Raw genomic sequence first — 60,948 nt, 5'->3', positions numbered from 1 at the left:
TCTTATGAAGTTTAAACATGAAACCTTTGAAAAGTTCAAAGAATTCCAAAATGAAGTACAGAATCAACTAGGGAAAATGATTAAGGCACTTCGATCCGATCGAGGTGGTGATTACATTAATCAAGAGTTTAATGAATATCTCAAGAAGTGTGGGATTATATCCCAACTAACTCCACCTGGAACACCACAACTTAATGGTGTGTCTGAGAGGAGAAATCGAAACTTATTAGATATGGTTCGATCAATGATGTGTCGTACAAACTTACCACACTCTTTTTGGAGTTATGCTCTTGAAACTGCTACACGTCTTGTGAATATTGCTCCTACTAAAAAGGTAGAAAAGACACCATATGAGATGTGGCATGGTAAACCACCCAAAGTCTCTGTCACACCCCCCCCCCCCCCAAAATCCACCTGCGGATAACACCCGCTTTGAGGGCGTGACTGACCAGGATCCAGCCACCAATTATACTGAGCATTTAAGTAGAAATATTTAATATCCGAAGTAATTAGCAACATCAGAGTTTAGGTTCGGTAATTAGTTTAACAAAACAGCGGAAGCATAAACCAAAGTAGTTTTAAAGGTAGTTCTTAGTTGAAAATAATTAACCCAACACACGGGTTTGACGAACACTACACATCCCCAAGCAGCAGCTCCTGAGTCACTGGTTACCTGCAAAGCATGCAGTAAGGGGTCAACAATAATGCTGAGTGAGTTCACTAGTTGTCCAGTTTTAGTTTACCAAAAACTTAAGTTGTTTAGATAAAGCATTTATAATCACGTTGTGGGGAGCTACCCCACCTGTAAGCTCACTAAACTGTGGATACCGAAACTGTTGACGGAATATAAATATTCGTGCCCCGAGTCAATGTCTATCGTCATTGACCATGTTGCAAGGTCTACTAGTTCACGCCCGATCCCCCCGGTCACGGTGTGAGGTTGTCAAACCTAATAGCGCTATCAACTAATAACCCGTTCGCCCCCGGCGATTAATCGGTAATGTAAGCAGGGACTTAAGGTGATAGAGTTTCGTTTAGCATGGCTAGTTGTGATTTATAAATAATATCCAAACGTATCTCCCCCGGAGATAGTAATTACCCATTCTGTTTCCCCCGGAGTAATGGGTCCAAAATGTTTTTCCCAAAGTTGGTAGTTTGTTCGTGTCCCTCCGCGGGACGCATGCTTTTAGTGTGTGAACTCACCTTGGGTTGCTCGGCAGATTGGGTTACTTGTCAAACACGTTGGTCACCACGTCCTAACATGGTTACCGGTATAGGTCAGGTTCGGCGCACAAGCAATCACGTAAAAACTTACACATAACTAACACGTTGCATGCATAAAAATATAGACAGTGGGTTATTGGGCCGGCCCTAGCATTTAAACAGTCAAACAGTAACACGCAGATCAGTCAACAGGTAGCCCATAACAAGCATACTATGGCCCAATAACCTAAGTGGACAGCCCAGTCGCAACCAGGTGGTCTCGAGTCGCAACCAGGAGGTCTCGGCTTGTCACGCTGTGGTTGCGAGTCGCAACCGTGTGGTCTCGAGTTATCACGCTGTGGTTGCGAGTCGCAACTGTCGTAGTCTCGAGTCGCAATCGTGAGGTTTCGAGTTGTCATGCTATGGTTGCGAGTCGCAACGGCGTGGTCTCGAGTTGTCATGCCATGGTTGCGAGTCGCAACGGTGCGGTTGCGAGTCGTAATGCTGTCCCTTTCATGTACACGTGATGATGCAGATACATCAGTCCAATATGTACTTATGCAATCAGGCCCAAATCAGGAAACAACTAATAAGGTTTTCACTAACACTTTGCCTAATCTGACTATTAAACAAAATAGATCAAACTTTGCCATTTTTGAAATCTTCAAACCACATTCAACAAGTTCATCCTATGTTCATCATTTTTCTAGGGTTTTCATGTCAACATAATCATGCATTTTTGAACCAAAACTTACATATTTTAACAAGATCATGATGTAAGAACAAGAAAACATACATTTTGTGACATTAAACATAACTCGGTTGGCCCTAATCATTCATAAGCCACTATTCTTTTAGCCATTTAAACATGTTATCAAGCTTTCATATGTAGAGGTTTACACATATAGTCAAACTTCACAATCTTCCTAAAAATCATGCATAATATTTCTAACCAAGCACTATCTAGTTCATACAACACAACATAAACCCTATGCACATAATAATCACTAACCGGTTGTGAAGAAGGAGAAGCCGAAAACAAAGAGAAAGGAACCGAGAAGATGGAGTGTCCGAGTGATGATCTTAACCGAGTTTCTTGTCCGAGATTCTTGTGCGATCCGAGCTTGGTCCGAAAGTTGGAAAAGGTTGGGATGTTGTTTGGGGTTTTCTAGTTGAGAGAAAATAGAAGGAGTGTGTGTTTGTGTGTTTGTGTAAAAGTGAAGGAAAGTGGGGAAGGTTAGGATTTATACTAGAGATCTCGAGTTGGGCTTGGGGGTTTCGGCCCAACCGGTTTCGGCTCAAGAGGCCCACTCGAGACCGAGTGGCCCACTCGCAACCGAGTGGTTGCGAGTCATGGTCTCGGGTCGTGGTCTCGGCTCTCATATATATATATATATATCTATATACATACAACACATAGAATGCAAAAAGGATCACGTTTTCATTTAATATCATATATATACGCAAAAATTACAAGGTGTTCGTTCGGAAAAACCTAGAGTGTCACATTATCCCCAAGTTTTAAGAACTTTCGTCCCGAAAGTTAAGGCAGCCACTGCCAAGCTAGCGTGTTTCAACGGGGTGTCACATCATCCCCCCGTTAGTTTGGAATTTCGTCCCGAAATTCAGTTGTAGCTTCAGTGCTGGGGGTTTCGTTTGGGAACAACTGGGGATACTTGGACTTCATCTGGTCTTCCCGCTCCCAGGTAAACTCTGGGCCACGTCGTGAGTTCCAACGAACTCGCACGAGAGGTATCTGGCTACGTTTGAGGGTTTTGATCTCTCGATCCGTGATCTCAATCGGTTCCTCAGTAAAGTGTAGCTGTTCATCAATAGTGAGTTCCTTGAAAGGAATTATGAGTGTTTCATCTGATAGACACTTCTTCAGATTAGACACGTGAAAAACATTGTGCACTGCACTCAGCTCTGCAGGCAGGTTCAATCTATAAGCAACCTTACCGATTTTCTCGGTAATTTCGAATGGTCCAACATATCGTGGATTCAGCTTGCCTCGTTTACCCAAACGAACCACACCCTTCCAGGGTGAGACTTTAAGTAGAACCCGGTCCCCGACCTGGAATTCTAGCGGTTTCCTACGCTTGTCAGCGTAGCTTTTCTGACGGTCACGAGCTGCCGCCATGCGTTGCCTGATCTGGGAAATCTTTTCCGTTGTATCTACCACCAGTTCTGGGCCTGTGAGTTGACTATCACCGACTTCCGCCCAGCAAAGAGGTGATCGGCATTTACGACCGTACAATGCCTCAAAAGGTGCCGCCTGAATGCTAGTGTGGTAGCTGTTATTGTAGGAGAATTCCACCAGCGGTAGATGCTTCTCCCAGTTCTTGCCAAAATCGATCACACATGCTCTAAGCATGTCTTCCAGGGTTTGGATGGTGCGTTCAGACTGCCCATCCGTTTGTGGGTGATAAGCGGTGCTCATGTCCAAACGTGAGCCAAAGGATTTGTGCATAGCTTGCCACAACTCGGAAGTAAAACGAGCGTCTCGGTCGGAAATAATAGAAGTTGGCACCCCGTGCCTGGAGACTACTTCCTTTAAATAGATCTCTGCCAAGGTAGAAAACTTGTCTGTTTCCTTAATGGCCAGAAAGTGTGCAGACTTGGTCAATCGATCTACTATTACCCAAATAGTGTCATTTCCGCGTTGAGATCTAGGTAATCCTGTAACAAAATCCATGGAAATTTGTTCCCATTTCCACTTCGGGATTTCCGGTTGCTGGAGTAGGCCTGCTGGTTTCTGATACTCAGTTTTGACTCTTGCACAGGTCAAACATTTGCTAACGTATGCTGCTATGTGGGCTTTCATGCCAGGCCACCAGTAAGTGGTCCTTAAGTCGTGGTACATCTTATCTGAACCAGGATGTACTGAATAACGGGACTTATGAGCTTCGTCCATCACTAGTTCTCGTAGATCCCCGTAAAGTGGGACCCAAATGCGACCTGCCACATAGTAGGCGCCGTCTTCTTTTTGTTCTAGTCGCTGCCTCGATCCTCGCAGGGACTCAGCCCTGATGTTCTCCGGTTTCAGAGCTTCAATTTGAGCATTTCGAATCTGGGTAGGAAGATTAGACTGGATGGTAAGTTGCAATGCTCGCACGCGCTTGGGCGTAGTGTCTTTTCGGCTGAGGGCGTCTGCCACAACATTGGCCTTGCCCGGATGGTACTTGATGGCGCATTCATAATCATTCAGGAGTTCGACCCATCGACGTTGTCGCATGTTTAATTCCTTTTGCTTGAAGATATGCTCGAGACTCCTGTGATCGGTGTAAATGGTGCACTTGGTACCGTACAGGTAATGTCTCCATATCTTAAGCGCAAAGATCACTGCTCCTAGTTCCAAGTCATGCGTAGTGTAGTTCCTCTCGTGTGTCTTGAGTTGTCGAGATGCGTAGGCAATAACTTTCTCGCGTTGCATCAACACGCAACCAAGCCCATGGATGGATGCATCGCAGTAGACCACAAAGTCATCTGTTCCTTCAGGTAACGAGAGAATAGGAGCGCTACAGAGGTTATCCTTTAGTGTCTGAAATGCAGTTTCCTGAGCTTCACCCCACTTATAAACCATACCCTTCTGAGTAAGAGCCGTGAGAGGCTGAGCGATCTTGGAGAATCCCATAATAAATCTTCGGTAATATCCCGCCAGTCCCAAAAATTGGCGGACTTCGGTCGGAGTCTTAGGGGTAGGCCAATTCTTTATTGAGTCAATCTTTGCAGGGTCGACGTGAATTCCATCCTTGTTAACCACGTGCCCAAGGAAATGGACTTCTCGAAGCCAGAAGTCGCATTTCGAGAACTTGGCATACAGTTGCTCATTGCGAAGGAGTTCGAGGATAAGGCGTAGGTGCTGTTCATGCTCTTCCTGACTTTTCGAGTAGATCAAGATGTCGTCTATAAACACGATCACAAATTTGTCGAGGTAGGGTTTGCACACTCGGTTCATAAGATCCATGAACACTGCAGGCGCGTTGGTCATTCCAAAGGGCATAACGAGGAATTCATAATGACCATAGCGAGTTCTGAATGCAGTTTTGGAGATGTCTTCATTACGGACCCTTAGCTGATGGTAGCCTGATCGCAGGTCAATCTTAGAATAGTAACTCGATCCTTGCAGTTGATCAAACAAATCGTCGATTCGCGGGAGAGGGTAACGATTCTTGATGGTAACCTTGTTCAGCTCACGATAATCGATGCACATTCGGAACGTGCCATCCTTCTTCTTAACAAAGAGTACCGGTGCTCCCCAGGGTGATGAACTAGGGCGAATAAACCCTTTGTCCAATAGTTCCTGTAGTTGAGTAGAGAGTTCCTTCAATTCTGCGGGGGCTAGCCGATAAGGTGCACGAGCTATTGGCGCTGCTCCGGGAGCTAGCTCGATTTGGAATTCGACCTGACGGTGGGGAGGGAGTCCAGGTAATTCCTCAGGAAATACCTCGGGGTAGTCACGCACTACAGGAAAATCTTCAATCCTCTTTTCCTTTTCCTGCGTGTTGGTGACAAGTGCTAAGATAGCGGTGTGCCCTTTTCGTAACCACTTCTGGGCCTTCAAGAAAGAGATAACGCCGGAGATTTCTCCGCCTTTGCCACCTTGTATAATGAGAGGCTTGCTAGAACGGCGGGGAATACGAACTGCTTTCTCTTGACAGAGGATCTCAGCGCGATGCTTGGATAACCAATCCATACCAACCACGACGTCAAAGCTTCCAAGAGTAACAGGGAAAAGATCGATACTAAATGTCTGACCAGACAACTCTAGTTTGCAGCCTTTGATAACATGTGAGGCCTCGATGTTCCTACCATTAGCTAACTCGACGATATGGTGCGAACTTAGTAACGAAAGCGGACGCTTAAGCTTCTTACTAATACGTAGAGACACATAACTAGCATCGGCTCCAGAATCAAATAATACAGAAACATAACGATCATCGAGTAGGAACTTACCCGCCACGACATTGGGGTCATTCCTTGCTTCTCCAGCTCCAATCACAAAAGCCCTTCCTCTAGCACCATTCCCAGCATTGTTGTTCTGATCGTTGTTTCCAGCTCCCTGATTGTTGTTGCGGTTCTGGTTCAGTTCAGGGCAATTCTTCTTGTAGTGCCCCTCAGCTCCACACTGGAAACAACCCTTGGCATTCCCGTGATGTTGTTGCTGCTGGTTCTGCCCCACGGGACGTGGACTCCTACAGTCCTTGGCCTCATGCCCCATCTTGTGGCATCGCTGACACTGGCCCTTGTTACATGCCCCATTGTGGTGCCTGTTACACTTGTTGCACTTAGGGTAGCTTCCCCGGTAGCCACCCTGTTGTTGAGTGCCCTTGTTGTTTTCAGTTTTCCTTTGCTGTGCTGGGGCCTGAGTGGGGTTAGCATCCTTGCTTTGATTTCCTTCCCACTTACGCTTGTTGTCACTAGAAGTTCCGACAGTAGCACTGATCCTTTTGGGCAACCTGCTCTCTTCTACGGCTTGATCAGTGAGTTTGTGAACAAGTCGAACGATCGGCTGAATGGTAGTGTGGTTGGCTGAAGTTACATGGCTTCGAATTTCTGGAGCCAAACCCTTGATGTACAGTTCGATTCTTCGATACATAGGTCGAGACATGTTTGGGCAAAGAGCAGCATAGTCGTTGGACAGCTTGGTGTAAGTTTCAATCTCTGACCCAACCATCTTAAGCGCATAGTACTCGTTCTCAAGTTTGTGGATGTCATCCCGGTGACAGTACTCCTCCTTAATCATGTCCTTGAAATCCTCCCACGCAGTAGCATTAGCAGTTTCCAAACCAAACATCTGAATTTGCGCCTTCCACCAAGAAAGCGCGTTTCCTTCAAGCGTAGCAGTAGCAAACTTCACCCAGTTCGCAGGGGGACACTCACAGACAGCAAAGACAGCTTCAACTTTCTCAATCCAATGCAGAAGACCTATGGCACCCTCAGTGCCGTTAAAAGGGAGAGGCTTGCAATCCATGAAGGTTTTGAAAGTACACACGGGTGGTTGCGCAGGTGCATGCTGACCTGTTCGTGAGAAGCGAAGCGTATAGACTTAGAGGCGAAAAGACGATGTGGCGGTAGGATCTAAACATCCTAAAACAACGAGCTTACCTATAGGGTGAGCTGCGAAAGCTGCAGCCACTGTGTTGAGCAGGTTAGTGAACTGAGCCTGTGTCATGTTGATGTTTCCTCTTCCGCGTCCACTCATTGTCTTCATAACCAGAAAACACAGTATGAGTGTGATGTCGTAATGTAGCGAGAATGAGATAGAAGTGAGAGGTGTATCTATCTAATTTAGGCACACTAGTACGTATAGCATAACAGGAAACATAAGGTAAGCAAACAAGTAAACACTGGTCCGAGCTATGAGGTCAAATGTGTCGAGCCTTGCACTTGGAGTGTAGTGTCGTCGCGAGTCACAGGTTATAGTCTGGTTTTCTCCAAAAAGATTTTTCCCCTTTTTAAAACCAAGTTCACTATAACCAATGGCTCTGATACCAATCTGTCACACCCCCCCCCAAAATCCACCTGCGGATAACACCCGCTTTGAGGGCGTGACTGACCAGGATCCAGCCACCAATTATACTGAGCATTTAAGTAGAAATATTTAATATCCGAAGTAATTAGCAACATCAGAGTTTAGGTTCGGTAATTAGTTTAACAAAACAGCGGAAGCATAAACCAAAGTAGTTTTAAAGGTAGTTCTTAGTTGAAAATAATTAACCCAACACACGGGTTTGACGAACACTACACATCCCCAAGCAGCAGCTCCTGAGTCACTGGTTACCTGCAAAGCATGCAGTAAGGGGTCAACAATAATGCTGAGTGAGTTCACTAGTTGTCCAGTTTTAGTTTACCAAAAACTTAAGTTGTTTAGATAAAGCATTTATAATCACGTTGTGGGGAGCTACCCCACCTGTAAGCTCACTAAACTGTGGATACCGAAACTGTTGACGGAATATAAATATTCGTGCCCCGAGTCAATGTCTATCGTCATTGACCATGTTGCAAGGTCTACTAGTTCACGCCCGATCCCCCCGGTCACGGTGTGAGGTTGTCAAACCTAATAGCGCTATCAACTAATAACCCGTTCGCCCCCGGCGATTAATCGGTAATGTAAGCAGGGACTTAAGGTGATAGAGTTTCGTTTAGCATGGCTAGTTGTGATTTATAAATAATATCCAAACGTATCTCCCCCGGAGATAGTAATTACCCATTCTGTTTCCCCCGGAGTAATGGGTCCAAAATGTTTTTCCCAAAGTTGGTAGTTTGTTCGTGTCCCTCCGCGGGACGCATGCTTTTAGTGTGTGAACTCACCTTGGGTTGCTCGGCAGATTGGGTTACTTGTCAAACACGTTGGTCACCACGTCCTAACATGGTTACCGGTATAGGTCAGGTTCGGCGCACAAGCAATCACGTAAAAACTTACACATAACTAACACGTTGCATGCATAAAAATATAGACAGTGGGTTATTGGGCCGGCCCTAGCATTTAAACAGTCAAACAGTAACACGCAGATCAGTCAACAGGTAGCCCATAACAAGCATACTATGGCCCAATAACCTAAGTGGACAGCCCAGTCGCAACCAGGTGGTCTCGAGTCGCAACCAGGAGGTCTCGGCTTGTCACGCTGTGGTTGCGAGTCGCAACCGTGTGGTCTCGAGTTATCACGCTGTGGTTGCGAGTCGCAACTGTCGTAGTCTCGAGTCGCAATCGTGAGGTTTCGAGTTGTCATGCTATGGTTGCGAGTCGCAACGGCGTGGTCTCGAGTTGTCATGCCATGGTTGCGAGTCGCAACGGTGCGGTTGCGAGTCGTAATGCTGTCCCTTTCATGTACACGTGATGATGCAGATACATCAGTCCAATATGTACTTATGCAATCAGGCCCAAATCAGGAAACAACCAATAAGGTTTTCACTAACACTTTGCCTAATCTGACTATTAAACAAAATAGATCAAACTTTGCCATTTTTGAAATCTTCAAACCACATTCAACAAGTTCATCCTATGTTCATCATTTTTCTAGGGTTTTCATGTCAACATAATCATGCATTTTTGAACCAAAACTTACATATTTTAACAAGATCATGATGTAAGAACAAGAAAACATACATTTTGTGACATTAAACATAACTCGGTTGGCCCTAATCATTCATAAGCCACTATTCTTTTAGCCGTTTAAACATGTTATCAAGCTTTCATATGTAGAGGTTTACACATATAGTCAAACTTCACAATCTTCCTAAAAATCATGCATAATATTTCTAACCAAGCACTATCTAGTTCATACAACACAACATAAACCCTATGCACATAATAATCACTAACCGGTTGTGAAGAAGGAGAAGCCGAAAACAAAGAGAAAGGAACCGAGAAGATGGAGTGTCCGAGTGATGATCTTAACCGAGTTTCTTGTCCGAGATTCTTGTGCGATCCGAGCTTGGTCCGAAAGTTGGAAAAGGTTGGGATGTTGTTTGGGGTTTTCTAGTTGAGAGAAAATAGAAGGAGTGTGTGTTTGTGTAAAAGTGAAGGAAAGTGGGGAAGGTTAGGATTTATACTAGAGATCTCGAGTTGGGCTTGGGGGTTTCGGCCCAACCGGTTTCGGCTCAAGAGGCCCACTCGAGACCGAGTGGCCCACTCGCAACCGAGTGGTTGCGAGTCATGGTCTCGGGTCGTGGTCTCGGCTCTCATATATATATATATATATCTATATACATACAACACATAGAATGCAAAAAGGATCACGTTTTCATTTAATATCATATATATACGCAAAAATTACAAGGTGTTCGTTCGGAAAAACCTAGAGTGTCACATTATCCCCAAGTTTTAAGAACTTTCGTCCCGAAAGTTAAGGCAGCCACTGCCAAGCTAGCGTGTTTCAACGGGGTGTCACAGTCTCTTACCTTCGCATATGGGGATGTAACGCTTATGTTACCAGTGAGTCTTCGGACAAACTTGATCCTTGCGGTGAAAAAGTTGTTTTCATTGGATATGCATATCCGGTTGGTTATTATTTCTATAATCCTGCTGAAAATAAAGTTTTCACTAAGCGTCGAGGAACATTCCTAGAGGATGAGCTTATGGCGCGAGGAATTGGAGATAATCTTGTGGATCTTGAGGAAATTCGAGAACCACAAATTGAGCAACCAATAGTCGAATCTGCCTCTCAACAAAATATTGTTGGATCTGAACCTGATAGGATTCAGGAATCTGATGTAACACTAGGCGTCCGCAGAAGTACGAGGGATCGTCATGAACCTAATCAGTATTCACCTGATAGGTACGTCTTGATAATTGATCAAGAAGAGCCCTCAACCTACAAAGCTGCGATTTCAGGTAACGAATCTAAAAAATGGCTCGAAGCCATGGGCGACGAGATGCAATCCATGTATGACAACCAAGTATGGGATTTGGTTGAACTTCCTCCCGAGTGTCGGACTGTAGGAAGTAAATGGGTTTTCAAGTTGAAAACAGACATGGATGGAAACGTGCAAACCTATAAGGCTCGGTTGGTTGCTAAAGGTTTTACTCAGACTCAAGGAGTTGATTATGAGGAAACCTTCTCGCCAATAGCCATGCTTAAGTCTATTAGGATTCTACTTGCCATAGCTGCGTATTATGACTACGAGATATGGCAAATGGATGTCAAAACCGCGTTCCTAAATGGACACCTTATAGAAGATGTCTATATGGAGCAACCTGAAGGTTTTGTAGATCCTAAGAATCCTAAGAAAGTTTGCAAGTTAAATAAATCCATTTATGGATTGAAACAAGCATCTCGAACCTGGAATCTTTGTTTTGATAAGAAAATCAAACAATTTGGTTTTATCAAAAATGAAGATGAGCCGTGTGTTTACAAGAAGGCAAGTGGGAGTTCTATTACTTTTCTAATCCTGTATGTAGATGACATACTTCTCATTGGAAACAATATCCCGATGCTGCAGGACGTTAAATCCTGGCTTGGTAAATGTTTCTCAATGAAGGATCTTGGAGAAGCTGCTTATATTCTAGGAATAAAGATTTATAGAGATAGATCTAAGCGGCTACTTGGACTTAGTCAAAGTACATATATTGATAAGGTCATTCGACATTTTTCAATGCAAGATTCCAAGAAGGGTCTCTTGCCAATGGCAAGTGGAACCATACTGAATAGTCATCAGTGTCCCAAATTGGACAAAGATAAAGAGGATATGAAAAGGGTTCCATATGCTTCTGCTATCGGTTCCATCATGTATGCCATGTTATGTACTAGACCGGACGTATCGTTTGCTCTGATCTTGACTAGCAGATATCAACAGAATCCTGGTAAAAGTCACTGGATTGCTGTGAAAAATATCCTAAAGTACTTAAAAAGAACTAAGGACATGTTTCCGATATTTGGCGGTTTGGAAGAAGAGATGAGAGTAAAGTGTCACACTGATGCAAGCTTCCAAACGGATCGTGATGATTCACGATCTCAGACAGGCTATGTTTTTACTTTAAATGGTGGTGCTATAACTTGGATCAGAATATATAACGGCTTCAGAAGCCGCTAAGGAGGCTGTTTGGATGAAAAAGTTCATTGCTGATCTCGGAGTTATACCAAGCATACAGAAGCCTATCGAGATATTTTGCGACACTATAGGTGCAATTGCTCAGGCAAAGGAACCAAGGTCGCATCACAGCATGAAGCATATTCTCAGAAAATTCCACTACATACGGGAAGTTTTGGAAAGAGGAGACATCGTAGTAGAGAAAATTGATACTGATCAGAATCTAGCGGACCCGTTTACTAAGCCTATACCTCAAGTGAGACAGGAGAAGCATGCTGATTGTATAGGTCTTAGATATGCTAGACAGTGGGTCTGATTTTGTAATTTAGTAATTTGGTGCATTTTGAACTGTAAACAGTATTTTATGTTTATTTGAATTTAATGGTTGAATGTCTTTTAAACTATTATATTTGTGTTCAAATATTAGTACGTTAAGTATCTATGAATATTGTATTCTAAAAATGTCCGTAGTCTATCAGATTCGTGAGAACCAATCTGGTAAAAGACTATTGTGAATTAGATGGTTGATCCATATAATGGATACTCAAAGTGTTGAGAACCATATTCATTGATATGATTAGTTGAATCATATTGGGCGTAACTCGTTTCAAAATGATCTTCATGGATCTTAGTCATAAGACATTTTGAATAGGTATGACCATTGTATCCTTAGACCTGCGGTGCATACTAGAACTAACTTAAATGAATGGTTGCTCTTTGATTCTATCTAACGCTGTACGTAACTGGCAGTAATAAGGATAGTTTTGGGAATGATCTGAAGTTTAGTGGGAGTTGTTTGTAGCCAAAGGGATCTGTACTTCTATACTTAGAAGAAAAACACTCTGGCGCCTTTCGTTGATTTGAATTGGTGTTAAACGCGTGGCCACGCTCGAACTAGTGATAGTTTGATAAACCACTTCAAATCAGGAACGAAATTAGAAATGGTTGAATGATATATGAGAATGAATTGGATCCATGTCTCATGTTCAACAAGTGTTCAATACAGAGGGATAAATGAGTCGATAACCAGGGCTATAATATTTGCATAACCAAAGGTTTGATTAGTGCAAAGAATTAGTTGACATAAATTTGTCATACCTTGCCGGGGGCAATATGATGCAGCTAGGCACCCACTATTGTCTACATTGAAACTTAATCGGCCAATCGACCAAGTGGGAGATTGTTGGATATAATGTTCAATTGTCGATTAGAATTCAACGTTACCGTCAAGGTACGACCCAAAGAGTTACACTTTGGGCAACGAACATTTAAATGTGTTTTAATCGTTAATAACCGCATCACGAAATAATAAGCGTAATAAAAGAAACGGGTAATTATTTAGAATAATTACGGAGAGACGGATTAATATTATAATTAATTTGTTAATTATAATTAATACCAGATAAATAAATATGTATATCCATATTGTTAGTTATTAGATAATTAATAATAATGAGAGATATTATTTAATTATGAGATAATTATGGAGGAGTTGTGATTAGATTACAATTCCTAATCCTTGTATATCTTTAATTTGAAAAGAAAAAGGATTTACTAATCATTCTCAAATAAAACTCTCAAATCAAATATATACGGAACTTTAATTAATTGAAGTATGGGATGCTTCTAAAAGGGTTCAAAAAGAAACAGAGAGTAGAAAAAGGGCATACGAACTTCATTGACTTTTTGGTTCTTGTTCGTTGCAAAAGGAACCAAAAAGAAAGAGGATCAAGAAGGTCTAATTGATTCTAACTTTTAAGTTCGTGTTTCTTCGATTACGCAAAAAAAGGTAAGTGAAGTTTTTGAACTTTATTTTTCTTAGTTTAAAAGTTTCGTTTGAAATTGTTTCAAACGAACAAATATGATTTCGTGGTCAACGATCATCTAGCGAGATCGTTCGTTGAACCAATGTGTCTTTCTTGGATGTCACGATTCTTTAATTTTATTATAACCTATTTTGATTGTAAAGAGATCATTGGTGAAAACGGTTTAGAACCGAACCTCGTGTACATGTTTTCCGCTGCATTCAGTTTGTTTGACAAATTGACTAAAATTATTTTCTAAAATTACACGAAATCTCCAACATGTTGTACTTTTCATTTTGCTGTATCTTGCATTAGATTGTTAACCTTCAACTATATATATATATATATATATGATCCGGACCACTTGCTCTGGAAAGACCGTGTCAACGGCGGCCGTAGAAGGTGAGAATTTTCCAATCTTGGTAGTAGTGGTAGTTGTAGTTAAGGAAGGTGTTACAAAAATCGGAATTTACTTTCATCATCACTCTTTTGATTTGTTATTTTCATGCTATAGAAATGAATCAAGCATTTTGGCATATTGGTTTAGGACTGGACAAATTGTGGGAAAGAAAAATGAAGTATTTTGGGCATCGGTTATTAATTCTAGTTTTTATATTTTCTGTTGTGGTCTCCTTCATCAATGGTGATCCTCTTGTTCCGGCCATATGTATCTTCGGTGACTCGGTAATGGACACTGGAAACAATAATCATCTCAAAACTTTGTTTAGAGCAAACTTCCTTCCTTATGGAAGAGATTTCGAAGCTCATAAACCTACCGGCAGGTTTTGCAATGGAAAATTGGCAGCAGATTACATTGGTACATTATTTATTTTTATTATTCATTGTCTTTTGTTTAACTACTTAAAAGCATAGAGTCTTCTTATTTTTTATTCCTTATTACCAGCTGAATACATAGGATTTGAAACATATCCACCACCTTATCTGAGTAGATCCAACGTATCACTTCTCCTAGGCGGCGCCAACTTTGCCTCTGCAGGTTCTGGTTATGCACACCAGACAGCAAGACTATATGTAAGTAAGGGTGTAAGGGGTGCTCACCTAAGAGGTGAGTCCCCTCTCTTATGCCCAACCAATCCTCGTGTGCCACGTCAACTCCCCTCTTAAACTCCCCTAACACCCTAAATTGATGGCGGCACTCCTCTCTTAGGTGACTTGGTTTTTTATTAAAAAAAAAAAAAGAAAGAAAACTTCTCATTGGTCCACTCATCCTCTCTCCTCCCTCTCTCTTCGGTGAATCCCCACCCATTTCACTCCCTCTCTCTACCTCACCTAAGTGATGGCGGTGTCATCCCCGCTCGGCAAGAGGGGTCCCCGATGGGGTTTCGGTGGGTACCCCGCCCACCCTAATGCTTATTCTTCTCTTTAACTGTATTGTATTATTAATTAAAAACCATATTGGTCAGCGGACCCAGGATCTATATTCACCGTTGGTGCTTGTATGCCTTTTAACTTGACATGCAGATTTTCGGATCTGTATAGTAACCAGTAAAACTGGGAGATAATCATGACCGTAAAACACAGCTCAATAACCAAAGTATTCAGACCCACTTTACGTAGACTTTGGTTGTCTGATGTAATTACCCCACCCCACCCCACCCTTGGTTTGTTGCAGAAAGCGATATCTTTACCAAGGCAGCTATTGTATTACCAGGAGTGGCAAAACCAAGTGGTTGGTATGGTCGGAAACGAGAGAGCAACGGCCATATTTTCCAGTGGAATTCACATTTTAAGTGCAGGAACCAGTGATTTCCTCCAGAACTACTACATCAATCCTGCTTTGAAGAAACTATATACACCTTCCAAGATTGCACACATTCTTTTGACATCATACTACACCTTTGTAGAGGTAGGTAACCAACCTTGCATCATATCTTCTTGCAGAAAATTATTAGATGATAACCAGTTAATTTGTATTCTGTAGAATCTTTATGAATTAGGAGTAAGGAGGATCGGAGTAACAACGTTACCACCAGTGGGATGTTTGCCAGGATCCATCACGGTATTTGGTTCCGGAAAAAATGAGTGTGTACATAGGATAAACAAGGATGCCGTGATGTTTAACAACAAGCTAAACGATACGTCTCAAGATCTAGTAGCCAATTATCCGGACCTAAAGCTTGTCGTCTTTGATATCTATCATCCTCTTCTTAATCTAATCACAAAGCCTAGCGATAATGGTAACATTTTATTATTATTTGACCATCAATAACACATTATTGTCGTTTCTGACTAGAAAAGATATAAATAATGTTACCGTCCATATTAATCAATACTTTGGGTTAAACGATCGAGTTTGATTCATTTAAACGATTGACTGGGTACGTTTGTTTGAGAATCGGAAATGAGTGAAAACCAATATGTGTGAGATGTTACTAGGTCGGTACGCTTGTTTGTTTGTAAAACTTGCGGTGTTCTTTAAACAGCTGCTAACCCATCGTGTAGGTTTTTTTGAGTCAAGAAGGGGCTGTTGTGGAAGTGGGATAGTAGAGACTTCTTTGTTTTGCAATGCAAGGTCAATTGGTACATGTTCAAATGCAACAGGGTATGTCTTTTGGGATGGATTCCATCCAACTGAAGCTGCAAACCAAATCTTGGCACAAAATCTACTTGAGCAAGGGCTAGGCTTAATTTCTTAGTCTACAAGGTGTATTTAGATTCCAGTATGTTTTTCTCATTCATTCGATTGATTGATGATTGTATCTTCTCAAACTACCATAATAGAAATTATTAATTAAATTATGCGCCTCTTACATGTATGTTTAGGTTTGTGTATAATGTCAAGAGGTCCAATAAGAGGCTATGACCCAGTCGGTGATACTTGTTTAAACATTCAATTTGTTTTTCGTTGTAATGGAAACAAAGTTTATAGTAATATTCTCCACAAGTGATTTTAGATAAAACTTCAAACCTTGTCAAAGTCAACAATCGGCAAGAGTAAACCAGTAGAAAAACTGTGCAATGTTGCGTTGACAACAAACTTTAACACGGTACTCATTTTTGTTAGTATATCAATCCTATCGGAATATACTGTATGGCACCTGTCCATTGATTGGGTACTTTAACGTTATAGTATGGTAAAACTTTCTTTAAGCTATAAACAAAACTTGAGAATGTATCAAATAAAAGAAGAACTCCCTAAGTAAAAGTAAAAATAAAAATAAAACAAGAACTTCTCAAGTAAAATAAAATAAAAAGAAAAGAATGAAAGAAAAGAAAATTGCCAACAGTAAAACAATACATAATTATTATCATATTATCTTCAACGTAAATGTCGGTGACATTTATAACTTATGCCCTCCTAATTATTTACAACTTATGTCCACCAACTTTTTTTCCGGCCCTTCAAGTTTCATATTTGTTTGCTTCAGCCTTCATTTCAACAATTTGACTACGTAATTTAACTACAAAAATAAATAACAAACAAAGCTACAAAGTTAAATACTAAGTAAGGTTTCTCTGCGTTTTATATTCTAATAATAATAATATTTTTAATACATTGGTGTTTGTTTTTTCAGATGCAAAAGGTCTGCAGTCTGCGTACCATATCTGCAAACGTCTGCACGAGAAGAGGTGGATCAAATGTCTGCGGAGTATAATAAAAAGAGTGTTTGATTATCTCACCTCTTTACCCCACGTCTCCAAACTTTTTTTTCCCTTTCTCTTCTCCCAAAATTCCAACTTAACATCAAACACTAATCACAAATCATTAATTTTACATCATTCACTTTCAAAAATTCAATCTTCAACACAGATTTCAATTTCTCCAATTCTGTTTCTCTTCTCCCAAAATTCCAACTTAACATCGAACAGTAATCACAAATCATTAATTTTACATCATTCACTTTCAAAAATTCAACCTTCAACACAGATTTCAATTTCTCCAATTCTGCATATGCAATTAAGATCAGAAACGAAAAAAAAACCTACAAAAGTAACTGATAATTAATCAAGAGGTCAACGTTTAACGTTTAACTGTTTAACTGGTATGGAATAATTAAGACTATGATGAATGCGAACGGGTTCTTTTTCTTCTTCAAGTTCAACTCAAAAGAAGGGATGGATAGGGTTATGGAGGATGGACCATGGTTAATAAGGAATTTGCCTATTGTGCTTAATGTTTGGAAACCTTCTGTTAAGCTGGTTAAAGAAGACATAACATCAATACCAGTTGGGTTAAGTTACATGATGTTCCTATAGCGGCGTTTTCAGAGGATGGGCTGAGCATGATCGCTACAAAGGTGGGTAAACTGAGAATGTTAGACTCGATACGGCAACAATGTGTGCTGACTCGTGGGGTAGGAGCAGCTATGCTAGATTGTTGATTGAAGTGAATGCTGAACAAGAACTTAAGGAAAATTGTCACACCCCGGCCGCGTATAACATGCAACCGCGGCGGAAACGCCGGGGAGTGTTGATGGACAGAATTAATTGTTTCATAACCATGGAAATTAAAGTTACATTTTATTAATCAACAAACGTGTTAAATTGTCTTCAAACAGGAAATAAAGAGTTTATAACATAATTAACTAAGTCTATCTTCGCTTTTATATCTCTAAGGCACAGGTCCGCCCTAGTATCGCAATCATCATCCTAAACAACAGCTCCTGAAAACACATGTGAAAGTAGGTACGTCAGCATAAAAATGTCTGTGAGATACATAGGTTTTGTGAAAATGGGATTCATGACTTAAGTTTTAAGAAAACGTTTAATAACAGTCAGTCATGAACCTTGTAAATTGTTTTACCTTGTAAATCATTTGGAAAACGATAAAATCAGATGATATGTATAGATAAATGTAAGGTTAAACGAATAACCAAGTAAACTGAGTTGAATATGATAAGTTGTTTGTAAAGCAATGTCTTGTAAAAAGTATGTTATTTGTATAATGTAACACCCCAAAAATATAAACCCTTATATTATAAAGTTCAAAAAGTTAATAAACAAGAAATTACCAATTAAGAACTTAACCCAGTTAAATTTTAGTCTTGAAATAACTCATACTATGGTTAAAACACTTGAAGTTAGAGAAAATGGTAGTCAAGGGACTAAACTTGTCAAAAATCGAAAGTTTACTACTAATTGTGACAAAACCAAACCAAACACACCAAAATTGGTGTGTCTGGTCGATCAAGGAGAAGAGGGGCGAACAGGAGCTCTCCAAACCCTAATTTCACAACTAAAATCTGCAAATTGAAGCCTCAACCTCGTTCCAAATCAAGTTCTAAACACGAATTAGCAAACCCCTTGTTGTAAGGATCAAAAAGGTATGTAAAATCTTGGCATTTTGATCCATCACAATTCTAGGTTAACTTTGAAAAACTGAAATTTAGCCTAGATATGTAATGCATGGATGAATCTTGAAGTAATTTGATATCTAGGATTAAACCCTATGTGATTTCTTATCAAAACTTTGCATCATGTTTGTAAGGTTTGGGGGTTTACATGTGGGGAACAAATGGACTTGAAGGAAACTTGGTGAATACTAGAGATTTGACTCTTGTTCTAACAAAATCTGAATTTGTGAAATGATTCAGAAATATATATGTCAAGATGTATGTAAAAACTTGTTAAATAAAGTGAAATTAGATGTTAAATTTCATGCCACGAACTTGGTAACGATTGTAGGAAAATCTGACCCGCTAGGTGTTTGTTGAAATGCCTAAGTGAGGACTTAAATGTTAAAATTTGGATAAAAACGCAGATTTGATAATGGTCCATAATGATGTGATTATGGTCATGAAAAGAGTTCTAAACATGTTGTGAAAACTGAATTTTCTAGGCAAAGAGTCCGGTTCATCTAGCGGACAAGCCGAGGGGAATTCACGAGGAAAAGGCGCGCTCTAAAGGTACGAAATTTATTGTTTCGTTACATTATACCTTATTGTTAGTTTTATGTAGTTAATTTTGAAACACGACAACCAAGATTTACCAATACGTCACGAATATGACTAGTGTCTTAAACAAGTAAATGGGTCAAAACAAGTGAAAATGCATGAAATCTTACATATCCGTAATGGTGTGTAAGTTTAACACCCAAACGGGTCATACAAGTTTTAGTAATAAGCACGAAGCATGACACTATTATATAATGCGTGAATTACATGATGGGTATGTCGTGTAACGAACACCATACTCAAATTAAGAAACCTTGTTCTTATTATAGGAGCTAAGGTGCAGATTCGATGCATGAAAATAGTATAAACAATTAGATAATAAGTCTTGTAATCTAGTGTGTAAGTCGATTTCGTAAGCATGCCCGCTCAAGAATAGTTGAGTAATATCATAAGCCAAAAACAAGAATGGAGAAATAAGACCAGGCGCTTAACAAATTATGCGAAATAAAGCTGTTTTGATGCATAAAAGAATTAGCAAAACTGCATCAGAAACGAGGGAGTGATGTGCAGGGTTTACCGTAAATTACGGTGGTACCGTAATTTACGGTGGCTTGCAAATCTGTTACGGTGGGATCCTACTGACTTACGGTAGGCTCCAAATTACCCAGATCCCACCGTAATTTACGGTGACACCGTAAATTACGGTGGAGCCCAGTTTTGATGAAATTCTTACTTCTTGATTTGAATAAGTTATCGATCCTAATCCAAATACGTGAATCCCCATCGTCAATAACACTAATGCCTGTTTAAAACATTAGTTTTTCAGGTACTCAAGAAGGAGGATGGTGATCAAGCAAACGAATCGAACCGAACACTCAATTAGAACGCTTCCGCATCCGATCTTTTGTTCTAAAAACTATGTAAACTAATGGTAGTTATTGTCTTGAATATGGTTTTGTAATAACAATACATGTATGATGTGTCTCGATATGGTTAAAACGCTAAAAGTTTTTGTAAACTCTCAAACATTTGGGAAATCAAATGCATATCGTTATTATAAATCTTGTGCTATAAACTGAGTGTTACAAGTTGGTAATCAGAGCTTAAGGTTGCCAATAAGTGTTCGGTTCGAGCTTGATCAACATCCGGTAAGAGTAATTGCTTAAGTAAAATTTAAGGAGTATAGAAATAATTCACGAACAAATATGCATGGAAAAGAGTGTGTAAACACACTCAAACACAAGAAAAGCATGAAACAAGAATAATAGAATCAAGAGTGTGTAAGCACACTCAAACACAAGAAAGGCATGAAACAAGAATGATTGAGTCAAGTTACGAACTTGATCAAATCGAAACAAGTAAAGCATGTATTATAAATGAAATGTTTAACAATGTATGTAAACATTTCAGTATCAAAGATGGCAAGCGGAGGTGATGGTGATGCGGTGCCAAGAGTCACCGAACAAATGAGAATAGTGATTGCCGAAGAGGTTGGAAAGGCGATCGAAAACAGTTTGTCGAACTTCATTGATAAAATCCAAAATACGGTTTTATCAGTGGTAGAAGAGAGAATCAAGAAGCTAGAAGATAATTCAAATCTAGCAAAGGAAAAATCTGGGGAACGAAAACCTTGTTCATACAAGGAATTCATAGCTTGTAAACCACCTATATATAATGGGGAGGTTGATCTAATCGTGTGTCAGCGATGGATAGGCGATATCGAGGGAGTATTCGAGAGAACCCACTGTGATGAGAATGACTACGTAGCTTATGGCACGGGTCAGTTAAGAGGTCAAGCGAAAGACTGGTGGGATAATAAAAAGAAGGAGATTGGAAGCGAAGCGGCCAAGGCCATGACATGGGAGGAGTTTAAGACACCGTTTCTTAAACACCACAGCCCTAAAGCGGTAATAAACAAGATCAAGGAAGAGTTCATGCAACTCAGACACAAGGGTGAATCCATAGACCAGATCACGGGGATGTTTATGGACAAAATGAAGTTCTGTGATGATTTGATAACGAACGAAGAGCAGAAGGTTTATTACTACCATAACATGCTAAGCGCAGAATATAGGGAGTTCAAAACCCCTTCAAAGTATGAGACCCTTACCGAGATTGTCAATGCCGCTCGGGAAAGGGAGATTGAGCTGAAAAAGAGTATAGAGCGGAGTGAACGAAGGGCACAAGACATAAATCCAAGCCCTACCAAGAAAGCAAGAACGAATGAAACGACGAAGAAATCAGATGCAAAGGGCGGTACATCAAATTGCAAAATCTGCGGCAAGAATCATAAGGGTGAATGTCGCTTCAAAGATAAGCCATGTCCCATATGTCGAAAAACGGGACATATGGCTATATCATGCCCGGAAAAAGTGACCGTTTGTTACAACTGTTACCGAACGGGTCACAAAAGATCGGAGTGCCCAGAACTAGCAGGAAAGAAAGAAGGGCAAGACTCGAAAGGTGAAGCCCCAAAAGCCAAAGCAAGATCTTTCCAATTGACCGCTGCTGAAGCAAAGGTCGAACCTGACATGGTCTCAGGTATATTCACTGTAAATTCAATTCCTGCACGTGTGTTATTTGATACTGGTGCGAATAAATCCTTTGTTTCATATGGGTTTATTCGGCACCCTTCATTTGTTCTAACAAAGTTACCTATGCCTTTAGAAGTAGAGATAGGTAATAACAAAAGCTTTATTGTTTGCGATGTATGTGAAAACTGTACGATAAACATTGATGACGAGGAATATGCAATAGACTTGATCCCGATGTCGATGGGAGAATTTCAAGTGGTAGTGGGAATGGATTGGCTATCCCATTACCACGCAAAAGTGGTTTGTTTCCGAAAGGAAATAAAACTAACGTCTCCTAGCGGAAAGCAAGTTACGATATATGGAGAAAAGGGAGGCAACCTGGTGATATGCACAATGCTAGAAGCTCGCAAACTCATGAAACATGGATGCAAGGCCTTTATGGTATATGCGAGCGAAACGGAAAAGGAACTCCTCAAAATTGGGGATGTACCGGTCGTGCGAGATTATGAAGACGTGTTTCCGGAAGAACTACCGGGGATACCGCCAGAACGGGAGGTAGAGTTCGGAATTGAGTTGATTCCGGGCGCGAAACCCGTGGCCAAGGCGCCATACCGACTTGCACCGTCGGAGTTACAAGAATTGATGTCTCAAATTCAGGAATTTCTTGACAAGGGATTTATCCGACCGAGTGTGTCTCCGTGGGGCGCACCAGTCTTATTCGTGAAAAAGAAAGATGGCAGTATGCGCATGTGTATCGATTACCGGGAGTTAAACAAACTCACGGTGAAGAATCGATACCCACTCTAGTTGTTAATTCAAGATTTAGGGTTTGTTTCGTTTGTTTCTTGTAATCGCCGCTCTAGTTGTTAATTCAAGAACCCTGATTTATTAAACTGGTAGTCACTGATTGCGGTTAACTGAGATTAGTTTAGCTAGATTGGTGCTAAGGTTTAATCGATTTGCTAGGGTTTATAGGAATTAGGGTTTTGTCTTTTGTTGGTTGCCGTCAAGATTTGCTAGGGTTTTACGTGCATGGTGTGTTACGGATACAAGATTTGAGAGAGTTGCTGTGGTCACGATGGATGATCGGAAAAAATCGGAAGGAAACATTCATGACGGTCGGTTCAAACCGCCGTTACCAGTCCCGGGTTTAGCGAGCAAAGTGGTAAATATTGAGGGATCAATCTTGGCTCCACGAAGGGGTGTAGTTCAACAGTCCAAGTCTGATCCGAAGCATATAAACATAATTGACGAACTCACTAAAATTACCGTACCAGTTGAAGTGGGGGAGAAGAATGCTGAAACATCTAACCAGAATGGTGGTACTATCAACAAAGGGCAGACATATGCGGAGACTTTATCCACTCTTAAGCCAACGCCAAAGGTAAATTTCCGGTACTTGGAAAACAACAAAGCGGTAGAAGATGAGGATGTAGATGTTACTATTCCGGTTGCCTCTGTCAAACAGGTTCAGGAGCGTTTTAATAATGTCCTATTTGGTTATTTCTTGGGAAAACGTTTAGCTTTTCCAGTTGTCGAGTACTTCGTGAGCCACAGATGGGAAAAATATGGATTGGATAAGTGCATGATGAATGGAAAGGGTTTTTTCTTTTTTAAGTTCAATTCGAAGGAAGGAATGGAACAAGTTATGCAAGACGGGCCATGGCTTATTAGAAACATACCGTTGTTTTTGAAACAATGGTCTCCGAATACCGAGCTGAAAAAGGAAGAACTAAAAAAGATTCCAGTCTGGGTTAAGATGCATGATGTTCCACTGGCAGCTTACACGGAGGATGGACTTAGTCTGATTGCTTCGAAGGTGGGTACTCCAAAGATGCTAGATAATGAGACGACTAGAATGTGTTTAGATTCGTGGGGTCGAAGTGGTTATGCGAGAGCGATTGTGGAGCTAGATGCGGATAAAGAATTGAAGGAGAGTGTCTCTGTAGCGATCCCAAATGTGGAAGAAGGCGGATACCTTAAAAGTAAGATTAGGGTGGAATATGAATGGAAACCACCACATTGCAAGTCTTGCAATGTGTTTGGTCATGGAACAGAAGAATGCCCAACTGTAGCTAAGGAGGTGACCGAAAAGGGGAAGCATGACCAAGAAACAACTGATGATCAAGGGTTTAAGAGTGGTAACAATAGGAAAAAGGGAGGGAAATTTAATATGAAAGAAAAGCAGAAATTTATTTACAGGCCCAAGAAATCAAATGAGAAGCTAGAGTCCGTGAAGCCGAGTTCAACTAAAGGGCCGAGTAATTCCAGGGGGCCGGGCGTCCAAATAAATAATCCTTTTGATGTTTTGAATACGGTGGAGGATGAATGGGGGTCGGAAACGGAAGAGGTTAGACTTAACCCGAGAATGGGAGGCTATGATTTTATGGATGACACACAACCGACTAACGCGAATAATACAGGTGCAAGCACACCTGCTCAGGAGGTTGTTAATGGATAGTTTTGCAGCATGGAATGTTAGGGGTTTGAACCACCCCCTTAAACAAAAGGAGGTTCAAAATTTTGTGAGTAATAATAACTTGCAAGTTGTCGCTATTCTAGAGTCGCATGTTCAAGTTGCCAATTTGGATAGAGTTTGTAAAAACGTTTTCCGGAATTGGGATTGGTCCTCAAATGGTAGTTTGTGTGATAAAGGTACTCGGGTGATTGTTGGCTGGAATGTGGATAATGTTGATGTTGTGGTGTTGCATGCTACTAATCAAGTTATTCATGTTCAAGTTCGGTTGAAGAAAGATAATGCCATGATCAATGTCTCCTTTGTTTATGCTAGTAACAATGATCAACAAAGAAAGCAGCTATGGGAATCGTTGAAAATGCATAAAGGGGTGGTTAATTCGAGCCCTTGGATAATAATGGGGGATTTTAATGTGGCGCTGAATGCTAAAGATAATTGCATGGGGTCATCGTGCATGACTACGGCCATGAAAGACTTCAATGAGTGTGTCAAGAACCTTGAAGTGTTGGATGTTAGAGGCCATGGAATTCATTATACATGGAGTCAAAGCCCGAAGAAAGGTGTTGGTATTCGGAAGAAATTGGACCGGATAATGGCTAATGTTAGTTTTGTGGATAAATTTGTCGATGCTTATGCGGTGTTTCTTCCTAGTGGCATTTCAGATCATTCCCCTCGTTTGCTTAAACTTCAAATGGCTCATAAAACTAAACCCAAACCTTTTAAATTTACTAATCTTTTGACTCACAAAAAGGAGTTTTTAGAGTTGGTTTCGAATGGGTGGGCTGTTGAGGTTCAAGGTGTGCCTATGTTCCGAGTTGTTAAGAAGTTACGGGGTCTTAAACAACCGATGAGAAGCTTGCTTAGAAAACAAGGGAACATCCACAAAAAGGTGATCGAGTTAAAGGGGGAGTTGGATTCTTTGCAAAGTAAGGTAGATGCTGATCCTTTTAACGTGTTACTTAAAGAAGCCGAGTCGATTTGTGTTAACAAGTATTTGGAAGCTACTATGGATGAGGAGAGATTTTTGAAGCAAAAAGCTAAACAGAAGTGGCTGGATGTTGGGGATTCGAATTCAGCTTTTTTCCATAATGTTGTGAAATGCCGAAATCATGTTAATAAAATTAGTGTCATTAAAGATACTTCTGGGAATGTTTATGAAGGAGATGAAGTTTCTACTGCATTAGTTAATCATTTTCGGGAGTTCCTGGGTTCGAATAGGAGCATGGTTAACCGAGTTAACCAAGATATCTTCTCGGCCACGTTAAACCCGATAGTTGCAGATTCTATGTGCAGACAAGTGACCCCGGAAGAAGTTAAAGCTGCTATTTTTTCGATAAATGAAAACAAGGCACCAGGGCCTGATGGTTATACGTCCGAATTCTTTAAGAAATCGTGGCCGATTGTTGGTGATGAGGTAACAATTGCAATTATTGATTTTTTTGAGTCGGGGAGATTGCTTCAGGAGATAAATCACACGTTTCTAGCTCTCATTCCTAAAGTCTTGACCCCGGGAACTGTAACCGATTACAGACCAATATCGTGCTGTAATGTGGTGTATAAAGGTATTAGTAAGATTCTCACCAGCAGGATTCTTGAAGGGTTAGACAGCATTATAAGTGAAAATCAATCAGCGTTTGTGCCGGGAAGAAGGATATCGGATAATATAATGTTGACTCAGGAGTTGATGCACAACTATCATCGACAAGTCGGGCCTCCCAGATGCGCCATGAAAGTGGACATTCAAAAAGCATATGATACGGTTGATTGGAGATTTTTACGTGATATTTTGCATGGATTTGGTTTTCGTCAACGATTTATATTGTGGATTATGGAATGCATTACGAACACGTCGTTTTCCATAAGTGTTAATGGAAATATCTACGGATACTTCAAAGGAAAGCGTGGTTTGCGGCAAGGGGATCCAATGTCTCCGTATTTGTTCACTATGGTCATGGAAGTTCTTACACTAATGCTCACCAAAGCTGCCACCTTTGATTCCTCCTTTAGGTTCCATAACAAATGTGAGAAGCAGATGATAATTAATGTGTGCTTTGCGGATGATCTATTCTTATTTGCTAGAGGTGACTCGGGCTCGGTTAAAGTTATTATGAGATCTCTAAAGGAATTTGAGGAGGTGTCTGGGTTGGTTCCTAGTAATGCAAAAAGCTCTGTCTTCTTTTGCAATATTCCCATATCTACAAGGATCAGGATCGCTGAATTGGTGCCTTTTGAAGAAGGGAAACTCCCTATTAGATATTTGGGAGTTCCTTTGCTCGCTTCGCGATTGTCAGCTAGAGATTGCAAGGCTTTGGTGGAACGCATGTCAAAACGAATAAATGACTGGAAAAACAGATTTCTTTCATTCGCTGGTAGATTGCAACTGGTGCTTTCGGTCCTGTCTGCGATTCATGTGTATTGGGCATCGGTATTTATTCTGCCGGTCAGTATTATAAAAGAGTTGGAAAACAACATGAAAAGATTTCTTTGGGGGCAGAGTATGGGGTCTAAAAGCAAAGCTAAAGTGGCTTGGAAAGAGGTTTGTATGCCGAAGTCGGAAGGTGGGTTAGGCATAAGAAGGATCGTGGATGTAAACAAGTCTTTAATGGCGTATCACATCTATAGTATCGTTTCTGGTAGGAAATCATTATGGACGAAGTGGGTGACGTTGTATAGACTTCGGGGACGAAGTTTGTGGGATATTCCGGTTCAAGCTAGCTCCCCATGGGGCTGGAAAAAATTGTTGAACTGTAGGAATGGGATTCGGGATCACATATGGGTTAAGATTGGCAATGGTCAAAGCACTTCGTTGTGGTTTGACAAATGGTCGAGTGATTGCCCGTTGCAGCAACTAGTTACGCCGCGTCAAATGGCTCGACATGGTTTTACGATCAAATCTAAAGTGACAGAGGCTTTTATTGATGGCAGATGGGAATGGCCAGAAGAGTGGAGAAATGAGTATCCGGTTTTGTTTCAGCTTCGTCCTCTATCTATATCGGATATGCAGGACAGAAGATTATGGATGAATTCGGATGGCAAGCTGGTTCCCTTCACATCGAAAGAAGTGTGGAATGTTATTCGGACTCGTGAACAACCAAAGTTGTGGTCGAAAGTGGTGTGGTCGTCGTTTAATATTCCAAAGCATTCGTTCATGTGCTGGCTTATTTTTAAGAAAAAGCTTTGGACTCAAGACCGAATTATGAGGTGGAATCATTTAGTTACGGGATCTATGAATCTGATGTGCTGTTTGTTATGCCAGTCAGATTTAGAAACTCATGAACATCTGTTTTTTGAATGCTCTTATTCGAAATCAGTGTGGCATAAAGTAAGGCATAAAGTAGAGATGAACTCGATTAAAGAGTCTTGGGAGGAGATTTCAGCTTCGTTGATTGCGAAAGAAAACTCGAAATCGGTTTTTGCTGTTACGAGTAGATTGGTGGTGGCAGCCGCGGCTTATATTATTTGGAGTGAACGGAACGCGAGATTTTTCAGTAACCGGTTGAGACCTCCGGAACAGCTGGCTGATAGAATCGTTAGTACGGTTAGAACAAAGTTATTCTCATTCAGGTATAAGCAAACCTCAAATGTCAAGCGTTTTATGGAAGCGTGGAAGTTGGATAAAGCAGACTTTTTGGAAGAAGACTGAAGATCAGCGAGTTTTTTATTTCGTTTGATGTTTTTGGTTGTGTTATGTGGTTGTTTTCTTGTTGCACTCTTTAGTGGTATGTCACTAAGAGAACTAGAGGGTATTTTCAGCCTTCTACTTGTATGATTTTTGATATGTTATAAAATCACCGGGGTAACCCCTTACCCAAAAAGAATCGATACCCACTTCCAAGAATTGATGATTTATTTGACCAACTACAAGGAGCAAGTTGGTTCTCCAAAATCGATCTCCGATCTGGTTATCACCAATTGAAAGTCAAGGAGGAGGACGTACCAAAGACGGCTTTTCGTACGAGGTACGGGCATTATGAATTCCTTGTAATGCCCTTCGGATTGACCAATGCACCCGCGGCATTCATGGACCTCATGAACCGGGTTTGCAAACCCATGCTAGATAAGTCGGTAATTGTATTTATCGACGACATTCTGGTATATTCAAGGAGTGAAGCCGAGCACGTGTGTCATTTGCGGGAAATATTAGACACACTCAGACGAGAGAAGCTGTATGCAAAATTCACGAAGTGTGCTTTCTGGTTACGGGAAGTACAGTTTCTTGGGCATCTCATTAGTGCTGATGGAGTACTAGTAGATCCGTCAAAAATAGAAGCTGTGTCGAAATGGAGCCCTCCAAGAAATCCCTCGGAAATCCGAAGCTTTTTAGGGCTTGCGGGATATTATCGGAGATTCATACAGGATTTCTCCAAAATTGCCTTACCATTGACCAAATTAACTCGTAAGGAGGAAAAGTTCGTGTGGGGCATTAAGCAAGAAGAAGCTTTCCAAACACTCAAGGAAAAATTGACCCACGCTCCGGTACTGACCTTACCGGAAGGGACTGAAGACATGGTGGTTTACTCGGACGCTTCTCAATTGGGGCTCGGGTGTGTATTACCGCAACGAGGCAAGGTCATCGCCTATGCCTCGAGGCAATTGAAGATTCATGAAAATAAATATCCGGTTCACGACTTAGAATTAGCGGCGGTGGTGTTTGCCTTAAAGATATGGAGACATTACTTGTACGGAGTAAAGTTTACGATCTTTACCGACCATAAAAGCTTGAAATATTTCTTCGACCAGAAGGAATTAAACATGCGGCAAAGGCGGTGGTTAGAAACCGTCAAGGACTTTGATTGCGAAATACATTACCACCCCGGTAAGGCCAATGTAGTTGCCGATGCGCTGAGTCGCAAAACAGATTATACCCCGATACGGGTACAATCAAAGCAACTGGTTGTGACTTCAAGTTTACTAGAACGAATTCGAGAAGCACAGAATGAAGCTGTAAAGGCGGAAAACTGGAAAAAGGAAAGAATTATTGGTCAAGTTAAAGACCTTGAAGTGGGCAGTCACGGCCTAAAGACTCGTTTTAATAGGGTCTGGGTCCCTAACACATGTGGAGTTAAGAAGCTTCTACTTGATGAAGCTCATAAATCCCGTTATTCCATACACCCGGGAGCGACCAAAATGTATCATGACTTGAAGCAAAACTATTGGTGGCCCGGAATGAAGCGAGACACTGTGAAATACGTGGAAAAGTGTTTGACATGCCTACAAGTCAAGGCGGAACACCAAAAGCCGTATGGTAAGCTCCAACCTTTAGAAATTCCGGTTTGGAAATGGGAGCAAATTACGATGGACCTATTGACCAAACTGCCTAAAACAAGTCGTGGTTTTGATGCTATTTGGGTAGTCGTGGATAGGTTAACTAAAAGCGCTCACTTTATTCCCATTCGTGAGACTTATACATCTGAGAAAATGTCGGAGGTTTACACCAATGAAATCATAGCAAGGCATGGGGTACCGATATCCATTGTGTCAGACAGAGATACCCGGTTTACTTCGAAATTCTGGCGTGAATTCCAAGAACAGATGGGAACTAAATTGTTTCTTAGCACTGCTTATCATCCACAAACGGATGGGCAGAGCGAAAGAACAATACAAACATTGGGTGATATGCTGCGGGCTTGCATTATCGACTTTGGAGGTAGTTGGGATGTCCATTTACCCTTGGTCGAATTTGCATATAACAATAGCTATCACGCGAGTATTAAAATGGCTCCGTATGAGCTATTATATGGCAGAAAATGTCGGACCCCAGTATGTTGGGGAGAAGTGGGTCCGCGGGGGCTAGCACCTGCCGATATAATCCGAACTACAAATGCGAAAATCAACATAGTTCGGGCACACCTGAAAGCGGCTCAAGACCGGCAAAAGGCATATGCGGATAAAAGGAATAGGCCAATTGAATTTCAGGTTGGCGATATGGTCATGCTAAAAGTCTCCCCATGGAAGGGTATTATTAGATTCAGAAAAAGAGGAAAGTTAAGCCCAAGATTTATTGGGCCATTTAGAATCGTTGAACGGGTTGGTAAAGTGGCTTATCGACTTGAATTACCCGAAGAGTTGAGTGGAATTCATAGCACATTCCACGTATCACATCTTCGAAAGTGTTTGGCCGACGAAACTGCTCATATCCACTACGACGATATCGAAGTGGATGACAGCCTCAACTATGCAGTAAAACCAATTGCGATTTTAGATCGTAAGGAGAAAAGTTTGAGGAACAAAATGATAACCCAAGTCAAGGTCAAATGGGAGCACAGAAAAGGGTCAGACACTACTTGGGAATCCGAAGAGGAGATGCGGCGTCTCTACCCTACATTATTTGGTACGTAATTCGGTTTCGGGGACGAAACCCTTTTAAGGGGGGTGGACTTGTAACACCCCAAAAATATAAACCCTTATATTATAAAGTTCAAAAAGTTAATAAACAAGAAATTACCAATTAAGAACTTAACCCAGTTAAATTTTAGTCTTGAAATAACTCATACTATGGTTAAAACACTTGAAGTTAGAGAAAATGGTAGTCAAGGGACTAAACTTGTCAAAAATCGAAAGTTTACTACTAATTGTGACAAAACCAAACCAAACACACCAAAATTGGTGTGTCTGGTCGATCAAGGAGAAGAGGGGCGAACAGGAGCTCTCCAAACCCTAATTTCACAACTAAAATCTGCAAATTGAAGCCTCAATCTCGTTCCAAATCAAGTTCTAAACACGAATTAGCAAACCCCTTGTTGTAAGGATCAAAAAGGTATGTAAAATCTTGGCATTTTGATCCATCACAATTCTAGGTTAACTTTGAAAAACTGAAATTTAGCCTAGATATGTAATGCATGGATGAATCTTGAAGTAATTTGATGTCTAGGATTAAACCCTATGTGATTTCTTATCAAAACTTTGCATCATGTTTGTAAGGTTTGGGGGTTTACATGTGGGGAACAAATGGACTTGAAGGAAACTTGGTGAATACTAGAGATTTGACTCTTGTTCTAACAAAATCTGAATTTGTGAAATGATTCAGAAATATATATGTCAAGATGTATGTAAAAACTTGTTAAATAAAGTGAAATTAGATGTTAAATTTCATGCCACGAACTTGGTAACGATTGTAGGAAAATCTGACCCGCTAGGTGTTTGTTGAAATGCCTAAGTGAGGACTTAAATGTTAAAATTTGGATAAAAACGCAGATTTGATAATGGTCCATAATGATGTGATTATGGTCATGAAAAGAGTTCTAAACATGTTGTGAAAACTGAATTTTCTAGGCAAAGAGTCCGGTTCATCTAGCGGACAAGCCGAGGGGAATTCACGAGGAAAAGGCGCGCTCTAAAGGTACGAAATTTATTGTTTCGTTACATTATACCTTATTGTTAGTTTTATGTAGTTAATTTTGAAACACGACAACCAAGATTTACCAATACGTCACGAATATGACTAGTGTCTTAAACAAGTAAATGGGTCAAAACAAGTGAAAATGCATGAAATCTTACATATCCGTAATGGTGTGTAAGTTTAACACCCAAACGGGTCAAACAAGTTTTAGTAATAAGCATGAAGCATGACACTATTATATAATGCGTGAATTACATGATGGGTATGCCGTGTAACGAACACCATACTCAAATTAAGAAACCTTGTTCTTATTATAGGAGCTAAGGTGCAGATTCGATGCATGAAAATAGTATAAACAATTAGATAATAAGTCTTGTAATCTAGTGTGTAAGTCGATTTCGTAAGCATGCCCGCTCAAGAATAGTTGAGTAATATCATAAGCCAAAAACAAGAATGGAGAAATAAGACCAGGCGCTTAACAAATTATGCGAAATAAAGCTGTTTTGATGCATAAAAGAATTAGCAAAACTGCATCAGAAACGAGGGAGTGATGTGCAGGGTTTACCGTAAATTACGGTGGTACCGTAATTTACGGTGGCCTGCAAATCTGTTACGGTGGGATCCTACTGACTTACGGTAGGCTCCAAATTACCCAGATCCCACCGTAATTTAGGGTGACACCGTAAATTACGGTGGAGCCCAGTTTTGATGAAATTCTTACTTCTTGATTTGAATAAGTTATCGATCCTAATCCAAATACGTGAATCCCCATCGTCAATAACACTAATGCCTGTTTAAAACATTAGTTTTTCAGGTACTCAAGAAGGAGGATGGTGATCAAGCAAACGAATCGAACCGAACACTCAATTAGAACGCTTCCGCATCCGATCTTTTGTTCTAAAAACTATGTAAACTAATGGTAGTTATTGTCTTGAATATGGTTTTGTAATAACAATACATGTATGATGTGTCTCGATATGGTTAAAACGCTAAAAGTTTTTGTAAACTCTCAAACATTTGGGAAATCAAATGCATACCGTTATTATAAATCTTGTACTATAAACTGAGTGTTACATATAAAACATAATATGTCTAAACTGAAATGATTTAGATAACGCTACGATATGTAATATTATACAAACATTTATATATAGGAAGTACCAGTGGCGTATCCACCATGTTTGTATCATATTACATACGCCACGTTACTCAAACCATTTACCCAAACCAACCACCATGTAAATTGTTCATGTATAAATCAATTGTCAAGTGTTATTGTGTAAACCATATCGAAATGTCTATGTTCAATGTGAACCACCAAACGTGTATATCAATGTCAAAATGTTTATTGTTTAATGTGGATCATGTAATGTGTACCCAAAATATATCATGTATGGTAAGTAAAATGTATCAACTAAACCATATGTAAAATGCACAAAACAAGGTTTTGAAGTAAAACATGGTTTAAATCAAAGTTATGTTTTGTGGAACAATGCATGCTATACTGATACAAACATTTATGCGGTATTGTGAAAATGCATACATCCAAGCCTTGAGACTGTGGCGATAAACCCTTAAACAAATTAAAGGTTTATCTAAGTTATGTATATCGAATTCGGTCATTCCTTCCAATCCAATCAAACCCAGGATTTCAGGAACGGGAGTTGTCAATTCCTATGGTACCACTACCTACTAACGAATGGCGTGATCAATGTTAATGAATGTATTGTTCCATGTTAAACAAACCAAATGTCATACCAAAATGTAGGCATGTGATGAATAATTGTACTAAGTACGCACACAATGGGCATACATAGCATGAAATGTAATGTAAAACAATGTACTAAGTACGCACACGATGGGCATACATAGCATGAAATGTAATGTAAAATAATGTACTAAGTACGCACACTATGGGCATACATAGCATGAAATGTAATGTAAAACAATGTACTAAGTACGCACATGATGGGCATACATAGCATGAAATGTAATGTAAAACAATGTACTAAGTACGCACACAATGGGCATACATAGCATGAAATGTAATGAAATCATGTACTATAATGTACTAACGAACGTAGCAGGTATACAACAACAACAACAACCATACCCAGTAAATCCCACAAATAGCTGAACTATTGGTAGGGTCTGGTGGAGGTGGGATGTAGGCAAACCTTGCCTCTATCCTCAGAATAGAGAGGCTGCTTCCTGAGAGACCCCCGCTCCAAAACAACCAACAGCTAAATAGACAAAAGAGAGATAAGTATATAGCGTAGCAGTAGTCAGATATATTATCAGCAAATAACATGTAGGTATAGATACAAGAAAGTCATCATACATGAGGTCTATGTAAAGTGAGAAAGAAATCTATCCCCCCTCCCCCCAAGACAAAGCTAGGGCACGTCCATACCCTCCCCTACAAGTCCTTAACCTTAATCCTACGTCTCCACGAGCTCCTATCCTGAACCATGTCCTCGGAGAGGTGCAACTCTACCAAATCTTGCCTAAGTCGTTCATCCCAAGTCAACTTGGGCCTGCCTCTACTCCTCCTTCCTTCCACTGTCATCCCAAGGACTTCATCCCAAGTCCTTAACCTTAACGAACGTAGCAGGTATATGATGTCAAAACATGGAAAGCATGAAAGTAACAAGTAGGCACATGTGTTTCACCCCAAAAAGTTTAGAAAACAGTAAAAGAGGGGTTCAATGTACTCACCTGAGATTGCTTTGTAGTTCTTGTATAATGACCAAATAATGCTAGAGATCACGGAATATCAAACGGCACCTAATAGGTAGCTATATTAATATACCGGACCAAAATCGGAAGGATCGGATAGTATGTGGGTTCGTAAACCAAACGAGTATGGAGACTCGTGTAATATGGTTTAACAAAGCCTATATACTAAAATAAAACCTAACCTAAGTGCTTGCGACCCATTACGACCCGTTTAGGTAGCTTATGCTACCTTAACGCGTCGTTCGCGTAGAACGCGTTTGGAACGCCTAACATCGTGACCACAAGTTATAACCTCGGAAGGTTACAGCTATGGTCACCTAATGTGTTTGGTCGGATCCTAATGATCGACCAAATGGGTCGGGTTCTAAAGTATAAGCGATGGTTTAGATCGCTTACCTTACGACCCTATATAAGCACTAAACTAAAAGTGACGAGCTAAGCATGTTAGGACATGCTTAACTAAGTTTAGAAAACAGGTTTGGCATCAAAACAAACGGCTTTGATGCTCACGAGTAGTTTGGTTACAAAATACGCAAGAATGGGCATTTTGGCCGAAACTATGACTCGTCACTGAGCCTAGATAACGTGGTAATCAGTAGGTATAGTCGCCATGGACTATAACCATCGTGATCACGCTCACGTTATGAAGTTCCAATGAACTTCGTGCTGACCATAGGTTGGTCAACACAGAAAGTCAAACAAAACGTTGACTTTCGGACTCGAAAAGCGAATAAAGAACGAAAGAACACTTACGAAGGGTCCCCGAAAGCTAATCTCGATCCAGGAGCTCAGGTATGAAGCAAAGGCCTCAACTTAGAGCTTTAGATCAGATTGTGTGAGTTTTTAGCCAAAGGGGGGGGGATATTTATAGGAAAAGTAAAGCCGTTAGGATCGTTTCTTGAATATCGTGCCACGATCCAAGCCGTACACTTGTCGCAAAGTTGTGGTGCCTTATTTTGCCCCCACCATAGGAATCCGACACGTGGCGTTGCCCTTTGGGTGATCGAAAGGCCAATGCAAGTGGATCAAACATTGAATCTGGTCTGCATGTCTGATGCGGCCCGCGTTAGGATTCACACAAGGCCCAGGCGGGCCGCCTGGCCCCGTCTGATCAGCACAAACGTTCAGAAATTATAGCTTTAGTCCCTGTTGCATGTTTAAGCCATTTCCGACACTTCTAAGGCCTGTAAAGCCAACTTTAAGGCCCTAAAATGATGCCTAAACATTGTGGACATGAAACATGCTCAAAAATGTTCCGGATGTTGGTTCGTTTGGCCGTACAATCGCGATGTTCGCTTAATTACGACGGAATGCGCATAAGCGCGAAAGACGATCCAAATGACGCGACGAATGGATTTTTCTCATGCCGAACACTAAGGCATAATATTAGGATGCTTACATAAATTTTTGGATGTCCAGATGTATTCAGAACGTAAGTTATGCGCGAAAGTGCAAACTTGTGCACTTTTTGACACTTTTAGCCCCTGAATGATCCAAAAGTTTGTTTTAGCATACCAAACCCGTCAAAGCCTATTTCTAAGCTATGTAAAGGATATTTATGGTATGTTTAACTTATGGACATGTTCCGGAATGTTTGTTACAGTTCAAATTGGCGTACTTTCGCAGTTTGTCAAGTTTAGTCCCTGTAGGCGAATTAACTTGTTTTTGCCATACCAAAGCCTTCAAAACTTATTTCTAAGTTATGTAAAGGTTATTTAAGTTATGTTGAGTATATGTTGATGTTCCGGAGTATTTGTCGCATTAAACTGAGTACGTTTACGCACCAGTTTGCGTATAACTCTCCAGAAAGCGATGTAGAGTTTGAAATTGAACAAAAGTCAAAACATGAAAAATGTAAAACACAACCAAACAAACATTGGGATAAAATAACATTGTTTTATTGATAACTGAACTATTCACAATGATTACAAGCACAAATGTTACAAAAATATTATGGTGGTTGTTCCTTTAGAGGAAGAGGAAGGGTTTGCTAAGAATTTGGTTAAGGTAGAATATGAGTGGCAGCCCCCTAGATGCAGCGTGTGCAAGGTGTTTGGTCATACAGACTTGAAATGTCCGAAACAGCAAATCAAACAAACAAGGGCTGATTATCAAAAGTTAGAGGACGGGTATGAGGTGGTAAAGAAGAAAAACAAGGCTAAGTATGGATTCCCGACGAAGAAACAAGGGACGAGGTTTGAGTATAGGCCGGTTCCTAAAAACACTAAGCATGAGCCAAGAATCATTAATGTTATAGACGAATTGGAAAAAGCGACAATTGCAGTGCCGTTGGAAGAGGTGAATCAAGTCAAGACTAGCAATAAATTTGAATTGTTGGGTGGGGATGTGGAATATACGATTGAAAAGAGTGGGCGTACTAGTGTAGAGATGCAACATAATGTGTCAAAAATGATAAGCATGAGACTGAAGGTGATAAATCTGATGATGAGGAAGTGGAAGAGGTGTATAACGAAACAATCCAATCCTTGGTGGGAGACCGGAAGAAATCTGAGGGGGCAAGCACTCCCGGTGAGAATGTTCCCCATGTCTAGTATAGCTTCCTGGAATATAAGGGGGTTGAACCGCCCTCTAAAACAAAAAGAGGTTCGGCAAGTCATTGTAGAAAACCGGCTTTAGGTTTGTGCCATTATTGAGTCACATGTTGATATTAGTAATCTCTCAAATGTGTGTAGCAAGATTTGGAGGACTTGGGATTGGACTTCAAATGGTAATTGCTGTCCAAAGGGTACTAGAATCATTCTCGGATGGAACACAGCGGACGTAGATGTTATGGTGTTGGATCAAACTAGTCAAGTTATCCATGCTCAAATAAAGTTTAAAAGGGATTCCAAAATCCTGTTTTGCTCGTTTATCTATGCGGATAATTACTATAAGCATAGATGGGATTTATGGGAGAGTCTATGGCACCACAAAGCATTAGTCCATGATAAACCATGGGTAATGTTAGGGGATTTTAACTCTTCTTTGAACCTAGAAGATAACTTGTTTGGGTCGTCCAAAGTGAATACTGGTATGAGGGATTTTAAAGAATGTGTAGACGATTTGGAAGTTTTTGATGTCAACAGTACGGGAGTTCACTACACATTGAAGCAAAAACCTAAGAAGGGAATTGGAGTTATAAAGAAAATTGATAGAATTATGTCCAATGATCACTTTATAGATATATTCCCAGCAGCTTGGGCGATCTTCCACCCCAACAGAATTTTGGACCATTCGCCATGTATCCTAAAGTTGTCGTCCCTGACTAAGGAGAAGCCAAAACCGTTCAAGTTTGCTAACTTCATTGCTAGTAAAGAAAGGTTTTTTAAAGTGGTAAATAAAGGGTGGGATGAGGAGATTGAGGGATGTCACATGTTCAGGCTAGTGACAAAAATGAGGAAGCTAAAGTCGCCGTTAAGGAAGCTCCTTCGTGACTAAGGGAATCTTCACAAAGAGGTGGCTCTGCTTCGTAAGGAGCTTGATGATGTTCAGATCCAGCTGGATAGTGACCCGAGTAATGATGGGCTTCGGCAAAAGGAGGTTGTTATCTTTAAAGCTTTTAATGATGTTTCGGCTGATGAGGAATGCTTTCTCAAACAAAAAGCTAAAGTTGAATGGCTAGGGGCTGGTGATTCCAATACAGCTTTTTTCCACAATTCAGTTAAGAGTAAAAATCACAGGAGTAGAATTAAGTTTATAAAAGATACAAATGGTACCCAATATGGAGGAGCTGATGCGTCGAAAGCTCTCCTTGAGCATTACGAAAAGTTTCTTGGACAGAAAGACAATAACTTGGAGAGACCATCTCCTGAAATGTTTGTTAATAAGTTAACATTGGCGAAAGCGCAAACAATGGTTGTGGCGATTTCGGATGATGAAATAAGGAATGCTATGAGCAGAAAGTTTAAGTCGTTCAAAGTGAGTTCTAGCTCACTTCTTCAACTTTTTCTTCTTGCTTCTTTATTCTTAACACTTGAATAACCTCTAGGAAGGTTTTCACAAGTTTGCTTGGGCAAACTAAGGTGAAACCTGACCATTTTTAAGGTCCAAAGTGCACTTTAAATTCTGCTCATTTTTATCTTTTTAAATCTTCATGTTTTGATAGAAAACTTAATGGAATCTTGTTCCCACCAAGCTCACAACTTAGTCTATGGTTGTGGGTTTGTGTTTAGGAGATTTCCATCAAAGTTTTGGGTTCAAACACCCATTTAATTTCTGTTTAAACTTGATAATCGAATGATGAAAACAAGCACAAGTCATCATCTTCTATATGATGAACTTGTGACTTGTGAAGTGTGAACAAATGAAGGCTAACTAAGTTCCACTCATTCGTTTGAACACTTTTATAACTTGATTAGATTAGATTTACTTTATCGTTATTCATGACCCTCCCACCATCTTCAAGATGGTGTGTGTAGTGGTGAATCTTATAATGAGGTTTTCTAACTTCCATGCTTGACATACATGATGCTATATGACAATACTTGATTGGACATAGTCTAGAATATATTATTACCTTATGAATATACCTATTATTGTATAGAAACATGGCTGAGTTTGTTGTGCTAATCAAGCTTGATTAATCACCATAAACATAAGCTAACATATCAAAGATTCTAGAGTACTTGTTAGGATTCCAATGGGCAAATTGGGACCCATGAAACCACTTGATATGGTGTCATAAACAAATTCTTAGAACTTAGATATTACTTTCATACATACATACATACTTTGTGTATCTTAAATTCCGAATTCCGACTCTAATCATACCATGAACTCCAACCCGAATACATTCAACCTCCTAATCTCATTCACTCGGATAATCGGAAGAATTAGCAATTTTGTGAGTATACTTGAACCCCCTTTTCGTTTAGCACCTTTTGGGGTGTAACATGTTTATCTATGAAAAACTTACACTTAAATTTTATTCTTAAATGCACAAACATTCCTTATACATGCTTGCATACTTGATTACTTGATACATTAAACTTGGGGTTATACGTTTTGTGTTAGACTTATCATTAACTTCGTACGAGCCTATCCTTGACATATATAGCGCTATAGGATTAACGCACCGCCCGTATTCTTGAGTTTATGTCAAGAGCTTATTGCGTTTCATCATAGGTTGATTAGTTAAACACATGCTAATTTTATTGTTTATCTTGTATCAATAGCTTGCCATGTGGAATTGTTTAAACTCATTTTTATGCTATGTACGTATCAAACTTGTATACTCGCCTTTGCTTTTGCCTTGAACTTTATTTTAAACATGTTACAAGTTGAGGATGACGATGCATTGAAATTGAACTAGTGATGATGCTTAGATACACACTTAGACGTCTTAAGTTAACGTACTTGTTTGTTGTATTCTTGTATTGAAGATATTGTATATCAAGTTGTTGTATTTGATTTTAACCTTTGTAATCGGCTTTTAGAAATGAAATGAAATTCATTATTTAATTATTGTCACAAATAGTGTTATGAAGTCTCTTGCAATCTCGTTTTCGTCTCACTCCGATGTTTCCACCGTCGGATGGGGTGTGACAGATTGGTATCAGAGCCATAACAATAGGGAATTAGGAAAATTGCTATGCTTTTGACCTAGTCTATAGTTAAGTACCAAATTCAACCATACTTGATTCACATGTTAAATTCTTGAGACGCTTCTTATGTGTTAAATTCTTGAAAACATTTCCTATGTGTTAACTTCTTGAAATGCTTTATGTGCTCATGCTTGTTATCATTATTTCAAACATACGTCTTTCCTAAGGCATTTTGATTGATCATACTAAACTAGAAAACACTCGTATTATACAAACGAGACGACTTCATCAAAATAGGCGTGAAACCCACAATTTGGTGAATGACTCTCAATCCACCTAGTCTTTTTATACGAAATTTGCCATCAAGTTAGGAGTGAAATTGTCACACCCCGATTTCCATGTGTCTCACCGGTGGGCCCGGTGGGGGATTTCCGTGACGTAGTTGGCAACAATATAGTCAAACCACACAATATATGAATGCACAGCGGAAGCATAAAGATAATTATATTTCAATCATTGTTTGCAATATCAAAGTATTACGAATAGTCGAAAATGTATCCATAGGGGATCAAATAAAAATATAAGTATTGTTCAACAGACGTAGGCATCTTAAGCTTACGAGACTCTTTATGATGCTTAAGGAGAAATATCCAGCCAATTACGCATAGTACCTGCATTTAGTCTTTTTGGGAAAATACGTCAGTTTACACTGGTAAACACATTCAACCGACACTTTTGAAAAATGTTTATTAAAATTGATTTGAATGCACAAGGCACAAACTCTTTTATAACTTGGGAGAATTATTTAAATATATAATCTTGTGAACGAATTACATGTTCCTTATGCGTTCAGTAGCCCGGATCAAGTCCGGGTTAAAGATCAATAGACACACCATATCGACTATTTATGCACTGACGAGTGTACGCCTACACTTCGCGCTTAGGTCGTGGCCATTTCGTAAAATGATGCAAGGGATATCCGGGACATGGTCATTAAACCCCCAAAGGCTTTTAAGTAACAAGACTATTTAAATGAGCCGATCAAATTTATTCAATTACCCACTCAATCGGTGGAGAATTTGATGCCCGATCAAGCGGTATACTATATACCGTAACCCAAGCCCGTATAACGGAAAATAAGTTAAAAGTATTTACCTTTGCAAGTATAAATCCTTAATCGAAATAAATTGCAGATAGCTTTTACTGGTCTCCTATTCTGGAACGAAGGTTTAATATAACCTATTAGAATCCTAACGGGTCTTTAATTTAGCCGTAGCTTAGACCGGTCAGTTTCAAAGGATAGTTACGGTTTAATCGCGTGAAAGGCGAAAACCGTGAATGGAATGTGATTTGGACCCAACAAGTTTGAAGACTTGTTTTATATGGGTATAATAATCACACTCCGGATTTTGGGGTCAAAACAATATGGTTTGACCCGTTTCGGCTAGTTTATGTAAATTAGTTACATAAACCGAACCGTGCGCGCAAAAGGCGTAACGGGTAACCGTAGGAGTTCTACACTGGTTTCCTAAGTCAATATGCTTTAAAGGGGTTGTGGTATCAGTAGGATACCTTCCATAATGCCCGTAACGAGTTTAGGTTCATATTATGCCCCGTAGGGGTATTTCGGTCTTTTTAAAGATCATAAAAGAGGTTTCTGAGTTCTACAGGAAATCTGAGTTTCCCGAACAGTTTATAAAGTCCAAAATACTTTATTTATTATTTAAAATCAGTAGCAACTGAAATCGGGTCAAAAGACCTTGTAGAACTCAAGTTATGGCCGAAAAGGGTATATTCGGTATTTACCGAACCGTTGCCATAACCGCAGGTTATGAGCAGGTTAAAAATAATTAAAAATCTTTAGAAATCCCAAAATATTATTTTACATCAGTGTATAAAAGGTTTGGTGTCGAAATCTGGGTTTAGATAGGCGTTATGCTAATTGCGCTATTTAATTACTAAAGTTTCCGTAATTTGCGCTATTTAGCATAACTCCTATTCTGGACCTCGGATTGACGTGAAATTTTTGGGACATGCTTAGAAATCAGTAACAAATGTTACGGTCATTTCACATGTCCGAAATTCTCGCTTTAATTTAAAAAGGGCGTTACGGTCAACTTTTAAGCATTTAACGGAAAGGTGTCAAAGACTCGGACAAACAACGAACCGGTCACAGAGGGTTATACCATCATGTAACCTGGTCCTAAGAGAGTCCTAAGGCATATCTAAATCATACTTTAACTGTGACAACCCGAGATTCCAAGACCTTTCCTTGCGCGTCATCTGTGTTACAATCTTGTTTCACATTTCGTTGTACGTTGTATCGCACACCCTAGTTATTCACTATTAATTAATCATCATAGTACTTCTTGATAATTACAACTAATATCATACGTATCATGAGTATCATCATATTCATTTGAAATATTAAAGTTGCATGTGATGCCTTCTGACACAAACCAACAACTCGAATCAACCAAACAACTTTTGACTAATTGTACTTGATCCCCATTGGACCTCCAATACAATCTCACATGGGTTGATATCAATAAAATCACCTCTTTTAATGCTATTGGACCTCCAAATAACTCATGAATGATTATTGTATTGAGTTGCACACACACAAACTGCTTGGCTAATGGCCCCTCTTATGTCGGCCACACACTCTCACATTTTGGATGTACCTTGGAACACATGGTCCGCCTGCTCGCAGCCCAAAAATTAAACCCGGCCCACCTTTCTTTTATTCCTTGTATATGGGATTGCATGGGAGGGCACGCTTCCTTTAAAAGAAAACAAATACAAACCCTAAAACCCCACTTGCCAATTCCCAGCCGACAACAACCCTTCCTCCCTCCTTCACGTCTGGTGACCGGAGACTCCGACACACCTTGCTTCGACTATCACACACAACATCGAGGGCAGCCTGGCCTCTTCATCCGCGGGCCTTCACCGATGATCCAGCCTCGTTCTAGTCGCCCTAGTCATCTTGCATGTTCAATACTTCTCGGTTAGTTACCATCATTGTGATCCAAGTTCCTTGTTGTGATTGACCATATTATTACTGTGTTGATTGTATGAATAATGTTTACCAACTATTGTCACAGACTAGTAATGTGCATGATATTAAATTGATACACTAGGATTTCATAATGTTAGTGTCGAATTGTTGATGCTTGACATTACGTATACAAGCGATCGTTAGCCCAAGGCCCACCATGAGAACATCGATTTTGATAAACTGGTTGGGGTTGATTTCCTGATGATAATAATGGATATGTATGAGAATGATTGTGAAGGGAATAAATCTTTGTTACTAGCTTTACTAGATTAATGGTGATTTGATATTTATGATGATTGCTTTATAAAGAATGATCAGAGTGGTATGCGTGTTAGGTTCGGGTAGTGAAAATATGATAGGGTTAGTTGTATCGATTATTATGTTGGTTATGATAATCGATCCATGATCATGTTTCCGCATGAACTGTGTTTATTAGTGTCTCATTAGGAGATTGATTGATAGCCTTATGTTATGTGAATGACACTTACGTGACCCGGAATCGATACGATAGAAGGGTGCCGGTAACTGAATGTTAGATAGGTATGTGATTGATGATGAATGGTATTTGTTGGGATATGAAATATTGATTGATTCGATGACCTGCTAAAGCTGTTATGAATTGTATATGATCATTTATAAATCAATCGTGATTAATGCTTGCCGAAATATGGGTGCGTTGTATTGAAGTGGGCTGCAAACTCAGTCTGCGGACCACCGATTTGAGCCGTCGCACACCACCATAGGAACCGTATTGGACTGTTAACTTGATAGTAGATTAACATGATTATGAGACAAAGCTTCCTGCGATTTAAATAATTATTGCATGTCACGAGTTAGTACTATAATGTTTATTATAGGGCTGGTGGCTTAAAACATTGGGCCGGATGGGTTAATTGAACCAGTTGGGCCGTCTAGCATATGGTGCATATATAGATTGTTAGATGTAATGGAACTTGGGGGTTGGGAAGGGAGGTTTGTATGAGATACGAAAGTCTATTTTATGAATAATCCGTGATAAACGGTATGACATTATCTTGGTGCTACTTTTAGAATATGATGTATTTGATGTGTATAATGGTTCATGAGCTAGAAAAACCACATCTAACAACGTTATGAGGAATACACGATTTCTAGTTGCTATGTGTTATATGATTGTGAATGTGATCATACTTGGATACGAGCCTAATGTTAAATGGAATCACTAATATAGGGCGTGGTCGGCTTGATTAGTTAAAACAAGAGAAACACTCTGCCGAGCACACTCAGGTGAGTTCACTACATTCGAGCATGCGTCCCAGTGGTTGGGGACAGTCAGTGGGTATTCCATGGGGGATAAGGTTTTGGGTAAAAGAAACGGGTATATTGGTTAATGATCTCACCTATCATCTTTTGTAAGTCCCTCATCGGGTATTAGTTAGTAGCGCTACTTAGGTTTGGCACCCTCACCCCGTGCCTGTAGAGGACGGAGGTGAACTAATGACCCAGTCTGGCCCAGTACTAGATAGGAGTACGTGGGAAGGGCAGTCCGTGAGCCGTCCGTGTTTGGAAATGAGATATTAACAATATTACTTGCATTGGTTATTGAACTGTTTTACATACAACGGGTAACAAACGTTTTCCAAAACTGTGAACTCGCCAGCTTTGTCTGATACGTGTGTTACATGCTCGCAGGTCCTTAGGTACTGGGAATACAGGAACTTGCTGGCTGGAGGGCGAGAGTGGTCATGGTTACATTAATGAACTTAGTTATCAGACATTTATTTATTGAGGTTGTTTGGATAGTATTTACAGTATGATACATTAACGCTTCCGCTGAACTTATGGTTTTTGAACAACTTATGTTTGGGATTTCAGTATTATTATATGACGAAACTTTATTTCAAACTTGTGATTCAATGTAATTGGTGGCTCATTGCTAGTCGTCACACGCCTAACAGGGACACTCCCTAGGTGGTAAATTGGGGGTGTGACAGTTTGGTATCAGAGCCACTGGTTATAGTGAATTTGGTTTTAAAACGTTTTTGTAAAACCAGACTATAACCGAACAAGTTTTAAATACGACCATGACACTCAGCTCCAGACTGCAAGGTTCGCCTCTCGTATACTCATTGTATTGCATAACTAGTAAACACTTACATATTATATTGCATGAGGTTGCACGTTTAGCACAACAATATGAAATCATGTATTACTTGCCTGTGTTATATGACTGATAGGGTGGTATTTCCCCTAAACATTCATGACCCACGTTTCGTGATGCTCTTTGTCTGCTACTCGAGTTGGAGGAACCATTTGACATGAGTTAAGAGGAACTAAGATGAGCATGCAAATCGCAGTATTATTGTGGGTGCACACATAATAATAATGTGGGGTGCATGCGAGTCCCAGTGAGGCTTAACAAGTGAAAAAGGGGTTCCATTTCGTTATTTGATCAATGTGAAACACAACAGACTATAAGAGTCATAGCAGTGATTGTCTCTTACTTGAACGTGATCCTTTCACACCTCTCTGAATTCTCGCGAATCTCGTTACTATCGGTTATTGCCTGAGCACCCATCTGAACGCCTAGTGAACTGTGTAGAATGTTAGGTGCTTGTACGAACATCCCTGAGTTGGATGTTACAACATCGAATGTTTGGTCGATACCTTCTCGCTCCTTTTCGTTGGATGGAACTCTGTGTACTGACGCCTTAGATCCCGAAGTGCGGTCACTCCTGCAACACTCCAGCAGCATACTGTGTATTACTCAGTTAGCCTGCGAGATCGATTACCAGCAACGGACATCCACAATTTGACTTCGATCGAACCCTAAGCGACTTATGAGAGTCAACCCCTACGCATCAATTGGGACATAAACAAAAACAATCGACTATAGGGTGGAATGTGTAACTGTCATCACAATGAGTAGCGCCTTAGGACGAGGCACGAAATGCAAAAGGATGGACTCTGTTGGTGAAAGATCGTAGCACACCGTTTCAAGCAATGACATTAGAAGCAACCGTCGCGACAACATCAAGATACTTGTAATCGTTGCCTACAGTATGGAAGTGAAGGTGCCTACGGCATGGTTTGGCCATTGATGATTCAGAACAACAACCAAGGGGATGACGACAATACTGGAAATTTTCGCAACCGTAGCAACAACACTGGAAATGATGCTCGTGGGAGAACATTTAGGATTGGCGTAGGTGACGCCAGGCTTAGCAGCAACATGGTAGCTTGTATGGGTAGCTGTTCACTTCGTCCCTATTCTGCTCAACCCTGATACTTCTTGAAACCAAACCGGATGTAGAATCGACTGGTGGCAACTCAAAGGGAATCGCATATGTTCGTTGGGGTGCAAACAGGACCTTGTGGGACAAGTGTTCGACTTCGACCTTTTTCTACTATTCTCGATGGTTACAACGCAGTAGTTAGTGTGAATTGGTTATCCAGGAATCACGCAGATATACCCTGTGAGGGGAAAATTTGAGTGGAGAATCATTATTTGTTCTAAAGCATCAGAGTAGTGCAAAAGTTAGCGCCATTTCAGCTATGAAGGCCAGAAGTGTCTACGGAGGGATAACTCCGCTGTGTAAGCAACAGTTACTGATGTTAGGGCTAAGGAAAAAGAGGGTCGAGGATCCACCAATTGTTCGTAATTCCTCTCGGCGTGCTACCCGAGAAACTTTCAGGAGGGATGCGAGAACTGTTAAATCAACTACAGAGACTGTGGGATAGAAGTTTTGGCGGACCTAGTTCTCGTTCCGGGGAGCCCCATTTATATCCGTGAAAATAAGTCTTTTCGTATGCATACTGATCATCGAGAACTCAACAAAGTGGTAGTCAGGAACCGTTTGCCTCGACTATGTATTGACTACCCGTCGACAAGTTGTGGGAGTCAAGCTCCCATTCGAGGATTGGCTAGCGAACGAACTATTATCAGATGGAAGCCTAATGAGAGAATGCTTTTAGAATGGCATATCAAATACGATACGGCCAGTGCGACTTTGTACACCATGACCATCGAGGTAATCAACACACATACGCATGGATCGTGCAAGGATCCATTCTGTTGGAAACTGATTAACACCAAAGATTCATTCAGGGGTACAACAATTTCTTGGTCTCGCTAGATACTATCGCAGATTCATCCCAGGATTTTCGAAGATCGCGCAGCTTTAATCACTTTAACACAGCAGGATGCTGTGTCCGTGGAAGACAAAACAGGAGGGCGTCTTTCAGCTGTTGAAACCCAACTCTGTATTGCACTGAGCATCGTTTCTATCCTAGGGTATTGATGAATCAGTGGTATGCCATGATGATTCGAATAAGAGTCCCAGTTACACGCTGATACAACACAAGAAATTGAGGGCTTACGTAGTAAATTATAAGAGGAGATGCACGAATCGCAACCAGTTAATGGCATCGCTGGATGGAATTTTTGGATGATTACGACTGCGAAACTTGAAAGTGCACGAGCTCGGCACCTCATTATCAACTCTAACCTACCTGATTAGACTCGCTCTGTTCAGACTGGAGAACTAAAGGAAGGGGATTTTCAAGTAGAACCCATGCAGGGCTTGGAAGAGCAACATCGGCCAAGTCGGACGATAATCGCTACCTCGTGGAACGAATGTGGATCTCTTTATACAGTAACGGTAGGGGATTTGTGTTGAGCAAAGCACCCCGGCCTCGATATTCTAGTTGTAGGAGTTATGAACCTTGTACTGGTGGTCGGGCATGGAGGCCCACCCAGATAGGTATGTGAACGATGTTTGACTCGTGGGAAAGTCAAAGCGAGGTATCAGCAACTAGAAACATTCATATGGAAAGTAGAACAAACTACCATGGATTTTATCACTGGGCCACCTAAAACTCGAAACGGAAACAGTATCACTTGGGTGATCGTTAGTTGTCTCACGCTACCAGCACGCCTTCTTGTAACTAAGGAGATTAACTAGTCTCCACAACGATGAGTGTTCCTCCGAGAGAGGCGGCTTTTAGGCGCGAGGTGCCAACTCCCGTTGCTTTTGATTTTGAGATATACCTGATTTATGACAGGCAATACACGATACCCTGGGCTCACGACTAGACATGGGCATTGCTTATCACCGTAGGACAAACGGTCTAAGTAAGCGAACCATCCTGACACTCGAAGACATGCTGTGTGCACGTATGTGATTGACTATAGTGGAACTTGAGGGATATTTACCTATACCTGAGTTCTACTGCGACAGTTACCATTCTGGTTTTCAGACAGCTCTGTTTGGGGGCATTGCCTGGATGACAAATACCAATTTTCTTGTTGGGCTAAGGAGGGTGACAATCTAATCACAGACCCAGGACTTATACTCGAAACTCTTGGAGAATGCTTAAATCGGAAATTGTTTGACGTCAACGCGTGACTGTCAAGAAAGTTGATACGCATAGGAAACACTGGGAGTTCGCCGTAGGCGAACGTGTCATAACCGAAAGTCCCACCCCGGGAGAGTGCGGTACGCTATAGACAATGTGGCAAGCTTAATTTACGGTGCGTTGGGATATACAGATTTCTGGAACGAAACGGTGACGTGGCTCACAAACTCGAATTAACTGACGAAGTGGGATAACGTTCGCGATGATATTGACGCCTCGAATTTAAGGCAGTGATTGTTCAATGAAACACTTGTGGTACCTTTACCAGAGTCTAAGGTTTTCCGACCAGTCGTTATTATCAAGGAATCTACCGAAAACATGGACCAAGAAGTCAAGGTTCGTTAGCATAAGTTGTATAACAATCGTGAGAGTTCGTTGAAACTCAAGACGTGCATCGGAGTTCACACGGGAACGTAAGGACCTAATAAAACTCTAATATCCTCAATTGTTCAGGTGGTTGAATCAACTGTCGCTATCCTTGGCGAATTTCGGGACGAAATTCTCTTTTAAGTTGGGGATGATGTGGTACCCGAGGAAAATCCACAATCATCCAAGTCTAGCACTTTGCCGCTTTTGGTTCCTTTGAGTTATCGTGTCACTTTTGGTTTGCTTATCAAATTTCGGGACGAAATTTCTTTTAAGTTGGGGATGATGTGACAACCCGAGATTCCAAGACCTTTCCTTGCGCGTCATCTGTGTTACAATCTTGTTTCACATTTCGTTGTACGTTGTATCGCACACCCTAGTTATTCACTATTAATTAATCATCATAGTACTTCTTGATAATTACAACTAATATCATACGTATCATGAGTATCATCATATTCATTTGAAATATTAAAGTTGCATGTGATGCCTTCTGACACAAACCAACAACTCGAATCAACCAAACAACTTTTGACTAATTGTACTTGATCCCCATTGGACCTCCAATACAATCTCACATGGGTTGATATCAATAAAATCACCTCTTTTAATGCTATTGGACCTCCAAATAACTCATGAATGATTATTGTATTGAGTTGCACACACACAAACTGCTTGGCTAATGGCCCCTCTTATGTCGGCCACACACTCTCACATTTTGGATGTACCTTGGAACACATGGTCCGCCTGCTCGCAGCCCAAAAATTAAACCCGGCCCACCTTTCTTTTATTCCTTGTATATGGGATTGCATGGGAGGGCACGCTTCCTTTAAAAGAAAACAAATACAAACCCTAAAACCCCACTTGCCAATTCCCAGCCGACAACAACCCTTCCTCCCTCCTTCACGTCTGGTGACCGGAGACTCCGACACACCTTGCTTCGACTATCACACACAACATCGAGGGCAGCCTGGCCTCTTCATCCGCGGGCCTTCACCGATGATCCAGCCTCGTTCTAGTCGCCCTAGTCATCTTGCATGTTCAATACTTCTCGGTTAGTTACCATCATTGTGATCCAAGTTCCTTGTTGTGATTGACCATATTATTACTGTGTTGATTGTATGAATAATGTTTACCAACTATTGTCACAGACTAGTAATGTGCATGATATTAAATTGATACACTAGGATTTCATAATGTTAGTGTCGAATTGTTGATGCTTGACATTACGTATACAAGCGATCGTTAGCCCAAGGCCCACCATGAGAACATCGATTTTGATAAACTGGTTGGGGTTGATTTCCTGATGATAATAATGGATATGTATGAGAATGATTGTGAAGGGAATAAATCTTTGTTACTAGCTTTACTAGATTAATGGTGATTTGATATTTATGATGATTGCTTTATAAAGAATGATCAGAGTGGTATGCGTGTTAGGTTCGGGTAGTGAAAATATGATAGGGTTAGTTGTATCGATTATTATGTTGGTTATGATAATCGATCCATGATCATGTTTCCGCATGAACTGTGTTTATTAGTGTCTCATTAGGAGATTGATTGATAGCCTTATGTTATGTGAATGACACTTACGTGACCCGGAATCGATACGATAGAAGGGTGCCGGTAACTGAATGTTAGATAGGTATGTGATTGATGATGAATGGTATTTGTTGGGATATGAAATATTGATTGATTCGATGACCTGCTAAAGCTGTTATGAATTGTATATGATCATTTATAAATCAATCGTGATTAATGCTTGCCGAAATATGGGTGCGTTGTATTGAAGTGGGCTGCAAACTCAGTCTGCGGACCACCGATTTGAGCCGTCGCACACCACCATAGGAACCGTATTGGACTGTTAACTTGATAGTAGATTAACATGATTATGAGACAAAGCTTCCTGCGATTTAAATAATTATTGCATGTCACGAGTTAGTACTATAATGTTTATTATAGGGCTGGTGGCTTAAAACATTGGGCCGGATGGGTTAATTGAACCAGTTGGGCCGTCTAGCATATGGTGCATATATAGATTGTTAGATGTAATGGAACTTGGGGGTTGGGAAGGGAGGTTTGTATGAGATACGAAAGTCTATTTTATGAATAATCCGTGATAAACGGTATGACATTATCTTGGTGCTACTTTTAGAATATGATGTATTTGATGTGTATAATGGTTCATGAGCTAGAAAAACCACATCTAACAACGTTATGAGGAATACACGATTTCTAGTTGCTATGTGTTATATGATTGTGAATGTGATCATACTTGGATACGAGCCTAATGTTAAATGGAATCACTAATATAGGGCGTGGTCGGCTTGATTAGTTAAAACAAGAGAAACACTCTGCCGAGCACACTCAGGTGAGTTCACTACATTCGAGCATGCGTCCCAGTGGTTGGGGACAGTCAGTGGGTATTCCATGGGGGATAAGGTTTTGGGTAAAAGAAACGGGTATATTGGTTAATGATCTCACCTATCATCTTTTGTAAGTCCCTCATCGGGTATTAGTTAGTAGCGCTACTTAGGTTTGGCACCCTCACCCCGTGCCTGTAGAGGACGGAGGTGAACTAATGACCCAGTCTGGCCCAGTACTAGATAGGAGTACGTGGGAAGGGCAGTCCGTGAGCCGTCCGTGTTTGGAAATGAGATATTAACAATATTACTTGCATTGGTTATTGAACTGTTTTACATACAACGGGTAACAAACGTTTTCCAAAACTGTGAACTCGCCAGCTTTGTCTGATACGTGTGTTACATGCTCGCAGGTCCTTAGGTACTGGGAATACAGGAACTTGCTGGCTGGAGGGCGAGAGTGGTCATGGTTACATTAATGAACTTAGTTATCAGACATTTATTTATTGAGGTTGTTTGGATAGTATTTACAGTATGATACATTAACGCTTCCGCTGAACTTATGGTTTTTGAACAACTTATGTTTGGGATTTCAGTATTATTATATGACGAAACTTTATTTCAAACTTGTGATTCAATGTAATTGGTGGCTCATTGCTAGTCGTCACACGCCTAACAGGGACACTCCCTAGGTGGTAAATTGGGGGTGTGACATTAACGGGTCAGAACTGAAGTCAATGCAAAAGTCAAAGTTTTTGCGACTTTCGGCTCCGAACCGGGTCAAAATAGTAAATGGTCGGATCAAACAAGCTTAGACTAGTTAATATACTTATTATCAAGTTTTATGAGTGTTAAAACAGGTTACACATCATCTACATTACTGATTATGCATTAAATCGCAAAATAGCATTTCTGTTGACTTTTTCTAAGCACGTTTGACTCGACATTCGGACTAGTTAGAGTGAGAATCAGAGGGTGCCCTTTTAGGGGTTTAAAGCCCACATGATTACCAACATATAACTACCTTAGATTCGACAAACCACTGGACCATTTGTGATTTATCACAAAGTCAATCGTTAATTACGACGGATTGACTTTTAAGCTAAACTATGCATAAACTAAGCCACAAAAGGGTAGGCATACTTACAGAAGCTTGGTGCACGACTAGGGATGTTAGAAGAATGCTTGAGAGCTCCAGAAATGATCAGAAGGCAGGTTTGAGGTGTGTTGAACAATGGAACACTACCTTGCCTTTTATAGTGAATTATAGTGCACAAGATCATTACAACTCACTCTAGGATTGCTCATGGATGATCAGCAGGTGTCCTAAAGTGCTAGGGGACATGTGGAGGGCACCCATGCTTCAATTAATGCTCACAAGATCGTTCACAAGCTCAAACATTGAATCTGTCCAAGAATTCTGCATCTGGGACTCGTACGCGGCCCGCTTTAGGATTCAGGCCACTTGGACGCGGGCCGCATGAATCCTAAAGTCAGTAAACGTATCTTCAACTGGCGCGCGGCCCGCATTAGCTCAACCAAATCCTTAACACGGCCCGCCTGAGGGTTGATTTCCAAGATTTTCAAATCTTTTGTAATGATTAACCTGACCTTTCGGTTTCGAAGGGGTAACTTTGCGATTTGGCCCTCGATTATTTACAATTAAGGGCCTCGTGACTTTTACCCGCATTGTTAAGTCCCCGGTTAGTTTAATTACTATCTGAAAAGCCTTAACTTTTATTATTGACGCTTTTAACCCCTCGCATACGAATTTGATCATAACTTTCTCGTTTTAAAACGGAACTTCGCGAAATTTATATCGTATATTCTAGTGAGCGTATTTTACTGTTACAAAGCCTCAGGTTCGTCAAAGGGTCACTCAGAGGTATAAATTAAACATGTTGACACAATTAACCCCTGTAGCTTGTAATCTCTCACTTTTTCCCGCGTTTCGCTCCGTACGATCCATGATTTATTCGTTTGAAGGTACTAGCATTAGGGTTACTATACAGTATATTTACCCTTCGTTGACATTTATAACCCTCGAATTACATACTTTCAAGGTTTGTTAACTTTAGTCCTTTATTTAGTATTTAATACCACGTGTAAACTCATGACACGTGTCAACACATTATTGGACACAAAATTTCGAGGTGTTACATTCTCACCCCATTAAGATAAATCTCGACCCGAGGTTTACTGAAATAAATAAGGGTATTTTTCTTTCATCGTGGATTCAACCTCACACGTGAATTCGGGACCTCTACGGGCATCCCATTTGACCTTAACAATAGGTACATGCTTCCTTCGAAGCTTCTTTACCTGTCGATCTTCAATCGACAAAGGTTTTTCCACAAATTTTAAGCTCTCATCTATATGCACATCTGTATGTGGTATTACCAGTGATTCATCAGCGAAGCACTTCTTTAGATTGCAGATGTGGAACACATTGTGAATTCCATTGAGCTCCTCTGGTAAGTTTAACTTGTAGGCAACTGACCCGACACGTTCGATAACCTCGAAAGGTCCTATGTATCTCGGGCTTAGTTTGCCTTTCTTACCGAAATGCATCACCCTTTTCCAGGGTGATACCTTGAGTAACACTTTCTCACCTACTTCGAAGTGAAAATCTTTACGCTTTGGATCTGCGTAACTTTTCTGCCTATCTCAGGTAGCCTTGAGACGGTCTCGAATCTGGACAATCTTGTCCATCATTTCGAAGACTATCTTTGGTCCTGATAATTGGACATCTCCAACTTCCGCCCAACAAACAGGCGATCTACACTTTCTACCGTATAATGCCTCGAAGGGCGCAGCCTTAATGCTGGTATGGTAGCTATTGTTGTAGGAGAATTCGATTAATGGTAGGTTCTTATCCCAACTACCACCCAAATCGATCGCACATGCGCGTAGCATGTCTTCCAACGTTTGAATAGTACGCTCACTCTGACCGTCTGTCCGAGGATGGTAAGCCGTACTAAAATTCAAACGTGTGCCCAAAGATTGCTGGAAGCTTTTCCAGAAATGAGACGTGTATCTAGTATCTCGGTCAGAGATAATAGACACAGGTATGCCATGTAATGCTACAATCTTATCAACGTATAACTGGGCTAACATGTCGGAGCTATAAGTCTCCTTGATGGGTAAGAAATATGCTGACTTAGTCAGTCTATCAACTATAACCCATATTGTATCATTTCCTTTCCTCGTCTTGGGTAACTTGGTAATAAAATCCATAGTTACACATTCCCACTTCCATTCTGGAAGTTCAAGCTGTTGTAGCAAGCCAGACGGCTTTTGATGCTCAGCTTTGACTTGCGCACAAGTCAATCATTTGGCTACATAAGCGGCTACAGACTTTTTCAAGCCTATCCACCAATAATTTGCCTTTAGATCCTGATACATCTTATCAGCTCCCGGGTGAACAGAATATTTGGAACTATGGGCTTCCTGGAGGATAACATCTCGTAGTCCTCCATAAATTGGAACCCATATTCGTCCATTTAATCGTAAAATTCTGTCCTTGCTAAGAGTTAACTACTCCTCAGTTACTCCTAGTTTTTCTTTAGGATAGTTAGCTTCCAACACAGCTTCTCTCTGTGTAGCTAACAACCTTTCAATCAAATTATTCTTCACTTCAATGCTCTTGGCATTGATTCGGATGGGTTTCACCCTTTCCTTCCGACTTAAGGCATCGGCGACTACATTCGCCTTGCCGGGATGATATCTGATTTCACAATCATAACCATTTAAAGTCTCCATCCAACGGCGTTGCCTCATGTTTAATTCCTTCTGATTAAACAGATGTTGAAGGCTCTTATGATCAGAATAGATCACAAACTTGATACCATACAGATAATGCCTCCACAGTTTTAGTGCGAACACAACGGCACCCAGCTCCAAGTCATGGGTGGTGTAATTCTTCTCATGCACCTTTAACTGTCTCGAAGCATAGGCAATAACCTTGCCTTTCTGCATAAGTACACATCCCATGCCAATGTGTGATGCATCGCAGTAAACTACGAACTCTTCGGTACCTTCAGGCAATGTCAGCACAGGAGCGTTGCTCAACTTTTGCTTCAGAATATCAAAGGACTCTTGCTGCATAAGGCCCCAAACGAACTTTACTTTCTTCTTGGTCAAGGAAGTTAAGGGCGCAGCAATCGTTGAAAAATTCTCAATGAAACGCCTGTAATATCCTGCTAACCCCAGGAAACTACGAATCTCTGTAGGTGTCTTTGGCTCTTGCCAATTCATGACGGCTTCTACTTTAGCGGGATCCACTTGGATACCACGCTCGCTGACAACATGTCCTAGGAATTGGACTTCTGGAAGCCAGAAATCGCACTTAGAGAATTTGGCATAGAGTTTCTCATGATGCAGGAGTTTGAGAATACAGCGAAGGTGTTTCTCATGGTCAGCTCGGTTCTTCGAGTAGATAAGAATGTCGTCGATGAAAACGATGACGAATTTGTCTAAGTATGACTTGCAAACGCGATTCATGAGATCCATGAATGCGGCCGGCGCATTAGTGAGCCCAAAAGGCATCACTAGGAACTCATAGTGACCATATCGAGTTCTAAATGCGGTTTTATGTACGTCTTCATCTCTGACTTTCAGTTGATGATAGCCTGACCTCAAGTCAATCTTCGAGAAATAACTTGCCCCTTGTAACTGATCGAACAAATCGTCGATCCTCGGCAAGGGATACCTGTTCTTTATCGTGACTTTGTTAAGCTCGCGATAATCGATGCACAGACGCATCGATCCGTCCTTCTTCTTGACAAACAGGACAGGTGCTCCCCAAGGAGACGAACTAGGTTTGATGAAACCCTTAGCTAGCAGTTCGTCCAGTTGGGTCCTCAACTCCTTCATTTCGGTTGGTGCTAGCCTGTAAGGCGCTCGAGCAACAGGTGCTGCTCCAGGGATGATATCGATCCTGAATTCCACTTGCCTATCTGGTGGCAGACCAGGTAGATCCTCAGGGAAAACTTCTGGATATTCCGAAATGACGGGAATGTCTTCTATCTTCGGTTTAGGCTCATCAAAAATCACCTGTGCCATGTAGATGACACAACCCTTCTTTAGACATTTTGAAGCCTTGAGCATAGTCACTTGCTCAGGCAATCCATACTGGGTATCTCCCCGAATGGTAAGCGAGTCACCAGACGGAGTCTTTATCACCACTTGTTTTCTGTTGCAGACGAATTGGGCCTGGTTGTGAGATAACCAGTCCATACCCAATACTATGTCAAAACCGGCCAATTTAAAGGGAAGTAGAGATAGAGGAAAAGAGTGGTTCTTAATGGATATCACACATCCATCTAACACAGTGGAGACGGTTTCTATGGTGCCATCTGCTAGCTCTACCTCATAATTCACATTTAAGGTCTTGACAGGCATATTCAGCAATTTACAAAATTTATGATCTACGAAAGACTTATCAGTGCCCGAATCAAAGAGTACTCTTGCAAAGATATCATTTACGAGGAAAGTACCTGTGATCACGTTATCGTCTAGCACTGCTTCTTTCGCATCCATCCTGAAGACTCTCGCATTGGTCTTCCTGGCCTCTTCAGGCTTCTTGGCATTTTTAGGGCAGTTGGTTCTAATGTGCCCCTTCTCATTACAACTGTAGCAAGTTGCATCCTTTATCTTTTTGCAATCCAAGGTCTTGTGGTCCTTGGACTTGCATAACCCGCAAGCAAATGACTTCGACTGAGTCTGCGAGTTCAATTCGGGTCTACACTTTCCAAAGTGATGTCTCTTGCAATTCTTGCACTTGGGCTTCTCACCAGATTATTGCCCATCCTTCCTTGACTCAGACCCTCTCTTGTTGTCACCGTTTCCACGGTGCTTTTTGCTCGACCTCCGTGAAGTATCATCTTCTCGCTTTCTCTTCTCAGCCTCTTTGTTCCTCAGCGATCTTTGTCGGACCGCATCAAGAGTAAGGGACAAAGATATGTCGGCTACAGATCTAAAGGTCGCTGGCCGAGAGGCCTTTACGCTTGCCTTTATCTCGGGGGCTAAACCACCCATAAAACGAGCTATTCTCTTTGGCTTCGGGGTTACCAGATACGGAACCAACCGGGACATTGTGTTGAAGCTCGTAAGGTAAGCTTGACAGTCAAGGTTCGTCATAACCAGCGATAGAAAATCAGTCTCTATCTTTTCAACCTCATGTTGAGGGCAGTAATTCTCCTTGATGAGAGAAATGAATTCCTCCCATGTCATGCTGTATAAAACAGCCTTCCCCGAGGCCTGAACCAGAGACCTCCACCAAGCCAGAGCCTCGCCCTTGAATGATTGTGAAACAAACTTTACCACATCTTTCTCTGCGCAACCACTGATGTCCACCACGGTGTCCATCTCGTCTAGCCACGTCATACAATCTACCGCGCCTTTCTCCCCAGTGAAGTCTCGGGGTTTGCATGATACAAAATACTTGTAGGTGCAGCCCCTGGCGCGAGATGCATCAGTATACACTTTTTCTGGACGGACACTGTTTTCATTGGATGAGTGATTATCATCGTCCTTTTTAGGCTTAGACGGTGGTTTGCTGTGAGATTTTGAGTGGGTTTTCGGCTTTGAGTGTGGTTTAGATATGGTTCTGCTCCGGGATTCAGTATACTCTTCGTATTGTCGATCCAGGGCTGCCTTAACAGCACCGTCGACCAGAGCTTTCAATTCTGCGCCCGTCAAATGAACCTGGGCGTTATCGTATTCATCTTCTTTCAAATGACTATTCTCCTCATTTGGATCGGCCATTGTAACTTGAATCTGCTACAGAAGATAACGAAAAAGTTTTATTTAGGAGTTTATTATGGAATTGTCTTTTATGGCAATTCATTAACCATGGTAAACAGAGACCATATCTGGTTAATTTGTTACTCACTTTTATTTAGGATTTGAATATAACTTACCCTAATTACAAACAATATTGTTAGTGGCATAAAAGCCTAGTCACGGGGACGTTTTATAATATAAGCCGGGATTACAGAGAATCAAGGCATGAAGGTTCGAACCGTAGTACTTTTACCTTTTCTGACAGGGAGTCATAGACTACAACTGCCTTTTGTCTTATATGACAATAATTATGGCCCGTAGGCACTACATCACTAATGGATGTTTAATAAGTTTGGCCCGTAGGCACTACATCACTAATGGTTATTTAATAAGTTTGGCCCGTAGGCACTACATCACTAATGGATGTTTAATGAGTTTGGCCCGTAGGCACTACATCACTAATGGATGTTTAATAAATGATCATCTTTATTGACGATTTAACCCATGATTTATAATTCATTAATTTGGGCTTTGGAATCCTTAAAAGGATTCTTATATAAGAATGACGCGTGCGATTTTAACGAATCACATCTGCCATGAATGTTAACATGTTTACAGGGGTTAACAGGGAATCTGAATCTTTTAATCAGGTCTTACCATCTTGGCCGGGTCTTATAAGGACACCTGGCTAGGTTTCACTCTTAAGATTCTTTATTTAGGCAGACTTAAATTTAAAAGGAATGATTTTTGATTTATTTCATATATAGTAATAACAAAAATGAAATTTATAACATAACATTCCATAAATTTCAAATATGATTACACGCTGCCCTAAACGGGACTTTTTAAATAAATAAATACCTACGCAGAGGTTTATAGAAAAACAAGTCCACGCAGGGACCAAATACAAGATAGATGTCCGCGCAGGGACTAAAAAGATAAGTCCACGTAGGGACTGAAATACGACAAATTTCCACGCAGGGACTAAATTGTAAATACAACAATACATAAGGAGACTAATGATCTCGTTTCTTCCTCCCTTTTAGCAGGTTTGCTAGGCCCTTGAGAAATCCACGATTACTCATACGTTCTTGTTCCAAGTCTCGTTCCACACGGTTTAGTCGGTGGAGGATTTCTTCTTGCTCCGGTGGAGAAAAACGTGGCTGCTGCGACGGTTGCTGAACCGGAGGTCTAGGAGGTATTGGATACCCATGAGCTGAGTAATCTGGTCTCCAAGAGGTTCCATGGAGAGCATTGTAATTAGCCGCTACCACGTATGGATCGGCATCATAGTTATATTTGTAGTGCGTGTGAGTCGGCTGCTCAAATGGGTTGTACGCGGTGGAACCGCCGTACGCTGGTATCGGATTGTCATATCCGAAAGGTGGCGGAGGTGGTGCAACTGGTGCAGAATTCACCTCTGCAGGGTGACCAGAAGGTTCCCCTAATTGTGGTTCTTCTTCAGGCACTGACGGAAAGTGACTCGCACTCGAGTGGCGAGGGGTGCTGAAATGGAATTCCCCTCCTCGGGTGGACATTCGTGCGCCTGATCTACTACGCCTTGGCGGATCTGGAATTACTGGATGAACCGGTGGCGGTGGTGGTGGCGTAACTGCCACGAACCGCGAATCCTCAGAAGGATCCTGTTGCTGCTGTTGGTCATGAGGCGAGAAATGATGAATTACATTGGTCAAACCTCGCCTGGTAGCTGTCGGGACCTTGATAGGGTGTTCCATGAAAAGATGACCAATCAGAGATCTTGATTGGATGGTTGGGAGCACCCCTTCCAGGCTCGACGGGATCTGTATCCTCGTCCATATCCACTGCATTATCTTCAGAAAAGTAATCCTCTGGTCCCAAAGGGTTGTACCTTATTGGCTCTTGGACATAATCCGCCGGGTTAAACTGTCCTACGAAGAAAGGTGAAGGATCGCCATAAGAACGGTGCGAAGCAGATCACTGGAGAGGTATGAACGATGGTTGAGGGTTATTGGGGTCATTTTCTGAGTTTGGACCAAAAGAATGACGGTATGAGGGTGTTGAACTGTGCGAGGTGGAATGTCTCGCAGGTTCAAAGAGGTTTCTTCTTCGCCTCTGTGGTTCCTCACTTCTTGTACTGGAAGGAGCTCGCATGTTCGAAGGTCCAGCCTCGTGATCATTGTGAGTAATGATCGGCCCTTTGCCTCTTCCTCCTCTTCCTCTTCTAATTGCTGGTGGCATATTTCCTGCTTTCAAAACTTTAAATAACAATAAACAATAAAAAGACAAACTGGAATAACAATTCGAATTTGTCCTATGTTCTTGTCTAGACTCAAGTATGTGCAATTGTGTCATTGAGATTAAACACATAAGGGTAGTGTTTAATTCACTCAACGTTGGCTCTGATACCAACCTGTCACACCCCGATTTCCACGTGTCTCACCGGTGGGCCCGGTGGGGGATTTCCGTGACGTAGTTGGCAACAATATAGTCAAACCACACAACATATGAATGCACAGCGGAAGCATAAAGATAATTATATTTCAACCATTGTTTGCAATATCAAAGTATTACGAATAGTCGAAAATGTATCCACAGGGGATCAAAATAAAAATATAAGTATTGTTCAACAGACGTAGGCATCTTAAGCTTGCGAGACTCTTTATGATGCTTAAGGAGAAATATCCAGCCAATTACGCATAGTACCTGCATTTAGTCTTTTTGGGAAAATACATCAGTTTACACTGGTAAACACATTCAACCGACACTTTTGAAAAATGTTTATTAAAATTGATTTGAATGCACAAGGCACAAACTCTTTTATAACTTGGGAGAATTATTTAAATATATAATCTTGTGAACGAATTACATGTTCCTTATGCTTTCAGTAGCCCGGATCAAGTCCGGGTTAAAGATCAATAGACACACCATATCGACTATTTATGCACTGACAAGTGTACGCCTACACT

General features: G+C 40.9%; 3 protein-coding genes across 4 annotated transcripts; all 3 read left to right on the top strand.

Annotated features, from left to right (window-relative positions):
• Positions 1–13,799: 13,799 nt before the first annotated feature.
• On the top strand, positions 13,800–16,301 carry LOC110872833 (GDSL esterase/lipase At5g03820). Of its 2 annotated transcripts, none has more exons than XM_035983188.1 (6): positions 13,800–13,943; positions 14,089–14,358; positions 14,446–14,573; positions 15,175–15,408; positions 15,484–15,739; positions 16,005–16,301. In XM_035983188.1, exons 1-6 carry the CDS (start codon positions 13,892–13,894, stop codon positions 16,196–16,198), a joined length of 1,134 nt encoding a protein of 377 aa, XP_035839081.1. In that variant the 5' UTR covers positions 13,800–13,891; the 3' UTR covers positions 16,199–16,301. The 2 variants fall into 2 exon arrangements, with proteins under 2 accessions (XP_035839081.1, XP_035839080.1); XM_035983187.1 differs by having other exon boundaries at positions 14,056–14,358.
• Positions 16,302–23,008: 6,707 nt separating this feature from the next.
• On the top strand, positions 23,009–28,049 carry LOC110928169. The gene is made up of 2 exons (XM_022171334.1): positions 23,009–24,353; positions 24,493–28,049. The coding sequence occupies exons 1-2, from the start codon at positions 23,009–23,011 to the stop codon at positions 28,047–28,049; spliced, it is 4,902 nt and encodes a 1,633-aa protein (XP_022027026.1).
• An 8,388-nt stretch (positions 28,050–36,437) lies between these two features.
• LOC110928156 lies at positions 36,438–38,465 on the top strand. Its single transcript, XM_022171330.1, has 3 exons — positions 36,438–37,093; positions 37,178–37,817; positions 37,977–38,465. Exons 1-3 carry the CDS (start codon positions 36,438–36,440, stop codon positions 38,463–38,465), a joined length of 1,785 nt encoding a protein of 594 aa, XP_022027022.1.
• Positions 38,466–60,948: the final 22,483 nt, after the last annotated feature.

Source organism: Helianthus annuus, chromosome 14 (genome assembly GCF_002127325.2).
Source record: "Helianthus annuus cultivar XRQ/B chromosome 14, HanXRQr2.0-SUNRISE, whole genome shotgun sequence".
NCBI classification, from domain to species: Eukaryota; Viridiplantae; Streptophyta; class Magnoliopsida; order Asterales; family Asteraceae; genus Helianthus; species Helianthus annuus.
This window is presented reverse-complemented; position numbering and strand designations above follow the sequence as displayed.

Coding starts and splice junctions, on each gene's coding strand:
- LOC110872833 (XM_035983187.1), top strand. CDS start 13,892: ATGATCCGGACCACTTGCTCTGGAAAGACCGTGTCAACGGCGGCCGTA. Junction 13,944..14,055: donor GTCAACGGCGGCCGTAGAAG/GTGAGAATTTTC, acceptor TTCATGCTATAG/AAATGAATCAAGCATTTTGG. Junction 15,740..16,004: donor CACAAAGCCTAGCGATAATG/GTAACATTTTAT, acceptor CCCATCGTGTAG/GTTTTTTTGAGTCAAGAAGG.
- LOC110928169 (XM_022171334.1), top strand. CDS start 23,009: ATGGATGATCGGAAAAAATCGGAAGGAAACATTCATGACGGTCGGTTC. Junction 24,354..24,492: donor GACTAACGCGAATAATACAG/GTGCAAGCACAC, acceptor TCGCTATTCTAG/AGTCGCATGTTCAAGTTGCC.
- LOC110928156 (XM_022171330.1), top strand. CDS start 36,438: ATGGTGGTTGTTCCTTTAGAGGAAGAGGAAGGGTTTGCTAAGAATTTG. Junction 37,094..37,177: donor CTAAAACAAAAAGAGGTTCG/GCAAGTCATTGT, acceptor AAATGTGTGTAG/CAAGATTTGGAGGACTTGGG. Junction 37,818..37,976: donor AAGAAAGGTTTTTTAAAGTG/GTAAATAAAGGG, acceptor GATGATGTTCAG/ATCCAGCTGGATAGTGACCC.